Consider the following 71,819-nt stretch of genomic DNA (forward strand, 5'->3'; position numbering starts at 1 on the left):
CCCCACGAGACACAGGCGTCTTACATGAATTCCCTGGTGGGGACGCCCCTCGCCTCCACATGGTAATAGGCAGAGCCGAGACTTGCACCAGGCTCATCTGATACCACCCCCTGTACGTTCTCCCAAATCTCAGGACCTCCATCCATATAAATGCCATCAAGTTCCAATATTGGCATCCAGGGAACATTTCAGGAAGGGCTCACAGCAGTGTCAAAGATGTTGAAGAGTGTATATATATGTGTATGTGTGTGTGAATGTACATATACTATATATATATATATATATATATATATATATATATTCTGCTTTTTTCTACATATAATTGTATCATAGTTCTCCATGTCCTTATAAAATTTCTCTCCATGAAGTTTCTAAAGGGTAAGCTAATATTTCGTTGTGCAAGCTTATCATTGTATACTTAACTTTTTTGCCATTTTGGTTGTTTTCAATTTTCAATTGTCGTACATCAAGTCAGTGGACTTTATTTAAGGCATTTCTGTACTTACAAACTTTCAGTGGGCCAGAGTCCAGGGAGTGGTATTATTCAACCAAATGCTACAAACATTTTAAGACACAGGATTAACATCTTTAAAGGAAAACATGTTTGTTTTGAAGAATCCATGAATGATTAAATTACAGACGACTTGTCAGATCCTAGGAATCGTCAATGAATACCTCTAAGGGTTTTTTTCCTGGTAAGTCCCATGAGTTGGAGCTGATATTTTATTTTGTCCTCACAAGGACCTAGTGAGAGAGGTCTAAAGAATGGAACTTTCAAATGCCGGTCCCAGGTGCTATGTTAGGAACTTTCTAAGTATTTTCTAATTGAATGACCGAAACAATCTCGTCAGGTAAACTTTGAAATCTTTTTTGAAAGGCTGAGCATTGTGAAAGCTCATGGTCACGAATCTGGAAGACAAGAAGCTGGAATTCCGATACGGCAGGCCCACGTTTATGCAGTCGCCTGATGCGATGGTGACAGACCCAGTGTTGACTTGCACAGCAGCCAGAGAGAGCCCACAGCTGAGAAACGCTGCGTGTATCATCGTAGTGTTACACTTCAGGGGAGACGAGCCCTGAGTGCCGGGATAATCAGGCAGGAACGGGCTGGATGGGACCAGGACGGTGGGCCAGCTGCGGCTCGGCGGAGGGGAGAAGGCCTGACCCTCCGCACGCTTCGTTACCAGGATAGAAATATTTTTAACTATTCTTCCACTTTCTATAGATGCCCACAGGACGTTTTATTCCAAACAACACGCCATTAACCCCCTACCTGAATCTTGATCCCCTGCATTTCCTCCTGCTCTGTGACCTTACATCCTCACGCCCTTTCGGCCTTTGTCTGATCCCCAGAGGTGGCAGCACTCTATGGGGACATCTTATGTTTGGCGTTAGCATTGTCTTGAGTTAGTGTCTGGGGAACCCCCGTCCCCCCTCACACCCTCCCTCCACTGGCCAGGCCAAGCAGTGAGTTAGGAGACCCAAGGTGACGTTCCCGATGGCTGCCTTACTAGCCTGGAGACCTGGAGCAAATACATTATTTAGGGTCTCTGACAGTCACTTGTCTCATTTGCAAAACGAGAGTAACGTTGCTACCTTGCTTCCGTGAGACCGTGTAGAGCGCTTTGTAAGTGTAATGTGCCCTGTGAAAAGTACTGGTTCGAAGGTACGTATTTCTTTGTTTAAATTTTGTATTTAATGGTAAGCTTGACCTTACTGATAGAACTGGGGTTCTGGGGTTTTCGCTTTTTTGTTTTCCAGGCCAGGCAAGTTAAGGTTCTCCTTTTGACGAACTCACGTGTTTGTTCCCAGTATTCTTTTTTTTATCCTTCATCCAACCCTTGATCTTCCATGAACCAGGCTCTTGGCCATATCTGTAGAATCACCCTCCGCCTTACATTTGTGCAGTTCAGCTTCAAGTCCAGGTCTCCTGGCAGGCCGCAGGGCTAATTACAAGTCATGAAACCGAGCCAGGAGTTCTTCACCCAAGTCCAAGCCTTGGTTTCCCCACTGTAATCTACGGCCATAACTGTCCTGCAGCCAGCATCCTCTGCCCCCCGACCCGTCAGCTCTCCCGCAGCCTGCCCTTCTCGGCTCCCCGAAGCACTGAAATAAGAACAGGCCGTGAATGACTGCCGTGGCTCTACGACGTAACAAGCCACGCGCCATCATTGGGCGGAAAGAGCCACACAACTTAGCGCGGACCCAGAATAGTCATGTTTCTTCTTCTTCTTTTTCTGGATTGGGGAGAAATGAAGGTGAAACTGATGAGCAAGTCATCGTAGGGAGGAGGAGAGACCAGTACGAGAGCCCACACTCACGCTGTCTCCTCGGCATCATCACGGCTCTCTCTGCGTGCGAGCTGTCAGGCAAGTCCTTGGGAACCGTGCTCAGCTGCTGGTAACCCAGAGCCACAATGGCCGAAAGCGCTGAGATGTCCTTTTTCTGTTATATTACACAAACCCCACAGAGCTCCTACAGCGACTCTACGTTGACGCTTTCCGATTTCCACCAGCAGTGACCCAGAATCTTCCTAACTTTCTGCTCTGCCATCCCGAGCTCTTTAGTTCCATTTCCCAGGTTGCCTCGTGGTTGCAAGACGGCTGCTGTGTTTCCAGCCATCGTGCCCACGTTCTAGGCGGCAGAAAGGAAAACAGGGCAAAAGAAAGAGGGTGAGCCTCCTAGATCAGTTGGCCCCCTTTAAAAGTTTCCCTGGAATCCCCATCAAATGATGTCCAGCTACATTTCTTTGGCCATCCCTGTCTGCAAGAGAGGCTAGGCCCACTGCCTTCAGGGATCCTGGGGTTCATTTAGGAAGCATGAAGAGGAGGGAGAGGACTGGACAGGTGACCGGCAGTTTTTGCCACAGGAGGGTACTGTCATTTCACTACACTAAGTTTATTTCGATAAACTATGATGAGCAACTTGCCAAGGTCACGTAGCCAGAAAGTCCAGGAACTGAAATTCAGTATAAAGTCAGCTCGGCCCCGGAGCCCAGCTCCTGTCCGTGTTCTCAGTAAGCTGAGGTGAGTGGTCAAAAGACCCAGCGTCCGCCCACCCCTTGTCTCCCCACCCACGGCTGCTTCGGCACTGCCGAAGGAGGGTGAAGACCATCGGACCCGCGAAGGCTCAATAAATGATGATCTGGCTCTTTAAAAACACAAGCGTGCTGACCCCTGTGCTGAACCGATTTCAGCATCATGAATGGGCTGTGGCCTGCGGTTTGAAAAACAGCCCGGCAGCTCATCCTCTTCTGACGGCTGCCCGCTGAGGGGGCGTAGTGTCCTCCCCATTTACGGGGGAGCAGACGGAGGCAGTGGGAGTCAGATACACCCCCACAGGCACGGGACGAGTGGGGATGCTGAGTGGGTTTGACCTGAGATGTCTGAGACCCAGAGCAGGCGGCTGTTGGCTAATATGAAATTTTGCTCTGCTTTAGGATGAGTTTAATAAATGTTTTTATCAAAGGGACAATGCACAAATTATATCTGTAATTAAAAAAAAAATTCTTGCTGGTGGACTTTGGAAGAATTGTTGGCCTGTCCATCACCATATCCCTGAATAAATGAATTCGGGAAAGAGACTAATGAGCGTTTAGTAGGGGTACAACTATTTTTTTTTTAGATCAAGTAACAGGATATTTCATTCTAATTTCTTATTTTGAATATAGGCTCAGCTTCTAGTTGGACTGATCATTTACCTGACCTCTAGCACTGACCTATACACAGCCGGCAGACGAGTGGCCCCTGGCCGGGTTCCCGGTGACTCACGCCCTGTGTGACGCCCTCCCCTTGAGTGCGGCCTGGACCTGGTCACTCTCTTCTCACCAGGAGAGCACAGCAAAGGGGGTGGGGTGTTACGCCTGAGATTAGTTTGCAGATGACCGTGACGTCCATCCTGCCCGCGCTGTCTCTTGCCCTCTACTTGCTCTCTCATATAAAGCCAGCTGACATATGTGAGCCGCCCTACAGAAGGCCCAGGGGACAAGGAATTGAGGCAGATGCTTGGTCCAGCAGTCCGCAAGGAACCGAGAGCTTGGAGGCAGATCCTGCCCAGGCTGAGCCTGGATGTGACGGCGGCCCTGGCAGACACCTTGACGACCTTCGTGGAGACCTTGAGCTGGGGGATCCCGCTGAGCTCTGTCAGAAGTCCTGGCCCCACATGGGTAATAAACACGCATTGTTTTCAGTCACTAAGTTAGTTGTAGTTTGTTATATGGCAACAGATAACTAATACACGACGCTGCTTTCTTGCAGTTTGGGTTTCCGGAATTCCCATCGGTCAACGCACATCTTCAGCACCTACTAAGTGCTCAGTCCCCTGAGAGATGGAGCAAGGATCCGGTCAGAATATAACTCCGGCCCTTGACAATCCGCGACCTACTGACGGCACAAAGTGCTGCGTCCTGCTTGGTGTCCTTAGCACTTTGCTAACTGTTGGTCATTCGCCCTCCGTCCAAGGTGGTGCCCAGGGGACTCTTGTTTATTTTCATCAGTCGAATGCTGCTTTCTCGGGGTCCCATAGATTTTCATGGCGTGGGTCCCGTCCTCGCTGTCCAGCTTGGAAACCCTGTGTGAAAGCTGGGAGCCGGGAGCCCCGAGCCCTCCCCAGATGGCCTTGGGCTTCCTTGGTCCGACGCCCTGAAGCTGCGAGTTGGTTCCAAAGAACCAATGGGCAAGGCCCGATATTACCGCAAATAATTTGGTTTATGAAAGTCGAAAATGAACCAGATGGCTTTTAAGGAAAACAGGACACACATCAGATTCCAATTATATTAAAATGATGACCCAATTTAGGAAAACACGAAGTGTAATAAAAAAATGTTTAAATAAACAAAATCTGCATATTTATGAAACTATAATGTTCGCCGGGCTCCTCACTTTTGGAAAATGAATTTCTAAACTAGACGGATTTGCTTCCCAAACTTGCCACTGAATCCGGACTTGGAAAAGCCTGCGGTACTGTTTGGAACTGCAGACTATCTGAAGAGAAGGAGGAAAAAAAAGAAGAAGAAGAAGAAATTTAGCATGTGTGGCGGCAGCCAATTCAGGAGAAAGAAAGGTCAGCTCTATACAACTGTGACATGTTCTATCCTCATGCAACCGGGAATGCTCGGCGCTGGCCGGGCTTTGCTGCCTGAGCACCTCCGACACCGCTTGCTGGCGGCAGTCACTGTCACCCACAAAGCTCCGCCGCCCCTGGCAGCGCCGGGGCCGGGTTGGCAGAGAGCGAACGCCTCGGGTTTATCTATTTATTTATTTCTTTTCACCCAGTTAAATGAAAAACTCAGAGGGCACTGAAAATAAATTAGCAACTGCTCCTGACAGTGTCTTTCTTGCGGTGACTCACATCCGAAATGTTGGCAAGGACCCTGCTGCCTGCCTGGCCACCTTTTCCCACCGCGCGCAAACTGCGAAGGGAACAGTGCGCCCCGCGAACCGCGCGTCGCGGAGGCAGTTATTACTCAGGTGACTGGCGAGCCAGCCAGGGCGTGACCGGCTTTGTGGGGGGCGCGGGACGCTGTCGCTGGGGCGTCTTCGCGAGACTTGATGAGGCCAGGGAAGAAGGCCAGTTTGTTCTTAATTTTACCGAAACGCTGACATGGCTTTGGGAAGGGAACTTTCTTCCGCTTCCCTCCTTGGGGGGTCGCCGGGGGGTGGGGTGGGGAGGTGGGGAGCACGTTTCCTTTCGTTTCGTGCGCGGCATTTTTAGAGCACGAATTTTCCCAGAGAGGGTGGCGTCCGTGCCATCGCTCTCTCTGCAGTGCATGTATTTATTTAATGGATAAGTATTTGCCGAGCCTCCCGTGTGCCCGATGTCTAGAACATGGCGATGAGGAAGGGTGACACGATCCCGGTCATCATGGGGTGACATTCCTGCAGCGTGCCACCACCCGCGGAGAATCCGTACGTCAGCATCGCCGCGTAACATTGACAGTGAGTAAAGCCAGCGCCCCTTAAAGAGCCAGGACGGCAAAAAAGAAGGAGCCTGTTCTGACAGAGTCCAGCGGAGCCCGCCTAGGGTTTGGTCCCATCTGCCTGTCTGTGCGACAAAATGCGAATGTCACAAGGGGCGCTTCGTCTAGGCCCCACCTGCCTGCTTCTGCAGGTGCAGCAGGAGGCACCCAGGGGCTTTCTGCAAAATACCTTTTTATCTCTTCTTTCCGTCAAATGGTTTCTCTGAGCCTCTAGTTCTCATATCTCTTAAGTTATGGTAATTTTTCTTTTTGGAAGGTCTATGAGGAAAAAAAAATCTAGTCACGAAATCTCAATAATACTAAATGAGAAAAGGTGTTCTCTTTCCATGATGTGATATTTACATCAAGTCTCCGCATCCTGTGACGCTTTCCACACTGATCATCCATGTGAACAAACAGCGAGGAAGATATACGTTTAAGAATTAAAATTGTATTTTAATTGCATCATGTTATAGAACTGTCATTCTATTATATTCTAGAATCGCTCTTTTGAAGTGAGTAGCTTTTATTGAAAGGGCCTTTTTTTTTTTAAATTAATAAACTTACTGTCAGAAAAGTCCTCTATTACGGGAACCTGTGTCATTTCCTACCTGAGTATCCATATCGAATAAAATCAGGAGCTCCTTAGTTTTAGGCCCATTTGTTAAAAGCACCCAATTTTATGACAACATATCATTCTCAGGATTATTTTAAAAGTGCTTACTTCTCATAGTTTTTTCTTTTCTTTTAATTTTTTTTCTTTTTATCCTTTCATACTATTTGCTTTTTTCTTTCTTTTTTCTTTCCTTTCTTTTTTTTTCTTCCTTTCTTTTTTAATTTTTTTTAATTTTTTTTTTTTTGAGTCATGGCAGGGTTGGGGAAAGTACTAATTGTCTTTTTGCCAGCGTTTAAGTGCAACGTTTTTCATTAGAATTTAACAAATGTTCGTATTAAAATAGACTGACAATGGGTCACACCACTTCAGCTTCTCCCCCGTGAACCCAAGTGCATTAGAGTTGAAGCTTTTTATTCTCGGATCAATGTTGCTTCTTATTCTTAGACTTAATTTAGTAGAAGACGAATATGACTGCCTCGCCATTTATTTCTCTCTCTCTTTTCGGCTTTAATAAAATTAGAATTAATTCAATATAATGCAATCTCTAGATTTTTTTTTTTTTTGTCAAGCATAGAAATGCCAAATACAACAATATGCTTTGATTTTTTTTTTTTTTTGCCAGTGGTAAACTATTGTGAAAAATAATTATATAAATACACAAGAACATCTGGTCTTTTGAACTGTAGTCACTGCTGAATTTAAACAATGTACGCGTTTGACAAAATTAAAGGAGTTTATTCTTTGTTTTTCCTGTGCTTTAAATAGTAAGCCACAAATAGTACTTAGAATTATCGTTTCTAGTTCATCTTGAATATTATGTAGAGAAACTTATTCTGCATTCTCCAAGATTGTCCTATACCTGGGGTCCGTGAAATTCAGGTGCAAGGTCAAAATGTGTAACAAGGACCCGAGTCAAATGAAAAAGGAGAACCTTAGTAAATACTTTTGTCCCATTTTACCCACAACAATCCCTAAATGCCACCAGACAATTAGGGCAATTTTGATGTCTTTTGTAGAGTAAAGTAATTAAAATTATTACTGCCACTTTTGTAATAAACTCGTGTGACTTTAAAAGTCTGTTCCTGTTCTCTTTCATGGTACAGGCATCACACAATCTGTAATTGTGCTATTAAGGAAAAGAGAGCTAATCTTTTTGCATTTGAAGTAAGCCTTCATCATCAGCCCAACAAAGCCAGACAGATCAAAAAAGAACCAGAGAGAGCATTTAAGGAAATTAGTACAAGTGTCAGTTAAAAGGTAAAAATTAATGCACTTATTATTGAAATATGGTTGAAACCTACGTTCTTTTCATTTCTTTGATATCGTGAAGGCATAAAACATTCAATTAACTTTCCATTGTGTTTGGGGGAGAAAAGGCAGAGGATTGTCAGTGGAGTGTTAGGGGTGTAGGTGGTGCTCGGTGAAAAATAGACTAGGATGAGCTGAAGAGAGACCCAGACCACATATTCAAGGCCAGGGAGATGGAGCCGCTTTGGCCCTTTGGAGCCCGCCTGGTTTAAGATTTTAGGCGGGCTTCAGTCTCTGCCGCCCTGCGTAGTCTGGAAATTCAAAAATTGACACGTGAATGTCTTTACTTAAAAATCACAGACAATGGACAGTCACAGTTGTCTCGAGGCTTTGCGAGTGGACTCATTCCTCCCTCAGCGGTACAGTAGGATCACGGTGACAATGATGCACGGAAGGAAGACTGGAAAGAGGAGCACTGTGGGTTTTTGGCGACGGATGAACTTTGGCCTTTTGTCTGTATTTCTTGTTCGATTTTTCAATGAGATGCGCGCGTTTATTTTTATAATCAGAAAAATAAAATTAATTTGTGAGACAAAGGGCCATGGGGTGGAAAGGGGTAGATTAACGTGGGCTTTGGGATCAGACTGATTAGATCACGATAGCTCGGCCACTTGCTGCTGGGTGACTTCAGACAAGTAGCTTCGTGTCTCTGAGTTAATATTGCCTTCCTCTATATCCTTGTATAGGGACGTGATTATCTACTTGTTAGGTGGCTAATAAATGTGAAAATGCCGCACCCAATTTTTGGCACTGAGCAGACATTCAACCAATCTTATTATTATTATTATTATTATTATTGTACCTTGGCACTGTTCCTTCACAACCCCTTCGTATAAAAAGGACACATCAATTAGTATTATTTGGTATCAGTGGCTAGAAGGATCCATATTGGTTGTAACTCCTTTATGCTGAGTTTCTATTAACTCTCCTTCCTAAGCACTGCTTTTCAAGGCCAAACGTTTTGTTTTGCTTTGAAATTCTTGCGAGTTGATTCAGTAAGGTAGATTTATAAGGCTACTCTCAGAACATCAAAACTCCTTAGCTGAACAATCATTATTTGACAATTGCAATTCAAGAAAATTTTAAATTGTATAATGAATCAATCTTCCTAAATTGTATGCATGTCAAATTGTGATCAGCTTGCTGTGAAAATGTTCGGTAAGAGAAGGCCTAATGTTTAAAGTGAAAATTACCGGGATCACACACACTAATTTGTCTCTATCATTAATGAAACATTGTTTTATTGCCCTGAGAAAAAAAAAGACTCTTGCACATATTATTAAAAAAAATTTTAAAAGAGAAATACTCTGGAGATGGTTTTATACCGTAGCACACTAGATGCAGGCTAGGATTTGGACCCCTAAACCTTAGCGCAGTGCTGGGCACATCATAGGTGACTAAATATTTTAAATAAAAGGAAATGGATGCATTTCCTAAAATCAGGATGTGGCTTATTACTTCTGGAGGAAGGTTGGTTTCAACCTGAGCAGGTCATCCTTGGATTCATAACATCTACCAGGGGAGGGGCATGCAGCCTCTTTTTGTTATGAGGGATGATTTTGAGTTTAGAAAAGGCAAGTTCTGTGAGGCAAGCCCCCTTTCTACTCCAAACGAAGTCTGTGGGGCTCCGAAACGCACCTCCAAGGAAACATCCTTTGTAATTCTTGTGCTACTTTCTAACCAACTCTGCCCCAGCACTTAAGAAAAATAACTCAGTTATAAAATCACAAATCGCTGATGTTGTGATTATTATTCTTATTAATATGCATATGACAGAAGTTAGTGCCAACATGACAGATTTATGCTTTTGCAAAGGTAATGAATCAAAGTAAGAAGGTAAAAACCGCTATTACCCTAAAACCTAAAAGTGATAGACTACTCAGGTTGCTTTTTGAGTTTTTTTCCCCCCACGTGCAGATGGCTGTTAACGCCGTCTTTCACTGAAACACAGTACAAAAGTCATCGGGAATACAAAACTAGCTCTGGAAAGAAAGCTTGCATGGCTCTCTTTTGGAACTTTTCCGATTCCAGGTCTGTTCGGAAAGATGGGGGCCGTATGGGTAAGGGGTCTTGGGGGTGAAGGGGCAGAGCTTTTATGCACCACCCTCATCGACAGAGTAAGAGGACGCAGAGACACTAAAAATAGCATCCGCAGCCCAGATGCGCACCTGCCTTTTCTGCATATAGACTCTAAACGCACTCTAGGGAGGACCAAAGAAGAGAGGGCAGCAGGCGAGCGAGGGAAGCCCAGGGCAGGCCGCGGGCAAATGCTGAGCGGGCGAGTCTCTCAGGGGCTTCCGGTGCTGCCCGCCTCGGCGAGTCCTGTTCGCCTGCTATTCCACTGGGTCCTAAACCCAATCTGGTGAGGTTGGCGCAAGGGGCAATTTTCGATTCCCAGTTTAGAGACCAAGGGCCTGGGGCTGAGGAGAGCGCGTGCTCAAGGTCGCCGGCAGCGTGGTGAGAAGCTGCGCTGTTCTCATTGGCATTCGACATCCCAAACGTGCACGAGGCGCTTCTGGAAGCTGCATTAGGGCATAGGGCGCTCAATTTCTTAGTCAGCTTGAGCATCCGCTCCCCAAATTGTTCATTTATGGTCTGAAGGAGAAGTCCCGTTTCCTGAAAAACTTCCTCCCGCCCTACTCCCTGGGCGGGACCAATAGCACCATTTTATTCTACAAGTAAGGTTCAGAATTTTGGCAGTGGAAGGAATCAAGATTTCTAGTTCATGAGGCCCCGGGTAGTAGCCTGAGACGGGACTGGGATCAGCTCTCTAAACACCACTAAAGCATCAGAAATTACTACAACCACAAAAACGTGTAAAGTGCTTTATCATCCCTAGTACTTGGATGCATTTTTTTCAACCTTGCAAAAAGCATTTTTGGATACACTTTTGAATTTGACCTACAAAGGCTCTGAGTGAAACTAATAATCTAGAATCTAATTTAGGGCTTTGCCCTTTACCAGCTCTGGGACTTGGATAAGTAACTTGACCTCTCTTTGCCTCAGTTTCCTCTTCTGTGAGCTGGGGGGTTCACAAAAGTTCTACCTCACAGGGTAATGGTGGGAATTAGATGTAAATGTGTAAAGATTGCGTTAACACCAAACAAGCACCCAGTAGATGCTAGCCGTCCTCTTCACCTTCGTCATTGTCATGCCTCTGTGACTATAGGCAGAGTAGATTTTTATATCCCCACTTCACAGTTCAGGAAAATGAAGGTAAGCGTCCCACTCGGAGTAATTCAGAGAGTAAGAGGCTAGACTAGGTCTACGTGTCTTAACTGGTAGTCAAAAGCTCCTTCTTTCATTGAAAAAGGGATTGACATGCTAAATGTTGGTGGGTGGGTCCAGACAGTCTTGAGTGTAGAAAGAAAGTCATAGGCAAACCAATAACGATAATAACGGTGTGCCTGGGCCCTTCAGTTTTACTCAGCCCCTTCCTGTTAATGCAGAATTAGGACTATTTCTTACTCTCTTTAATTGAAGGCTGCACACATGTCAAAGATCAGAAAGCCCGAGTCCTAAAGTCATGCACATTTTCGTGGCCAGTGTGGGAGGCAAAAGCCAGACAATGAACTGCCGCATGGAGTTGGTCTGTAATCATTCGTGCCGTGTGGCGGCCCCGTGAACACAAGAGAACTGCCGAAAATGCACGATTACTGTGGGACGGAGAGTCCTGGGAGCCGCAAAGCCCGGGAGACAAGTAGACCCAGCAACGCACTGTTAGCAGAGCAGACGGGTCTCTGTGGGTGATGCTGGTGTCCTAGGACTAAGAGACGCGCATCCCCCGCCCCACTCACCCACCACATCTGCCTATTTCCACTGCTGCACGAGGACCCCTATGGAGTCAAAAGTCAAGACGCCTAGGGAGGCGGAATTTCTTCCGGCAACTCATGATACTAATCCAAGCAAAACTACTCTCTTCCACCCTTCCAGCCTCCACTTGTGCTCAGAAAAATGCGTTAGCACCGACTTCAGACTTGAGGTCAGGACCCGTGCATGGGTCCGCATCTGGGCTTCTTACACCTGCCTGCTGTGTGACCCTGTCTGGGTCTCAGTTTCTTCTTCTGTCAAATGGAAGGGCAGGGCAGATGGCATGGGCACCCTGCCTGGCACAGTAGGCGAGTCCGCCGCACACAGATGCTTCCAGGCGTGTTGGGCGCACATGGCCATTTTCCCTTCGCCTGTGCTTATAGGTGTTTATAACTGGGAGAACGCCGTTGCTCGGGTACCTTTGTCCCAAAGATCCTCCCTCTTTATGTTTGTCAGTGAAGTATCAGGACTTTGCAAAGTCCAGGAATTGTTGGCGGGGTTTTATCCCTGTCTGAAAAAAGGCCAACCTGCAGACAAATCAAGCTGCCCAGTCTTTGTGCTGTGCATTTGATTTCTCAAAGGTCATGAAGGTCGAAGGCTGCTGAGGATTGAGCTTGTGCCCAGATCCTTTCCTGACTAGCTCTGGACTCTATTGCTGCTTTCTGTGCCTCAGTTTCTTTACCAGCCAAGTGGAGCAAATGCCACCTAGCCTTCAAGCATGAAGCTGATGAGTGATTCATGGGCGTGAGGCCACTTGTAACCTACAGTGTCTAGGTAACGGATGGAACTTAAGGAATGCTAGTAACTGATCTGATCATTAGGAATTACACTTAGAAGCAGGTTGAGAAAAGCAACCTTTCTTCCTACCTACAGCGTGCTCAGTAAGTGGCCGCGCGGTGAATAAACCCATCGAGGACTGTTTGCAGGGGCGAACTCCAATCACGGTACTTCCCGATCCAGACCTCTAACTCACGCAGCGTTCGGATTGCTAAATTCATTAAAAGAGCACCAGGCACTGTTCAAGTGGAGGTGATGTTTATATTTGTTACACGTTCAATTTACGAAAATTAGTAGCTTGCATTCTTTCCATGGTTTGCCATTGAGCCTGCGAGGTAGGCAAGGTGAATATCACTGGTATGAACACCACATTATCTGTAATATATTTTTACCTATTTTCATGTCTATATCTCTTTTCCATATCGACGCCTATGTCCATATCAACATCTTTTTCTAATTTCTCTATCTACAACCATACGTTATATCTCTATTTATATCTGTATCTATCTATATCTTTATCTTTTTTTCCATATCCATATCCATATGAGGAAACCAAGTTTTCAGTGAAATTCAGCAACCAGACACAGGTCACCCAACCGAGAGCTGGCATAAGACTCCAAGTCTTTTGGCTCCAATCCCTGCCCTCTGCCACGTCTCCCGCGTCAATTCTCAAATAAATGAGATTTTAAAAAAGGAAATTGAAATAAAAAGGAAAAGAAAAAAAAAAGGATAAAGATTAGAAGGGAGAAAGGAAGGAAGGAAAGAAGGAAAGAAGAAGGGAGGAAGGAAAGAAGACAGGAAGAACATGGAATGTAAATTCTTTATTTTCTTTTCATAAAGTCCAACATGTGGCCTAGACCCCTATCATCTCCATCTCCATGAACTTCATCGGTTTGGTGTGGGGCAGACAGAGAAATGATCTTCAAAATGACTGGGCACCGTACAGTTACATGTCACCTTCTGTGGTTCGTCTCATATATTGTACTGCTTAGCATTCGCAGAAAGATTTTTTAAAATTAAGAAATACAATAGGATTATTTTTTGAGGGTGGGATTGGGTAATTTATATTGTTAATAAACATTAATATGAGGATATTCCAGGAAATTTACTGTATCATGCAGATTTAAACCAGATACGTTTTAGAAGACACTCCCTCTTAAATTTCTTTGATCGTCTCTTTTTTTCTTCACTCACAGCTTTTATGACAGGATATAGAGAAATAGTATAAAGGTTTAAATAGCCAGGATGATTAAAATTACATCGGTTTTGCATCTGTTTGAGAGACAGACAGTAAATCCCTAATTTTGAAACAAATTATCAAATGTTTCAAGAAGTTGGATTAAAGATTGATCTTTATTTTCTCAAAATTTTAAGAATTGAATTGCTGTGAATAATTTGGCAGGATTTTTTTTTTTTTTTTTTACTTTTGTAATGGATTAACCTGATTTAAACACAAGGTTTTGTTCTTTTGTTCATAAAAGCTTACGTATCTGCATCATTTTATAACGATTTTTAGGGTCAGGTTTCAAGCTCTCCTACATCCTGCCCCCCACCCCAAACCTCACATCTACAGAAGGAAAAAGTGTACGGATTTGAATTTTAAGATCGAGAAATAATGTTCTAAAGAATATATTTTAAGAATACCTTCCAGGCTGCAGGTTTGAAAATCATCAGCTGTTTCTCTGTGTGTGGGTTTTTTTTTTTTTTTTTTTTATGCCCATCTTCTAAATCTATTTTTGGTCTCCTGAATTTAGTACAAGTTGCTTAAAAAAAATCAAAAAGCAAATATAAAATTTACCTGGAATCTGCTTTTGAACTCGCATTAAGTCATATTATAAGTTTGTTTTCTGTTGTTGTTTTTAAAGGTATGAATGATTTACGTGTCTCCTGTTTTTGGTTTCCGACATGGCAAAGAAATGCCTTTCCAACACATTCATTTTACTCTCTTCTTGTTTCCTCTTCACTACCTTGTCTGCAGAATTATCCAAACCACACCGCTGTGCAAGGAGAAAACTATGAACCCTTGGGCATTTTTTTTTTAAGAAGTGAAAGTTTACTGTTTTCAAAGTCCATTTTTCCCCCTTAGAAAGAAATAGCAGAGCGAGGATGTTATCTCCCGTTTTTTTTTTTTTTTTTTTTTTTTTTTTTTTTTTTTTTAAATCATTTGTTGAAAACTCCAGTTTCTTTGCAGCGGATTCTAATTTATTTTGCAATTCACGCAGTGCACTGTAAACAGAATGTAAAGTTTGGAAGCTTAATTAACAGCTACAGGATAATAGCAGGCCAAGTTTTTAAAGACGGTTAAGTTTGCCTCCAAGAAAATGCACAGGCTTCCTTGCAGGAAGCTGTGAACTTGTACCTCTTGAAACAATAAAACGATACAGGACTGTGGCTCTGCTGTGGGCTCCAGGACCAATACACCTGCCGCTTAACCCTTGTCTGTCTAAGATTCCTCTTGCAGGAGTCCTGCTCTCAAGCAATAAAAAAAAGAAAAGAGAGAGAGAGAAGAGAAGAAAAGAAAACCTCCGTGACATCTAATCAGAGATTCAGAAAATTAACTTTTAAATTCCACAGCCAGGGGGTGGGGGTCAGCTGTTTGGAACGAGCCACAGGCAACTGGAACCAACCGAAGCCCAAGGATGGGGGAACTGAGCCGATGTCCTAGACCTGAAGGACGGGGCAGGAGGCGGGCAGTGCTTCTCGGTTCTGCCACTTCCCAGCGGGAGGGCCGACTGTGGCTCCTTTCTCTCTCCTGGCTTCGGTTTCCTCGTCTGTAGAACGGACTGGGAATGAGAACATGCCGCGAGCATTGTGCTTTATGCGCTGTGCCCACAAAGCCCCGTCTGGCGTGGCCATCCCCACAGCTGACTGGGGCAAGACCGTTCACCCTCTGTGGCTCGGTGTGCCTGTTTCGTGAAGCAAAGGGTTGAATTCTGGCCTCTGATGCTTTTTTTTTTTTTTTTTTTTTTTTTTCCAGAACGGGTGGAGGGGGAAGATTAGGACTGCCAGTCAGGCCTCACATTCACCCGAGGTCTGGATTTAGACCTCCGGCCATCTCACCAAGTGGGATTGCGCCCTAACGCCACAGTGAGAGGGGCCAGAGCATGCGGCCTTGTGCCTGGGTACGGTCACCCTCCTGAAACACGCCACCAACTTTACTCACTGTGAGGCTTTTCATTATTTTGTCGGCTGGACAATTTTATCCCATTTTACTATGGGATAAAATTGAAAAGCCAGTTTGGCATTCTCTCATTAAAAAAAAAAAATACAGAAACCCTCAAAACAATCGAAGCACTTACAGCGCTCCGAATCTATTTGTGAATCAAAGTGGGGTTTATAGGTCACGTCAGTAATCAGCTCACTCCAGCTCCAAACAAAATGCTCAGAGACCGCTAGAGAGCCACTTGCCCTGGTCCGCAGGGCCCAGGACCGCAGGAGGCCCAGCGGCACCGAGCAGGGACAGCCCGGGGAGGGGAGGGGCAGTGGCACCTGGCCCCGGAAAGGGGGCCAGTGGCAACCGGCTTTCGGAGCCGGTGCCTACAGCCACCTGTTGCCACGGTGCTGAGGAAAGTCCCTGCTTTTGCAAGTCCGAAGCCCAGGCGACGAAGGAAGACCCGGGAAGAGCGGAGGGGGTCGCTACAGTTTCCTGGTCTCCGGGAGGGGGCGGCTGGGGGGCGGGGCGGGGGAGGCACCACAAGGCTGGCGTCGTGACAAGGGCCCCGGTGAAGAATCCGGCTCCAAATTTTGGTCTCACTTCATGGGGGTGCGGAATTTATCCACGACAATAACAACAGTCGTGATAAGGAGAAGCGGCGGCCGAGGGCGGCCAGGCCGGGGCGGAGGAGGGAGCGAGGCGCGTGCTCAACCCCCGACCCTGCGGCGTCCGGGGCAGGGGCGGCGCGCTCTCCCCGGCGTGGAAAACCGTCCCCGCGCCGCCGCGCTGAGCTGTCTCTGTTTCGGGGCCTCTTTCTGAGGCTCTGCAAGGTGCGCGGCGGGAGAGGTGACCCCCAGAGGCTTCGTCCCCTGGACAGGAGGGTGTCCCCGTCATCCTTCCCCGGGGATGAGCCAAGGCGCCCTGCGGGGTGGGGGTGACATCCAAGTGACCACGAGGGGGTGGGATGGGGACAGAAGCCGAGGAAGTGTCCCTGCACTCGCTTTGAAATCTGCCCAGATTGTAAAACTTTCTACCTCCGTTTTTTTTTTTTTTTTTTCCTTTCTAAAGAGCAGCCTAATTGGAAAAGATCCGGGTCCCTCTGCCAGGATGGATCCTTGTCTCCAGACTCGGGGTGCGGCAGGTGGGGGTCGGGGTCCCTGCCGCCCGGGGACCCGGCACAGCGGACCGTGCGCCTGGCGGGGACGCAGCGGCGCCCAAAGGCGCGGGGTCCCTTTCCGGGGTCCCTTTCCGGCCTCCGAGCGAGGACTTGGATGCTCGCGCGTGTTGAGCGGAATTCAGCCTAAGCTTTCACTGTCCTCGCGTTCGCCCTCCCAACCTGCCCTTCCGCCTCGCGCTCCCCTAATCGCCCCCCAATCTCGGGCGCCCGGCCAGGCGCAGGCGAGCGCTCGCGCTTGGGGACGTGGCGCTCTGGGCGCCGCGGCGACGGGGACGGGGACGGGGACGGGGACCGCAGGGGACCGGGACTCCCGGATGAAGACCCGCAGCGCCCCAGCCTCTGCTTATCTCCGGGGCTTGGCGTGGGCTCGGCTTCCGACCTCTCCGCGCAGCCTGCGCCAGGGCTGGGGTTCGCTTGAGGGGAAAGCGACGGAAGCTCTCCTTCCTCCGTGTGTCTAAATCTGGGGGGCGTGGGTGGGGTGGGGGCGCGTCCTTGCCCGAGGCCTGCCTCGCTCTGGCGAACACCACTTGGGGAGAACAGTCAGTGAGCGCCTTGGGTCCCACACCCAGGCAGGTCTTTGTCGGTTTGTTTTTGTCACATGTGATATATACAGATACAGATAGCCAGCCTTACGACCCCGTGTCACCGCAAAGCTCTTGTCCTGAGTTCTGGGGTCCCAGCGATCGCCTGTGATTCCAGAAACCAGTCCTTCCCACTGTCCGCCACGGCCCACTTGTCCCCAAGACCAGGTGTCACAGCCAAGCAGGCGGCAGGCCCTCCTGATCCTTACGGGATGCGGGGTGCTGAGAGCTCGCAGGGTCTCCCGTCTCCTGCAGCCCCCAGCGGCCTGACATCTCCTCTTCAACAACCCCCACCCCCGACCTGCCCCACCGGCCCCCAATGCAGTAGTTAGAAGCCGACCCTCCCCCACTCAAACATCCTGCAGCGGTAGGTCTCTGCCACGTGACTTTTTAGGCAGAGTCTTTAGCTTTTTCTTGTTCCAGTTCCCTTTTCTATGAAATTGAGAAAAACAACAATACACACTTGCCTTGGCTGCGGAGCTGCTGTCAGGGGGTGCCAGGCTGTCGTGTGTTTATTTATAAGCACTTCCAAAAACTCCAAGTCATCCTATTTTGGGTGGTGGAGATAGAGGCTGCTGTTAAGAAGTTAGGTGCCCAATAACTAGGGGAGGGTGAAAGAATCTCACTGACGAGCCCCAAATCAGATTAGAACGGAAAAGCTGAAACCCGGGGCGCCTGCCTGGTGGAGGGGGGCTGTTTGCTGTGCAGTCTGTTCTCAGAAGCGTTTTACCTCCTCTCTGTTCTTTGCAGAAGCTACTTTCTGCGAGGAAGTCCGCGGCCTTGGAAGCTGCGTGGAGCCATTTAGTGCAGCGGGGTGTACTTCCCCAGACCTCGGTTCCCCAAGAAGAGCGGGGTGACAGGCCCACCTGCAGCTGCGGGCCAGCTCAGCCACCTAGAGGAGGGGACTGCTCCTCTTCCGTCTCCAAAGTGGGGTTGGTGGCACCTGTATCCTGTGTTGGAAGCATCAGACCCAAGAATCACAGGGAACGCTGACGGAGCTGGGCACGCGGCCACTTTGCCAAGCACAGAGCCGCAGGCGTGGCTACATGGATGAGGTCACGTAAGGTAGGTACTGTTGATGTGGCCGTTTGACCTAAGGGAAACTGAGGCAGAGACTGGTGATGTAGCTGAGGTCCCACCCAGGCTCTCAGAACCCAGAGCCCGCACCTGGAACCCCTTGGGCGCGAGGCCTGGCACGCAGCCCCCGCCAGAGGAGGGGCGCCCTGCGCCCAGGACGCGCGCGCGTGCCGGCCCCTCCGCTGCCCTTTCCTTCCATCACTTGGATTTTGAGGTGGGTGGGGGAAGTCTAGGGCGCTCATCACATCACCAGAAGCATTTTCATTAGAGCCGAAGTCTTCCGCGCCTGCATCCCTTACTTTAAAACTCTTTGGGGGTAATGAATATGGATGGCTGGTAGCTTCCTATGAATATGGAGGAGCGGGCTGGGGTGCCTGGCGGACGGATCTCTATTTAACATTAACCGCTGGTAACCTTTCCCCTGCCTGACGTCCCCCCGCGCATTTATCTGGAGAGGGGTCAGCCCTGGCCGCTTTTCTTGCAAAATATGATTAGTCATTTCTTGCCACATGCGCTCGGCCCTGGACCTTAGTTGCCATCTTCTATAATTATTAGAAGAATCTTCTAATTTTATTTGAAATTCCAAGTTGACACTTATGTCAAAGTGCCATGACACAGCATTGTGTTTAATTTCTCTTTTGTTAGCCTCGTTCGGGCTCCTGAAGAATAATCGTACTCAACAGGAGCGTCGCCCTGGTCTCCCTGCCACGGGTACCTGTCGGGGCCGTTGACTACGGCCCGGAGCCGGAGCCGTTCACTGGCGAAGGGTCCCACCTGTGCCAGGCATGGCCTCCCCAGGTGTGAGGGAGGGCGGGGCCGGGGGTTGTCACACTTCTCTTTTTGCGCTTGCCACTCCCTGTGTCTGGAAAGCTTTTTCCTCCTCTCATGGGCTCGCTGAACTCCTGTTGAATCTTGAAGGCTCGGCTCAAGCCCCTCCCTTTGCGGTTATCCCTGACCGCCAGGACTTGGCTGCTATGCACCCTGCCCCTCATGCCTCTCTGTGTCCCGGCTTCTCCCTCACCACCCTTTTTTCCTGCTGCTGGTAAATACTGGTTGTCTGGCGTGTGTGGTTATAAATAGGAACTCTGCAGCCAGACTTCCCTCCCTCTCTGCGTCACATAATCTCATTCGTATAATGGGGTACTAATATTTATCGCCTGACTCGAATCGATAGGATTAAATGAGATACGTTACTCAAAAGACCAGCTTGCAGCAGGCGTTGGGTACCTGGTCAATATCGTTGCCACGATATTGAGCTGTGAGCTTCTCACGGGCAGTGACAAAGGCCTTTGTATTTACTCTCGATTCCTTGGCACATAGTAGGGCCTCTGTTCGCACTTCTCCCACAAGCTAATGACGGCCCTCTCCATGTTCCCTGGCTCTCTGCTCAGCCTGCTTTGATGGTCCCCTTCGCGTGCGATTTTACTTTGACTCGGATGGTTTGTACCCTGACTGTGAGGGCTTTTAGGTATCCCGTTCACATGGCTGAACTTTTAGCCTGTTGTCTGTTTATACAGAGAGGTAGCCTCCTTGTTTGGGGAAAGAAGAGAGAGAGGGAGGGATGGGGACAGAGTGAGGAGGGAGGGAGAGAGGAAGAGAGGGTGAGAGACCTCTACATATTTTGTCAGGTGAGTTAGAAACGACAGGTTTTATAGTTTCAGAGAAGGAGAGGATCGTTTGGGCTGGACAGCGGAGGGGCCTGAGCTTGACTCTGACTGCTCAAGAGGCAACACGAGTTAAAAGACCAAGGGAACTGGAGAAGTCGCAATTTTGTTTTCATAAAAAGACGTCTGTGTGTTTTTTGGTTTTGCGCCCACCCCGATTTAAGCAGTGATTGTTAAAAAAAAAAATAAAAATAAAAAAATGGAAATGCTTGTAGTTCATGAGCAATATCCAAGTATTTACTTTTTAAGCAACTACTTCTAGAAACAATGGATCTTTGTTTTCAAAAATCATATATTGCTAATATCAAATAGCATTTTGAAAGGAGCCTTCAGAATCGCGTGAAAAATTAAAGTATTGCCATAGATTAGAAACTGGAAAAGAATTCTTTTGTATTCTTTAAGAGCGACATTATGCTGTAACCATTTGATAGGATAGCATATAAGTTGAATTTTCTTTGATCCTGGCATGTGACATTGCAAAAATCCAAGCATTGTTTTTTGACAAGTTTCGAGGACTAGTATTTAGAAAGGCGTTTGGTATGGGAGATGGCTGAATTAATACCGTTGAAACTGAGGTTATAAAGATTGATAAGGAAGGTTCATTCACTAAAAACTATAATGGCAGATGTAATAACGACGGCATTCATCATCCGTCAAAGGCGTTTATTAAGCACCCACAGGTACTTGGCAGTCGGTGGCGTGCCGCACAAAGTTAGACAGAGCGGCCCTATTCATCCAGGAGTCTGCCATTGTGTGCCTCCTTTGTTGGGAGCACAACTTCTCCACTTGTCAGTGGTGCCTGAAAGACACTTCTTGTCATTATTTATGCTGTCTGGGTTTCTGATTTTTTGGGGGTGGAGGGGTGGGCAGGTCTTTTTTGCTGTTTCTTTTCATGGCTCTACACAAAGTGCTCTCCCACCCTCCGGGCTGTTGTCTCTGCCGTGGGTGAGCTTGCAGGCGTCAGTGACCCTTGTCTGTGTTCACGGCATCCGCGGGATGGGTGGCTTCTCGAGGGAGGTCACTGGGCTATTCCTCTCAGTGCCCGCAGGGCTGCAGCTGCCCCTCCGGTGTGACCCTTACTCTCCTGTGTATTCTGCTCACTCCAGTCTAGACTCCGAGCAGACTGAGGGCAGGGGGCGAGGGGGGGGGTCCCCTGACGGAGCACTCAGCACTGTCCCTGTCACCGTAGGGCTCAGCAGCGTCCTGGCTGACCAACAAGGCAACGGAAGAGTGCACACAGTGCTAGAAAGCCAGTCAGTGGCCGATCTTACCCAATGTTTGTTGAACTCGACTCCTGATGTGTTTTCTGCTGGACACACGGACACTTTGCTGTGTGCCGACTTGCCTGCTTGTGCCGTGTGAAATGCTGGTAACTCTGCTAATTAAAAGTTGACTCCAGGGAAATTGCAAATGGAGGGTGGGAGAAGCTCTCCTGACATTCCTCCGGGAAGGGTGGTGTCGGCTGACATTCAGCGGCCCAGTGACCTTGTGGTGGGTTGGGGGGTGGAGCTCCCACTCACAGCCAGTGGCAGAAAGAAAATGCGTCCAATTCGTGATTTTTAAAAATATTATGATCAGAGGAACAAAAGTCCATGCTGAGCTTTCATTTCATGCCGTGCTCTTGAGCTTTGTAGATTTTCACATAAAAATCAATTTATAGAATATTTTGTATTTTCTGAAACAGTCATCATCGATATCTCGTCATTTTGCCTAGATGTACTTCAGGCGAAGAGCTGAATTATATGCACCTGTAGCTATTTTTGAGATAACATTTGTTCTTCTAGGTCACCTCGTAGGCTGCTTGGTGGGGCGGTGAGAACAGGTAACGGCAGGTTTCCTTTATCACCGTGGCCGGCAGGGAGCTCAGGATCACTGCAGTCACTTAACAAGGGCGCATCCTGGTGCATTGCTTTGTCCTGACAGCGGGATCTTGATACTCTCATTTAATTATTTTATTTTTTACTTTTTTATTTTTTAGGCGAGGCCATCCTTGGTCGACCTCACAGATTCCAAGGACCTTGTCAGCTTACGACCCCTTGTTTTTTTTTTGTTTTTTACATCTTCTGCACCTGGTCTTCCTAGGCGGTCTCCCATCCAAGCACTAACCAGGCCCAACCCTGCTTAGCTTCCGAGATCAGACAGGATCAGGCTTGTTCAGGGCGGCGTGGCTGTAGATTACGCTCATTTAATTAATTTTGTCCTATTCCATGTGTATATTTCTCTTATTAGCAGCTTCAAATCCTTTTGAAAATTTTATTATATACACCAATGTGAACTGTGTATAGTGTATGGTTACATGTGTGTGTACATGGACGTTATACACCTATGCATACATGCATATATGCGTACACGCGCACACACGTGCATGTATAAACATAGGTGCACATGCATAGGCATGAATCGTTCGTAAATCCACCCGCCTACGTTTAGGGAGCGTCTGCTGGTCACCAGGCGCTACCTGGTGCACGAGACACCTGAGCGTAAAGCCGGTCTCGTTCTCCCTTTCCCGGGCTCCCCTTCTGAAGCGGCCCGACCCCGGCGGAGACTGAACGTGCTCGCGTGCGCCTCTGAACAGAGGGCAGGGCCCGGCTCTCGGAATCGCTGTTTCTTAAACTCTGCCCTTTCCTCCATCTTCAGCATCCAGTCCGTCACCCGCCTCCGTGCTGGCTTCACCCCGTTTCCGGTCCCCGGCCAGCATCAGTAACTCACGGCTCGGTGGCGCCAACTGCTTTCTGCCTGGAGTCCCTTCCTCGATTCTTCTTTATCCCTGTCTGGTTATTCTCCCCAGGACTTCGTTTGCGTCCCTCAGGCTTCCTGCCGGGGCCCCGCGGTCCTGGCAGTGCTAGCGCCGGTCAGTCCTGGGGACGCTCACTCTCGGCCTCGCTCTGCAGGCGTGATCCGATTGAAACCCCGCCAGGGCTACGGAGTTGCACGGTTACAATCCCCACGGCACAGGTGAACCGCTCACCTGAGACCGCGCCGGCTGCTCCGGGGCCCTTGGGCCCCACGTTTGTGCCCCGTCTGGCCTCCTGCTGCTGCTCGTCCAGCCATGTGGCTTTCTGTCCCCTGGTTCTCAGCCCGGACTCTGGGCTCCTTCCCGTGCCTCTGCTGTATTTCCCTCCCAGGAAAGGGTCTCGCCCGTCTGCTCTGTTTGGTGACTCCCGCAGTCACTCTGGGCGGATCTCCTCGGTTCTGGCGGGCAGGACGTGAGGTTGCTGGCAGGGCGGCATTAACGGGCGTATGTCACACAGTCCCGTGGAAGCTGGACCCCACCGGGAGTTCTGCGTTTCCGTCCTGGGTACCAGATGTCTCTGGGGGCAGGGACATCCAGGGGCAGGTTCAGAGGAGGGGACTGAGTGGGCTGACCGCGTCCTCGGTGGTGAAGAGGAGGAGCAGATTCAAGCTTGGGCAAGAGAGGGACGCCTCCCCAGGCTGCTTCCTGGTCCGTTCCTGGTGGCTCCTGCCCACCCCGTGTTCGCCCTTCCCCTGCTCCTGCAGCATTCCCTGGGAACCAGCACTGACAGCTGAGGCTGAAATGTTAGCTGCTTTCTGGTTGCGAGCAACAGAAGCCGACTCGAGCTGCTCAGAGTCCTGGGCACTTTGGTTCCCGCGTTCTTTCCTCAGACACCGAGGGAGGCACTCAATGCGCGCTCCTTCCTACAGCTGTGAGCATCACGCTGAGCACAGAGGAGGCATTCAGGAAACTCACGGGCTCCATCGTAGGTGCTCGGGACCCACTGGGGAATAAAAGAGTCCCCTCTTGCCCAGAACCTACCTTCTTAAGCTGGAAGAGACGATAAATGGCAAACATAATAAAAATGAAATGTTGGAGTATGTTAAAAAAAAAAAAAAAAGTAAGATCAGAGCAGGGTAAGGGGTGGAGAGGACTGAGCGACGGGGGTTCTGGGAGGGGCGGTCAGCAGTGCAGGAGGGAGCAGAGGTACACAGAGCTATGGGCACGGGCGGGAGCCAAGGGGCCATGGGGGGAGGGATATTCTAGAAGGGGCAGCCAAAGCACAGGCCCTGAGTCGGGGGAGCGCCTGGAGTGTTCGAGGAACAGCAAGGAAGCCGACGGAGCGGCCCCCGGACGCTTCATCCTTCCTCGAGCGTGGCGGCAGCAGAATTCTCTCCGCGAGCGCTTCTGCTCCGCGCGGCCTTGTCTTGCAGTTCTGACAGGTCGGACCTAAAGCAAAAGCCGCATTTTTTAACTCAAACTCTTCTATTTTTCAAGGGGAGAGTAGGGCCCATCAAGGTTCTGGCCGTGTGTGTTCTGACGGATGATTTTTCTTTTCTTTACTTTTCTTTCTTTCTTTTTTTTTCTTTTTTCTGAAAAAGCCGAGCTTGGGGGAGCTGCTCCTGTTTGTAGATAAATTTCAAAAAACATCGCCTTCCAGATGCTGTGTCTCCACAGCACATTTCGGGTGGCTGACATTTAAAATCCTGGAAACGAAACCTCCAGTGTCTTGTGTCTCTTTGGAAATGATGAATTTCAAATGAACTCGAGTTAATGTAGTGCTTGTGAAGGGCGCCAGACAAACCGTGTTCAAAACTGTAGACTCTCGACAAAACAGGTCCAGGAGGGCCACACTCAGCAGAGGGCCCCGCCCTGCCAGCCTCGCCACGGACCCAGACGTCACCTCTCAGCAGAGAAGGTGATTTCTGTTTACTTCCCCTTCACTGTCTCACCTGTGGGTGACCATGCTATTTCTAGCAAATTGTCTTACCTCATGTAATTGGACAACTAATCAGATTTCTGTTTTAATTGGGATGTTTGGTGTCAGGCGGAGGCACCCAGGGACACTTAGAGGAGATGCTCTGGACTCCTCTCTCATAACCACTTTTGGTTTGGCCATGCAAACTTGGCCCTTGAATAAATGTTAGCTGTAGTGTAACGGTGATATTGATTAATAGTGATTTCAGCTATTGGCACATGGGGCTGGACAGTGCTTTGGGGCGGGGGCTGGTCTGCAAATTGTGAGGTATTTAACCACGTTCCTGGGCCTTTACTTACTAGATGCCAGTAGCACTTCTTCTGCTTGTAACAACCACAATGTCTCCAGACTTTACCAGATGTCTCCTGGGTGAGGACATTGCCGTAGACCGCCAGGTGCCAATATCCGCATGATAGTGATCAGCCCTTGTCTTTAGAAGGTGGTTTCCCCAACACAGTAGTACCTTTGATAAAATGAACCATGAGTTAGTTCAACAGGGCTTACGCTTTATAACAATGAAGACAGTAAACAAACAAACGAACAAACAAAAAACAAAAACAGTGAAGACAGGAACACACACCTCTTTCTTTTCTTCTTATTAACGATTCGATTGATGCTCATTTCGGAAAACTTGGGAGCAAAACAAAGTTACAAAATTAAGCTGAAATTCACCTGTGTTCTCACCAGCCATCAACAAACTATTACTGTAGCTGTCCGTTTTCAGCGCACACCCGGGCGAGGAGCAACAGGTATACCTTCGTGACCAAAATAAGACCGCGCTTCCTGTCCTGTGCCCTAATCTAGTTCTTCGCCGTGCGCATCCCAATCGCGTTTCACGCCCTCGAGTATTCTTACCTGTGATTCTACAAGCCGCGGGTTGTTCATCATGGGCCTCCGTTATTGGCATTCGGGTTATTTCCCGTTTTTCTCTGTAAACACTGCTCCGCTGATTTCTTTTCCACGCTCAGAAGCACTGACACAGACTGGGACATAGGATGTGGATTCGGTCAGGGGTGAGGGGGCGAGTGGGAGCGTTGAGTTGAGAGTGACCCAGGTGCTCAAGCTTTAGTCACCTGGGAGGGTGAAAACGGCTCCAGTGACCGAGGCGGGACAGAAGACAGATGACGAGTATTGTGGTGCGCACGATAACTCCGACAGCGAGCTGTCAGGCGACGGAGATACCCGAAGGCTAATTAGAAACGAGGGTCCAGGCTTCCCACACCCATGATCTCCCACGAAGTGAGAGAGAAGCCTTTAGCATAGCGCCGTCCGGCGGAAGTCTCGTGCAAACCACGTGTGTGATTTTTAGACTTCTAGTAGCCACAGTGACAAGAAAAGTTAAAAGGAACTGGTAACATTATTCTAACAATGTATTTTGATCAATGCACTATGTCTGGACTAGTACTTCACTGTGTGACAGCAGCCACATTTCATGTGCTCAATGCCATATGTCACTTGTGGCCACCGTATCGGACAAGGCAGCTTTGGGACATGGCATCAGAGCAGTGTTCACTTTGTCCGCTGGAGGATATTTGGCAATGCCTGGAGAAATTCAGATTGTCACAGTGGAGAAAGCGCTGCTGGAATCTACTAGAACGATAGGTCCAAACATCCTGCATGGGGGAGCCCTCCAAGCAAGGAAGGACCCAGCCCAGACTATCTGTGGTGCTGAGGCTGCAACTTTTTTGCCCATTTGTTGCCAAAGGAGCCGCGATGTTCACAGGTGTCAGGTAGGTATGAGGGACTCTGTGAGGATGACCTCATGGGAACCCCAGAGCAGCCCTGTGAGAAGGGCGTTATCACGGTCCCTGTCTTACTGATGAATTAACCGAGGTCTACAGAGGTTGGGTGCATTCATCCAAGGTCATGGAGCTAGGGTTCACGTTCAGGCTATCTGACTCAAAAACAGAGAGAACAGAGGCCAGATGGAAGTAAAGCTTTGGCATGACCGCACAGAGCCAAAGTTATCCAAAACATTTAGTTAAGTTCGATGCCGCATCTTTCAGTTGGTGGGGAAGAAGCATGCATACTGCATATCCATGTGATCTTTTTGAATATTTTTATTACGCTTGTTTCCTTTGTCGCATCGTTATGGCCAGGTAGAAGGCCATCTTCATCTCGGACGCTACTGATTAGCTCTGCGGCTTTGGGCAAGCCAGCTAACCACTCTGAGTTCCAGGCATTTCCGTCTGTAAAATGGGCACAGATGATGCCCGCCTCATAGGACTGACGTGGGGACTGGATGCATGAGAGTGTTTGAAAGCTGGTAGCACCTATCCCCTGGCTACTTAACGAATCTAAGCCAGGACTCAGTTTAAAGCACGTCCTTGGTTTAAACTCTCTATCATCCGTAAAGGCAAAGGTCTGACACCTGGTTTTAAAGGGCCAGAAGAACGTGCCCAGCGCATCCTCTGGCAGCTAACGGTCCCGGGAAACAAGATGCGGGCTAACAGATTAGCTTCTCGGAAATTTGAAAGCGGAGTAATTGCCAGAACTTTCCCATGTGCCTGGTGCCTTGAAACATTTTAGGAGCCGTATAATTTTCGAGGCGGAAGAAGAAAGCTGAGGAGTGGTAGCATCCAACATAACACATTAAAAAAAAAAAAGAAAGTCTGAGCAAGGGCATTTGCAGCAGGGAAGCGGAATGCTAATTGAAATCTGACTCTGCCAACGGGAGCCTTGGAGAGGGCCCAGTCAGGATTAGACTAATTAAGACATTTTTAAAATTGAACAGGTTGGACCGTCTTAAAGAAGAATCGAACCGAATGAAAACTATACGCTAAGGAATGTGACTCTGGATGTCTGAAGGAGCAAAACAAACAAACACGAAAATAATTACGGTAAAGTCAAAGGAAGGAGGAAGAGATGCTGGTTCTGGGGGATGGGGGGGGCGGGGCAGCAGGTGCACGAGCAAAGCCAAGCCTAACCATACCGGAAGCGAAGTATCCTAACGCGTCTCTGACCTGGGCGGGCTGGTTTAGGAGTTGGGCAGAGATGTCATTCAAACCATCTTGGAAATAAACTGTTTTTTTTTTTTTTACTGGTTTGCTTTTTATCTTGGACATGTTTTTATTTTTTTAGGGAACACTTACCCCAAATTTGCACCGCTACACGCAAGACCAAAATATTTAAACAGAGCTCATTTTTAACATACAGAATTGTGGGATTTTAAAAATGTTTTCATGCATCTTAATCTCTCTCGGCTTCATTTCTTTTGTTTCCGGCCGAGCCAGTCAGTCTTTATTTTAATGCGTTGCTAAATAAAGTAATAGTTCTACAAAAAGCACAGATAAAATGCCTAATTTTAAGGTGGTGCTAAGTACTAAATTAACCTGACAGCCTATATTTAGTATAATGATTTATTTGCTCTTCCAGAAAGCTAACAATTTACAGTAAAATTTTGGATACAAAAGGTGAAGTTATACCAGCTACAGAATAGAATCGATAGTGTTACTCAGTACATCGGAAGATTCCAGTCCTACCGAAAAATATTTTGACAAGACTTAAAACAGTTAAAACTCAATCGTATTTTATGTGTGCCGACTGCACCACAATAAATATTTTTGCGATTAGGAAACGTGTTACAGTCCAACAGCAAGTTTGCTCAAGCCCTAAATTATTTTTTCATAATCTGTAAATAATGTTGACATTACTTTGGCATTACAATAAATATCAAGGCTATTTGGACGTGAATGTGCTGGTTTCGATGCCCGCTTCATGAAACAAACTTATTTGTGTTCGTTTTGGCACATCCGATAAGAAAACATCAGAGTCTTCTGCATTTGGCAAACCAGGCTGACACGTTTCATATCATCGCTGCATTTGTTTTGGGGTTCAAAAGTCATATCATTAATATACTAATAAACTATCCTGTAGGGCTGTTTCTCAGAAGCACATTACCAACTGCTTCTTAAATGACATGATAACGGAAGACTTGTTCACAATAAATAGCGACTGATAATAAAACACTTAACCAAATGGTGCCACCAGCCTCATTAACAAGTAACGCAACTTTAGAACAGGGGGGGAGTAAACAAGGGAGAAAATGGAAGTTTTCAGAGTAATTTCTGCAAGCGAATGGATTGTGGTTTGTGGGGAAGATATGGAAAATGAGATCTAGATGCTGGGGGTTGCAGGAAGGGTATTTATGCCGGTGGCAATGCTATTGTGTGTGTGTGTGTGTGTGTGTGTGTGCGCGCGCGCGTGCGTGCGTCTGCTAAATAGGAAGAAGAAGAAAAAAGTTGTGGAGAAAGGAATTTCTGAAGTTTCCTTAGAAATCTGGTTTTTAATATTAAAAGAGCAGCTCCTGTTTCTGTCACGCTGCCACCTGTCCGTAAGCCGATCCCATTCTCCACCCTCGTTTGGGTGAAACCAGGCAAATTGCGACGGTCACGTGTCCTGCGTTTGGAGAAGAGGTTAAATGCTGGCGATGCTGCGGGTCTCGACCTTCGACTCTGGGCCTCCATCTCCTTTCAATAAAACACGGACAGGTTGCTTAGGTCTAAAATTAGGGGCCAATCATTTCCATTGTATCTGCTTTAATAAACTGAATATAGGTCCGTGCACTCTACAAAGTCAAATAAAATGAGAAGAGTTTCTAATACAAGGGTTTTTTTTTTTTTGAACTGTAGAAGAAAACAGGAGAAGCAAATATGTATTTTTGGATTTAACTCACGTGCAAAGTCGCGAGGCCCATCTCTGAGACGCTGCCGTGCGGGAAGGTCGCATGTCCTGGGAGAGCATTCGGGAGGGGGGCCCACCTGTCGGGCTGTCGTGAAATGAACGGGAAAGTGGAGGTCTGCAGCGTGATGCGCAGACGTGGGTGGGATAATCGTCGTGCCGCCACTGTCATCACGTGGCACCTCGCGAGTCACACCGGCGACTTGGGGGCGCTTGTGGTCATTCGGTGGAACTTTAGCAGAGAGTCACTGTCCGCGAGGCTCTTGGCTTCGTGCCGAAACCAGTGTCTGCTGCTTCACAGTCTGGAAACTCCTCTGCCCTTCTCACGTTCATCGTCTTCACCCCAAACGCCGTGATCCCTCTCTTGGCCTTACATGCCCGATCCGGTGTGTTCGGAAGCCATTCCTGTTCGACCTGCCCAAGAGAAACAGGTAGCAAACGCTGCGCCTTCTCAGAGCTCGCGCCCCGCACCCGGGGTCTCTGTAGCATCCGGCGGCGGGTGCGAGAAGGCGCCGCCCCGCCCTAGCGGTCCCCTCCGCCCCTCCTCCGCTTCGCTTCGTGGTGCCTGTCACCACCCGCCCTTGCTGCCCACACGGATTTGTTTCCGTATTCATTGTCACTTGCCCCCCCGCTCGAGTGCCAGCCCCAAGGGTGCAGGGAGCTCGCCTGCTGTATGCCTTGCACCTGACGCCCAGCAGGTGCTCCAAAATGTTTCTCGAGTACGTCATCGGGCAGACTGGGAAGATACTCGTCCTGGGTTACCTGTGAAGAAACCCAGGTCCAGAGAGCCCGGCGGCTTATGCAGGGCACCACAGCAAAAGGCGACAGAGCTTGTCCGTGCTACCCAACCAAGAACGGCGCTCCGCTCGGCCTCTTCTCTCTCTCGCTCTGGTTTCCGGTTGCCGGGAACACTTGGTACACGCTCATCCGCTCCCCTCGCTGCCCCGAACGCCCAGAGTCTGCCCCCTCTGTGGCCGCCATTCAAACACATAGGTGTATTTGGTATGGGTCCACCTGAAGTCCTGGGGCCAAATCGGTTCTCTTCTATTTCTTGACCTTCGCAGTTGGAAGTGACCTCGCGTGCAGACCTGATAATGTGGCTCTTGGCTGCTGTTGATGGATTGGAATCATTAACGGCTGGTGGAGGGAGGGGTCCCCGGGGTCCTCCGTCCGCAGCGACGCCTGTCACCCCCGGCCACCAAGCCTCCCTCCCCTCAGAGAGCTTCCGGATTCCAGGACCCCAGGTGGAGAAGAGAGAACGAGCAAGGAACGGAGGGTGGACACAAAAAGAAAGGGCTGAAATCAGGAGAAACGGTGCCGGGAGGTGAGGAAGGACGGAGGAGGAAGGAGAAGGGAAGAAACAGCAGCGCGCGCGGGACCTCACGGCTCCGGGGAGCGCGGGCACCGGGCGGGGGGCAGGAGTCTGGCTCAGCTCTTCGCCTTTGACGATGAGAGGACTCTCTCCTGCTCAGATCTTGAAATAGCACCTAATTTTCTTATTGGAAACTAGAAAAAGTTTATAGTAGAATAAAAAAAAATGTATACGACAGTATATAGACTTAGCTATAAACTCACCTGCTCAGAGATAATTATTCGCATTCCGGTGCGTTCCTTCTAAGTAGTTCTTTCCGCTACGTTTATAGGTAATATGATTTCCGCATATGCATAGGTGGCTTTTTGTCCTGGTTTCTGCATTTAGCGCGAAGTCATAGGAATTGCCTTTCTCAGTACATAGTCATAAAATGTAATTTTAATGATGGCGTGAGACCCCCGGGTTGGGCGTGTCATAGTTTAATAAGCCACCTCTCAATATTTAGATGGCTTCCCACCTCTCATGGTCATGAAAAGGCTGAGGGGAGCGTTCTTGTGTGATATGTGCGTCGTACGCCGCCTCGGAGGTATAGATTTCAGGAAGTGGACTTACTGAGTCGAAAGGTGTGGATAGTTCAAAAACTCCTGGTGCTAGTGTTGAAGGGCTTGGAACCTCAGTTTCCCCCTCTGCCCTCTTGACAAGGCTGCTGTGAGGATGGGATGGAGCCACACGCGGGTCACTTCTCCGTGACAAGCACACCTCTGTGACAGGAAACCCTCAGAGCAGGGGCATCGCTGTTACATTCATGCCCCTCAAAGGAGACTCTCCGACTAGTGAAAATCTGGAAAACTTTTCTCCCTCGTTTTTAAGAAGATCTATGCTCTGCTGGAAACGATGGGACAAGAGACAATTTCAAAAGGATTTTCATCTGCTTTGGGAAATAAAATCTAAACACGTATTTTAGAAACTGCTGTAAATTTCGCTAAGCCGCAATGTTTTCCTTAGAAGTCTGGGACATATGGTTCGTCTCCCGGTGTTACTACTAACAAAGTCCCGAAAATATTAACTATTTCATTCTTCGGAGGCTAGTGTAAAATTATCCTTTATTTTCTTTCTTGCCTCCCGCACTTTGGTTTTAACAAAAAACGAGACATTCCTATTATAAGTAATTACAGCCCTTCTGTTAGAGTCTTTCAGAGCCATAAAATTAGCTATTGTGCTAAATAATTAGCACATGCCATTCAGAATATCCTAAAAATTATACGCAACATCAAGCAGGAACTATACGCTGACACTCGGCCACATTCTCCACAAAACTGCTCAATGAAAATTAGGTGTTGGCAACAGGTGCCTTGAAAACAATTTATTAATCGTCAAAAAAAAAAAAAAAAAAACGATGAAGCGTTTGAATGACGACATGTAAAAGCATTTGCAAGTTTGGAATTGTCTGAACTCTGACTTCTTAAACACAGTCTTGCCTGCTTGCACACTAATTGTATCCTTGAAGATAATTCCACCAGTGACTTTCTCAGCAGCCGATGAAAAGCTCATGCACAACCCGCTGGGTCTCCCCCAAACACGAGGAGGAGGTGGACCAATGAGGACCCGGGACCCCCAAAAGGTCGCTAACCCCAGTGCAGAGAGGCCGCCACTGAAAAAGGCTCAGTATTAAGCTTTGTTCCTTCAGTCACTGAGGATCAGATGCACGTTAATTTTTTAACGTTTACTAAACTCCGTTCGAAGGGTTTAACGGCTTTGCAGTTGTGTAAGGACCCTGGTGATTTTACAAATTTGAGATGGAGAGTCCAGCTTGTGTTGTTTCATAACGTAGTGATTATTTCCAGGTCCTTTGACTGGGGGAACATGGCTTATTAAGACCATGTGTTTCGGAAGTCTGCTACCGACTATCACCTCATAATTTTAACTATTTGGAATAATCGAGCTCAAATCAGGGAAGAGTCTGACTTCTAGAATGTTTTTTACAAATCAGGTTAGCATTGTTTTAGTGACCAGGTAGAAACGGACACCAAGCTGACATTTAAGCTTACTACAGGTTTGTCGAGGGTCAGACAGTTACATGTTAAAAATAGGCTTGAGGATGCAGAAGATTAAAAATTAAAAAAAATAATATTAACTTTCCCCCGAAACAAGCTGATATGCTATATTAATATCAGACAAAATAGACTTAGTAGAGTTAAAAGATGGTCATTTCATACAAAAAAAAAAAAAAAAAAAAAACTTCAAGAGTGATATAATACTTTTAGGTGCATTTTTTAGATACAAAATGTATAACATATCTAAGACTTAAAACATAAAGGAAAACGTTGTAGCTCTCTAAGAAGAAATCGACAAATCCACAGACACCCCCTCCGCCCTTAATTATTTATTGAAGAGGAAAATAGAAAATGCCTGATCACTGACAAGTGAGATCTGATGGGCGTATTTAGAACCGGGTACCGCTTTGTGCCCAGGCGAAAGAACACACATTGTTTTCAAGCACGTGGACTTGTTTCAGAATTTGCCCCTTGTTCACCACTGATTCTCCAGTGCAGCAACGTGCCGGTTCACCCGGGCTGGTTTCCCAGTGAGTAGTGTCAGGCATTCCGATGTGATCGTGGTGGAGCCTGTCCGGGCACCGGCACTCGGTCCAGACCGAGAGCTGCAGTCCTGGTCTAAAGCAGTCCTGACTGGTTTCAAAGGACATCACTATACACACACACACACACACACACACACACACACACACACATACACACACGCACATATATATATCATGATGTATGGAATGAAGCTAAAGCCGTAAAAAAGGGACATAGAGTTAGGTTAGAAAAGAAAAAGACTGAAAATGAGAAATTAATTTAAGAACAGAGAAAAAGAATAGCAGACTAAACCCAAGGAAACTAGCAGGAAGAATACGAGTCAGAGAAGAAATTAATGAAATAGAAAATAAGGAAACAGGAAGAGAGTACAAGCAAAGCCAATAGTTGATGCTCTGAGAAGATTAATAGAATAGACAAAACTTTTTAAAAGTTAATTGAGAGAAATAGAGAAAGAAAGCACAAATACACGATTTTAGAAATAAAAAGATGAAGCAGAGATTAAATCGATAGGACTATTATGAATAAACCATGTATGCCAATAAATTTGAAGTCCTCCATCAAATGAATAAAAAATACTAGGGAAAAACATAACGTTGTAACTGACTCGAGAGGAAATGGTTCTGTAACCATTAAGGAGATTGAATCAGTGGTTAAAAATCTTTTCACAAAGCAAGCAGGAGAATCAGGTGCTTTGAAAGAGGAGTTCTATTGAGTATTCCAGGAACCAACAATTTCATCTTATACAAACTCTTACAGAGAATGAAAAGGAAAGAATGATCTTCGACTCATTTTATGAAACTCTCCTCACCTTGATGCCCGAAACAGAGCAGGAGCAAGAAAAAAGGAAACATTACAGCTCAGCCTCACTCATGAACACAGATGTAAAAACCCTGGAGAAAATTTAGTAGCAAAAGGAAGCCAACAACATGTAAAACGTACAACACAGAGTGAAGGAATTGGGTTAACTCCAGGAATGCAAGATTGGCCTTTCAATGGAAACGTCAATCAATGGACTTCACCGCACACACCAAATAAAGGAGAAAACTCACGTGGTAATCTTAATAGATGCAGATAACATGTTGAGTACCGTTCTCTGTCTCTTCGTCAGAAATAAAAAAAAAATATTCTCACCAAATTTGAACCAAAGAGAATTTTCTTAATTTGATATAGAACATCTAAAAAAACCCTATAGGAAGCATCGTGCTTAATGGTTAAATGTTGAAAGCCCTCTCTTTAAGTCCAGAACAAGGAGATGAGGGGTGCCCATAGTAACCAACACAGTCAGCCTTGTGCTGAAGGTGTTATCAGTGTGAAGGAAAAAAATATGATAGATAAAGACTGACAACAGAGAAATAAAATTCTCCTTACTGGAAGATGTCAACATAGAAAATTCCAAGGAATCCACAAATGGATTGTGAGAATTAATTAGAAGTTGGTAAGATCGATAGAATCAAACCCAACATCCAAAAAGTCAGTGGCATTGTCTTAATAAAACCTCTTAGGAAATGTAGACAAAAATCTATGTATAATAAAACATTTACAGTGTTTCAGAGAGTCAATTTGATAAAATATGGATAAGTCCCTTATGGAAGTAATTATAAAACTTGACTGAAAGAAATGGAAATAACCTAAAGATGTATTTTCAGAGAGGAAGACTCGATATTGTAAGGATGAAATTCTCTGAGCTGATGTATAGATTCAAGGAATTTTTGATCTAGATGTCAAGGAGATTTTTTTTTTCTTTAAAGACAACAATCTGATTCTAAAAGGTAGATGGAAGAGGAGAGGGCCAAAAAGAGTCAACACATTTTGGAAGAAGAAAATAAAATGGGGAAGCTTGATCTTACAGACAGAAAAACTTACTTGGCTTAAAAAACAAACAAACAAGGCATTGATGCGGAGAAAGACAGATAGACCCATGGAAGAGAAAAGAGAATCTAAAAGTTTACTCACACATACAAGTACACACATACTTGACTTACGATAGGGCAGGCATCGAGAAACAAGTACAGAAATGATCAGATTTGGCAATTTATGACGACTGGCTATCTATGTGAAAAAACATGGGTCTCTACTTTATCCCACCTACAAAAACTCAGTTCCAAGAGGATCTGGGATTTAAACGGCAAAGCATAAAACTCACAGGAGAATATCTCCCTGACCGTTCAAGGGAGTTTCCTTGAACAAGATACAAGACATAAGACAAAAGATAGAAAGCTCAAGACAGAGTTGGAGGATAATGTGGACATACTCGAATAAATATTAAAATCACAAATACCTACTGGGAACTTCAGTGCTGCTGGTGTGGGTGTAAACTGGTGTGAGCAGTCCGGTGTTCCAGTACGGCTGAATTTTTTCATAATTCATGCTCTGGCACTTCCGTATCCACCTGTGCACTGTAGTGAGCTGCCCAACGGAACTTTCCGTGATGGTGGGAACGTTCTAGATTCTCTTCTCCAGGAAGTGAACCTCTGGCCGCACATGGCTCCCGATCACTTAAAATGTGGCTGGCATAACCGGGAAAGTGAATTTTAAATTTTGTCCCGTTTTCGTTCATTTCCATTTGCGTGGCCCCTCGGGTGGGTGGCGTGGCCGTGAAGCGGCATCCTTGCGTGCCCTTTCACCCACGGAACACGCTACCCATGGGAGACGTTCTTTCGAGTGGCCACCGGGAGGTGTGAACAAGGATGCCCCCCGATCCCAAGGCGGGTGGGCGGCTGTGGCGCATCCACACGGCGGCCACCACGGGGTGACTTCGAGCGAACCCCAGCACGTCACCTATGTGATCGAACCTCCGAGACTCAGTTAAAAGAGGAGCTCGTTCCGTTGATGCAGAGATTTTTGTAAAAGGCGAAACATCGGTCTTTTGTTTGGGGTCACACATCCGGCAGGCAAAACCATAAGGGAACATCAACAACATCAACAACAACGACAACAACAACAACAAGCCTACGGTCTGCACAACCTTTAGGGAAGTGGGAACCTCTCTGGGGAAGCAGGAGGTGTAGGCTGGCGGGGAGGGGCTGCCCGCTCTATCCTTGTTTTGGGAAGTGGCACGCAGCTATTTCATTAGCAGCAGCAGGTAATTAAACCGCACGTGTACATCGCACGCTCTTGGGTACTCAGATTTCCGAACCCAAGAAGAAGAGAGGGAACCGTCCTTCAGTCCGTCAGGCATCTTCTGCCCCTCTCCGATCTGTTAATTAAGTAATTATGTTCAGACGATCTGAAGGCGAGTGTCAGTCCAGCTGAAATCGTTCGCTCCTGAGCGAATCCCATAAATGTTCATCTGGGCAGCTCTCTTCCAAGGGGCAGGGCTGCGCTGTGGCGAGGTCCCTGCTCACGGCTCGTGCTCACGGCCGAGAACGGAGCCCACGAAACACTGTGGATAGTGGCTGAGGAGGGAGAGGCCAGAGGGGGTCCTGCGGGGCGTAGGGCTTCGGGTAGGGTTGATTGGCAACCGCCTTTCTGGGAAGCTGAGAATTAGCAACTCTCTGAAGTAAAATGAGGGACAGAAGCCTCGTGAGTTCCCGGGAGAGAAATGCCGCTGGAGGACGGGGCCCCAGGCGCAAGGCGCGAGGCGCGCGTGGGGTGTAGCAGGGCCCGCCGCAGGCCGGAGCGGCCGGAGGAGGGCAAGGCTCCCACGACCTGGGCGAGGTGAGCGGGGGATGTATTTCCTGACATCTCTGCAGCTGCTGGGTGGAGAGTCGACAGCGGGTCGAGGTGGCGGAGGGAGGTGATGGGGGCCTGGCCCACAGGCGAGCTGGTCTCAAGGTGCCAGTGAGTGGGGTCCGTTCCGCCCACTCGTCCTGTGTTGTGCGACACTTAATCCTGCTCGTCTTGCGTGGGGAGAATCCGTGTAGGAGACCCAGTGGGAGAGGTCAGAAGACCGAGCCCAGCCCGCCAGCCCCCCGACCCTGCACACACCCTTCCTCATGGCGCATCCACAGCCCAAGGCGGGCCTTCCAGATGCTTCCAGACGCAGAGCCGAGCCGCCCACCCTCCCTCGAAGCTCCCGCTGACTTCTCACGGCCCCTCCAGGGCTCGGCAAAGCCGCCCTCCCGGGCCCCGCCCCCCACGCCCAGCCTGGGGTCTCCCTTCCGCGGTCTGAACACGCTGTGACATCTTAGCCTGTATTCTGCGGGGAGCGACTGAGTAGCTTCTTAGGGAAATGGTGATAAAGTCCACTTAGGTGAATTCTAGAACTCAAATCGTATGGCTCCGCGTCAGCCCATACTGAGAACCTGATAACGATGTTTGCTTTCGTTAGAAGAGATTTTACAGTTCGATTGTACACTTGCCGACCAGCTCCCAGGCAATCTGTTGTCGGTTTTCACATCGGCCCCCTCCAGGGGCGGGAAGCTCACTCTCTGTCTTCTGAGTAAACCGTTTTACCTGCAGAAAGGGCTTCCCGGCCTTGAACCCACCTGTGCGTCGTCGTAGGCTGCACCTGCGCTCCCATTCCGACCTCCGGCATGAGGGAGCGCGAGTCTCTTCTAAGGTGCCACGTCTGAGTTTCAGTTCGGGCAGAGCAGCTTCGCCTTGGCTTCCCAGTTTGGACCCACCCCAAAGAATTTTTAAAACTTGAAGTCATTGATATTTTAAGAATCATCTGGATTTCTGTCTTGCAAAGACCCCAGAGCCAGGAAGCAAAGAGCCTGACCTGGACGAGGCGGGCCGTCTCCAGAGACAGATTTCCTTATACTGGCCCCCTGACCCACCTGCCCTGGGAACCGGCTCCGTTTGAGGTCTTAATGCACGATCTCTGTCAGATCCTCCCTCACCGAAAGACGGTTGTTTCGCGCCCAACACTGCTCTTTCCTCGTGTAACGTCTGCGTCCCCTCGTTCCCTGCTCTTTGCTCCTTGCTGCAGGGGCAGCAAGCCCACGGACCCCTTTTCTTTTCGTGTGATTTGTAGATAATTATCTCTGGGACGTAGGGGGAGCGAAAATATCAACTCCAGGGACGTAGCCAAGTGTGCGCGATTTTGCAAACCTCTTTGAGTTCTAGCGTTTGATCTTTAGATACTAAATTCTCCCATGACAACGGGAGATCACTTTGATTTCGGAGGGTGAGGCCCCCCCACCCAGCTCGGAGGGCAGGCTGGGCTCCACGCCGGAGCGGAGCGGAGTGTCGGGGACAGCAGGCTCAGGGCCTGGAATAAAGCTCCAGGAAGAGAAACCCACTTCTGTACACGAGTCGGAGACACCATCTGGAGAGAGAATGGGCTGCCTTGTCCCTCATTCGTTTATCTGTTCGTTGACTCGCATTTACATTCATCCATTAGTGCATTCATTCTTTTACCAGAGTTTGAGAGGCTGGATCTGAGCAGTCACCTAGACTGGAGAGGAAGGTCCAGGCTCTGGGGCCCTGAGTTGCCAGTACCGTGTGGCTCACGCAGAGCCGTCCTCTGGGCTTGAGGACGTTGCACCTTCAGTGGGTCACTAGCGGGGTATGTCTCATTCCTTCCCATTCTAGGGTTCCATAGAAGGTCCTGGCAGGAACCCCGCGGGGCAGGGGCCTGTCTGGTCCCCCTGGGTCTGGGTGGCTTCACTACATCGCTAGCAGGATGATTTCCGAAGGAGTGCATTTTATCCAGCTAGAGCACTGGGTGGGGGGCGGGCAGCCCTTAAGGACATCCTCGATTTAGGGATTATGCAGGTCTCCTCGGGGCCAGGGAGTTCTGACGGGACTTGCAGGCTCCAGCCCAATGTCACGGGAGTGCAGGAGGTGGGTGTCTGTCACTCAAACTCATGTCATTCTTGACTCCGTTTTAAACTCTCGCAGTTGGGAAAATGCTTTGATGAATGTTCGACGAGGCATGAGAGGATGCGATTTCCTTCGACCACCCTTCCCAAGGATCAGAAATCCAAACGATGGCGGAAAGTTCATTTTGAGAAATTAATCCTTCTTCCTTTCTAACTCTTGCCACTGAGCGCAGTGGAATTTGGTTCCGTGCAGCCTCTTAGGCAACGCTAGACCTCACGAGGTCTCAGAAGCCTCTGCTGAAACTCTCAGAAACTTTGACCCAAAGGGGAGCTGCCAGGGTCTGTTTTTTCTCTTGTACTCTGGTGTCAGAGTCTGTGTGTCCAAGAACCTTATTCTGACACGGAGAGAGGGGATGGGCAGGCAGGGAGCGCAGGCGCCCCCACCCGGATGAGGAGCTCTGGGCAGTAGTGTCTGCCAAGCCCTTTGCACACCTCCTGGAATTTCAGAGAGACATCGGTTCAAGGCGGCTCGTTCCGTGGCCACACGGCAACAGCTGTGGACCGGGCTGTGCCGTGTTCAGAGCACAGGAGCTGTCAGAAGCAGAAACATCTTTTAGTTCTACCGAAGTTAATAAGTCAAGTTAAATCATCCACATATGTGGAAACAGAAGATTTTCAAAGCAGCGCCTTCATTATAAAAAATGTGTTAAAATTAGTAACTATTTTATATCTTGCCTATTTCCCCCATCCAACCTAGTTTTTTTTTCTTTTCTTTTTTTTCTTTTTTATAACATCCAAATATAGATTTTGCAGTATTAAGGTAGACACGCGCAGAGTCACAAAAAACGAAAGGATGAAATTTGGGTTTAATTTCTTACCCTTAGGGCAATGAGTGCCCTGAATAACTGTGGCGGTGACCGTGCTTTAGGGTGCGTGGCCCAACTTCCATCCGCGCCCTCCCCCTCTCTGCCCGGCCAGGGGCAGAGACGGTTTTCTCGTTCTCCATCTTTCTTCCTGGGGCGTTTCCTGATTTTCGTGACTTCGCGATAGAGGCTTTGGGGCTCCTGTATCTGGTAACCTCTCCGAACGTGGGTGTCTGTGCTAGGAATGGAAGAGATCCTTTATAGACGTCTGTAGAAAGAGGAATGAATGAAGTTCTTCGTCGCTTCGTGAAGTAAAGGCGTCGTGCCTTTCCTCTACGGTCATGCGACTTCACGGAAGCTGACAGCTGCCGAGACGTGATCTCCAAAGCCACACTTGGAACCCGTGCTATGGCGTTTCCGTCAGCGCTGGGGCCGTGAGTTTCCTTTCTCCTTCTCCTGGGAACAGCACCTCGTTTCCTTTCGGGGAACCGTCCCACCCCTCCCCCCCCCGACCCATTGCGTATGGTCTTATAGGACTGTCACCTACCTCTTCCCCTCCATGTGTGAACGTGGGACCCAAATGGAGCCAGTCGGATTTTCGCTATTTTTCTTCCCAGCCTCACCCGTCTCCCTTTCGTTCAATTTAGAGCCAAGACGGGGACAAGAGTGGCCGGAGTAGATTTGTCCAAATGACCACCACGTGGTCACGTAGCGCCTGCCACCCGGGTCCTGAGACTTGCCCGGTTCCTCTCTTTTCTGAGTCCGTTCCTCCCACCGTGACAGCTACACCGGGTCCCTACTCTTTCTTTGTGGGGAATCCAGCCACAGGTAACCGAAAACTTCTGACTGAGACGCCCAGAGAGGAGACGTCACTGACTCGTTCTTCTGTGATCCATGGTAGAGGCGAAAGGTCATAGGGCATATTTTTGCACTGAACCCTTTGCTTAGACGCTCCCCACCCTATGTCCCCTCAAAACTGGGGCTCTGTGTAAAGAACTCTGTGTGCCTGCTGTGAGCGGCAGACAGAATGCACCGTGACAAGACTTTGGGGACCGAGGTTTCGGGCGGGAGGGGTCGGGGCAGCAGAAGAGAGTGCAGTTCCCACCTCTGGATTCCGCTCGGATCCCGGGTGAGAGTGTCAGGCTGTCGCCTCCCACCTGGGCGAAGGGCAGTCACTTCCTTGAGGGAGCCCGTTCCTTCATCCAAACCCTCACGGGGCCGCGTTTGTCGAATAGGGGGAACTCTGTGACAGCCTTTCGCTGTTCCTTGCTGTTTGTCTTATCTCGTAATTTACTAGGCTGTTTTTAACAGAACCCACATCTCATCAGCTGTGGTCGAGCATGCCTTTTCGCCCTGCTGGTGCACAGGCAAGATGGCAGACCGCTGGTCGGCCTCACCCCTCAAACGCTGTCCCGTTGGAAAGCTAGCCACACCTCTCCTCGTCTCCTTTCTGTCGCTTGGACAGGGTCCCCGATTCCCAAAGCTCGAGTCCATGTTGTTGCACCCAGGGGGCCTGGTCTTAGCCTCGGCACTGCGCCGGGCCCCCTAACTTGACCTCCACTCACCATCGAGCCTCCTGTTTCCTAATCCCTTCATCGTCTCTCGCCTGCCTTGCCAGCTGACCTGCAAGTCCCCCAGGCATGCCACCACGGCCACTGGTCTGCCCCCGATTCTGTGTCCGTTCACTGGGGAACCTGTCACCTGCTTCTGCCTCTCACACCAGCGCTTCCAACCCGGAAAAACCCGTCTGCGGTCACGAGTCTCTTTGACAGCACTTTTCCCAACCTTTGCCTGACATGTCACGGCAAAAGGCCTTAGTCCGCACGGTGAGCAGTGGGCGCTGTGCCCCCGAGCAGAGACCAGGGCAGGGAGAGTGCTCAAACGGAAGGTTAGGCAAAGGGCAGCCGGAGCTCCTCTGGGGACTCAGCATAAATGAGAGAAAGGTGCTCTGAAACAACAATTAGAGGGACGAAAGGATAGCTCCTCTTACGGACAGCCGGCCGCAGGCTGGGCGCATCGTCACGGGCAGAGCGCCTGTACATGACCGTCCTGAGTGAAACAGGCAGTTTGAAATCTATGAGGATGTAAGTCCAATACCACATCCCCCCCCCCCCGTGTAAATATTGGTTTTTAAATATATATTGTAGGATTTATTATGTAGCGAGGACTTTTAAATCAATCTTTGCTTTTCGTTATAAAAGTAATATATACGCTTGATGGTAAATCTGTAAAACACAGGAAGCTGTAACAAAAGAAGTAACAAGGCTCCATTGCCCCATCTCCGAGCGTTAACTTCCGTTGCGTTTAGCAGGTTTTCACCCTTCCCTTTTTAACATGTGAGTAACATATATTAATAGCTCTCACTTCACTTGGTTATCAGGTGGTAATTTGATTAGAAATGATGACGTTCTTTTTCGGAGATTATTAAATAAGTGGAGGGTTGAGGGGGAAATGGGAGAGACCGTCCCAGCGGTAGAGAAAAGGATGTTGAGAAGGCAAAATTTCCCTAACGAAGGTGCCTGCACCCTCCTCCAGTTCCCGGGTTCCTTCTAGTCGGGGTGTTTTGTGACTAAATGGCTGTGTGACTAAGCTTTCTGCTACGCCTGCCCACCGCGGCCGGGTGGACCAGCAGGCTGATGTGTAGCCTCCAGCCGCTCTGTTCTTTCATTCGTTCGGTGGGATTTAACGGCAGCATCCTTACGGAATACGTGTGCCCGGGGTCGAGGAAGTGTAGACACACGTGAACCAGTGATGTAACCACCGTTGTAAGTTTTGAGTGCTCCCTGGGTTGCCGGCGCTGGGCTGCCTGCTTCGAATTCCTTCTCGCCTTTGACCTTCGGGGCCACAGCCAGTGAGGAGGGCGGCACAGTCATCTTCGCCCTGATTTAGCAGATGGTAAAGTAACAGGGAGAGGGATGAGACAGTAGCTCAAGGAAATGCTCTAGGTGGCAGAGATGGGCCTGAAATGGGTCTCTCATGCTCTCTCTGCGACCGTAGTTCACTTCAGACCCGAGGCCAGCGTACTACGGACCCCTCGGGAGCTTTGCCAGCGGCGAGGAGTGGGTGTAGCAAGATTGGCTGTTTGCCATTTTCCCAAGTTTTGCACTGTGGATGGAATGGGTCCGTCTAGCCTTCAAGTCATCTTAGTGCAAGTTTAGGACAATGCATCTTCACGTTCTGTTCAGCTCTGTTACCTGGACATGATGCCAATAAAAAAGAAAGTCTGGTTATACTGCAAACGAGCCTTCCATTTTAGCCTGAATAGCTCTACGTGCATTTAAAAAACAAAAACAAAAAAAAAAAGGAAACAAAACTTATACTGATAGGCCATGCGCTTCCGAGAATTGCTTTCTAAGGAAATAAAAAGGAAGTCGTTTTACATGTTAAATATGGCTGGACCCAACATATTCCTAAACCTCTAAACTTGAAACAAATTAATGTAAGAATGCCAGTGGCTCTGAGATTGCCCAAACATAAGGAGGCTTGGATTTGATCCAAGGTTCCCTGTGGACATGTTTTTGTCCCACGAAAATGACCACGGCTTAATGACGCCGCTGGTTTGGGATGAACCAGCGAGCTGCGTGAGCTTGCGTAAAAGCTGGTGCCTCCTACCTTCCAGACTCGCTGGCCTCTCCCATCCAGAAATCGGCCTCAGAACCGCTCTCTTGACGCCACGTCCCCTGTGGCTGCCGCCTGATTTTTCTCTCCTTTTCACGACCAAAGCTCTAGACGGCGGCGTCAACTTTCGTTCTTGCATGTGCGCTGCGCCCTGCTACGACCTGGCTCCCTCTAGCCTCGTTTCTCTAGGGTCTTTCTCGTAGTTAAGTCGAGAATGAGAAATTTAGAGCAAGGGGCCAACTAGGTGGAGCTTTTGCTCCTCCCCCTGCCCAATAGCACCTATTTGGCCGTTGTTCCTGGGTGATAGACTCCTCCCTGGAACGCTTTTAGAGACCATATCCATCAAGCGATCGGGGATGGCACCTGTTACCCTCCCGGGCACAGCCGGTCCCTGTGACGGAAAGGCACGAGCCATCCTCCTGGAGAGAAGCAAGCGGAGGGACAGTGCTCCCGGGGAAGGGACCTCCGAGGGAGGAGGCCTCGCACGCTGGCCCTTGGTCTCAGTTTTCTTCAAAACGGGAAAACAGCACCCACTTTACGAGACCCCCGCGAAGGGCCTGGCACACGGTCAGCACGACAAACCAGAGTAGGATGCAGCCCTTGTCACTCCGCCGCTGCTTCCTAGAGGTCCCCGTGGGTCTCGCCCGGGTTTCTTTTCCACTCGTGGAGCTTGGTGGACGTCTGAGGCCATGCCGCCTACGCCCGTCCGGTCCCGAGCCTGGGCTGGCAAAGCACGATGCCAGCTTAGTATTAACTTTCAGTTCTGACTCTACTTATCTGGTGAAATTCATCCGTGCATTTGCTGTACGAGACGCCCTGCCTTTGCCAGACGCTAAATGACCGTCTACGATGGGGGGGACGGCCTTGGCGAGCAACTCAACGTCTCCCGCGTTCTTTACAGGGCATTCTGTTCCCGGTGCCCGCCTCAACTTGGGAATCCGAATTGGACAGCGGAAGTCGTTTCCTGAGGGACGGTCTCACCCCACCATCGGCCGAGCCCCCGAAGGTTCAATGGCTCCGTTCTAGCTCTTTCTCTCTGGAAAACGTGTGATTCACGATATGAACGGTTTCTCCCGGGTAGTTTCCGTAAGCTACCCTCACGTTTAAACAGCGCTTGCAGTTTCCCAGGTGGTTTTTTTTTTTTTTTCGTGCTCGCATCCGTCACAGACAGACGGGACTAACATTTGTATTTCTCATTTGTTTACACAATAAGGAAGTTACTGAAAGTCTCTATGTCCCAGGACTTGCCCAAAGCCACCAAGTATTCCGATTATCTCTTGCTTTGTACCAAACCAATCATTTGTCTTGCCTGCGAGTCTGCCATTGGGGAGAACTTGCTGGACAAGTCGCTTCTCTGCCCCACAGGGGCGGGGCCTCAGCTGGGAAGAATCATATAGCTGAGAGGTCGAATCATCCAGAGGTTTTTCGCTTACATGTCTGGTGCCTTGGGTGACTGGAGGCGTCAGTCTGAGTAGCTGACGCTTGGCCTCTCGGTGTAGCTTGGGCTTCTTCATGGGGTAGTGGACTCGAGATAGTCAGCCTTCTCACAGCCTGGGTCTTGAAAAGTGAGTATTCTAGTACACAGGGATGAAGCCAAACGGCCTCAACATGACCCAGCCTCGGAAGTCACATGGTATTTGAAGCCCGCCCAGACTCAGGCAGTGGTTGCATAGACCCCTCCTGTGGAGGAAACAGAGAATTTGTGGCCTGTTTTGCGATGACTATACCACGTGTCAGGACAGGACCTGGATCTAGTCGGTCCACGTTCACATTCATTATAATTAGGTTAATTGGGCTTATGGGTGGCATGCTAGAGAATTTAGCTATGGGTGGAACCGTTTTAGCTATGGGTAGAACTCTACCCATAGAGTTCTACTATGGGTAGAACTCTGAACTTTTACTTATTAGGTATGTGACATCAGACAAACTGTTTTGCCTCCTTAAGTCTTGGTTTTATCATCTATAAAATGAAGAAACAACAGTTCCAACCTTGTCATGATGGTTAAATTAAATGAGGCTTGTGAAAAGCTAATATAGCATTTGGCACAGAGAAGATGCTTAATAAATGGAAACAATTGACAACAAAATTAAAAATCTTCATTTAATGAGAAGCTGGACTAATTTCGTTATTATTAAAATAATAATAATTATTATTATCATTGGCATTATTATTAAAATAATAATAATAATTATTATTATTATTATCATTGGCATTATTAGGACTTGCCTGGTGTATAACCAGCCTAGGACGTGTGCTTTCTCTCTGTTCTTTCTCGACGGTTCTATCTACCTCCCAGTGGGGCCTTTGCTTTCAGGCCTAATTATTCCCTCACTTCCTGCGTCCGTAGTTCTGGGGGGCAGAGGACGCGTGGCCCCCTCGTTTGCCAGGCTCTGGTTACGTTGCTTCCTCTGTTCAGGTTCCATCATCTGTAAAACAATCGCGATTCCCTGAGTGACAATGACGAAGGCACCGAGGGACCGGGGCTCGGTCAGCAAGGACGACGTGGGCGGGGCGGTAGATCCGGGCGAGAACGCGGCTTTTCCCTCCTTCCTTCTCGTCCTCCCTTCCTTCTGTCGCTTCACCTTCCTTCCTTTCCTTTCCTTTCTGTTTTTTATGGAGATGGAACAAGCGTACACGCGATCCCCCGCATCGCGCTTCTTTGCCAGCGACCCTCCGAGTCCGTACGCGGAGCTCTAATTCCTACAGTCTTAGTTCATTTTAAAAACAGCTGCACACATCCCGCATCGCGCCTGAGCCCTAGTGCGTCCGTTCGCTTCGCCGTGGAGGGACGTTCCACGGTCCGCCGAGCTTTTCGGTTCTTCCTCCATCGAACCGTTCGGCGTGAAGCATCCAGTTCCGTCCGTGCATCCCGCAGATCCCTCCTTTCGTTTCCGTGGGATGGGTTTCCAAAGGTGGAACGCCCGGATCGAAAAGTATGCGTGTTTTTAAATTTAATAAGGAGCGTCCGATTACTTTCCCCGAAGGCCGTGGTGTTCACGGTCCCTGCGGCGACTCACTTCTGCAAGTCGTTCGTTACCGAGGACCTGCGTGCTGTCACTCGGCTGAGTGCTGCCAGGGCTGCGCTCGAAACGGCTGTGCGACGAAGCGGGGATCTGGGGAATGGAGACCAGGATAACGAAAGTCCTGCCCAAGGTGGCCGATTGGGATGGGTTTATTTATGGGTTTGCTCTTTTTCACCCCCTGCATTCCATAAAAAGTCAACTTCAAAAATAAATAAGTAAATAAAGGCCTCCTCTCTACAGAAATGCCATCCACTAATCTGCGTGTCCATGTAGGTGTCCTTCATATATTCTATAATCAGGCACTTGAGAGGCTAATTGCCTTGTATTTACAGCCTGTAGAGAGGTGGTTCCCACTTTAGATGAGGAGCTTCCTCGGTAATGTACCAATAACCACAGGTTCCAAGAGGCTAAACTGAGACTGACGCAGAACAATTCAAAGCTGGGCTTGCAGGGGACCCCATAAAGGCACCGAACGGGACAGACAGACCGCACGAGGGGCCCGGGGGCCCGCGGCGAGGGCGCGTGCTTCATGTGATGACTGTGCCTTCGCGGCTTCCCACAAAACTCGGGTTTAAAATCGGCACCGAAGCGAAGCTTTGTGCTGACCCTTTTGAGTTTCCATTGTTGAGGACTCCAGATGTCGCTATAGCGTCTGAAAAGCCGTGCCTGATTTCTGGCCCACCCTATGGATTCACAGGTTATTTCTTGAGCAAAATCCTTGCAAGTGTCTAGGTCATTGTTTAATCTAGCAGGTTGTTTATCATCTCAGAATTTTCAGGGCACACAGAAAATTAACAGTGACAGCAATATGGGCAAAAGATTCGAACAGACACTTCGCAAAGGAAGCTCTCGAATGACCAATAAGCCCATGAAAAAGTGCTCAACGTCGTTAGTCATTAGGGAAATGCAATTAAAACCGCAAGAAGCTACCCCGCCATACTGATGAGAATCTTCAGTTGGAAGGACCCGTAACTAGCACATGTTGTCGAGAATGAAGAGTGACCACAACTCCCTCGTATTTTTGGTGAGAGTGTGAACTGGTACAATCGTTTTGGGGAAAAAAGTCTGAAAGTTTCCTATTAAACTAAATATACACCATCTTTGTGACCTAACTATTGTACTCTTAGATATTGACTCCAAGAAAAAAAAACATACATCCACAAAAAGACCTGTACAAGAAGACTAACTTCTAATAGGGTTATTTAAAATAATCCCCAAGTGAGAACATCGCAGGTGTCCATCAATAGGAAATTGAATCAACAAACTGTGGTAGGTTAACAAGATAGGATACTACCCGACAATAAAAAAGAATGAGCCACTAAGACAATAATACGACTGAATCTCAAGAAACAATATGCCGAGTGCAATGAGAATACATACTGCAGAGTTTATTTGTATGGAATTCTAGAATAGGCAAAACTAATCGATGATGGGAAAAAATCGGAACTAGAAGGTTCTCTTCCTCACCTCTGATTCTCCCTCGCATGTTGGAGCCATCCCAGGCCTTCCTCGGGGGGTCTTTCTCGTTAGTATTTTATCTACGGCAATGCTGGGGAAGTTTTTCTCTAACTCATTCACGAGGACACATGCATGCCTTTTTCCATGGGTTACCAAAGACATCCCCGCTGTGTTTCCTTGGAATGCCACAGGCGCGACAAGTTTGAGTCTCACCGGTCCACAGGTGAGCCGACGGGGAGAAGCGCTCACCACTGCTCTTGACCCCGGACTCCGAATCACGCTCAACGACGTTCTGTTCGGATGTTGTGCCAGTGTGCTTGGGCTGTTCGCACAAAGTACCCCGGACTGGGGGGCTTGCATAGGAGAGACGTATTTTCTCGTCGCTCTGGAGGCCGGAGGTCCACGATCGAGGTGTTGAGAAGCGTGGTTTCCTCCATGGACTCTGTCCTCGGCCTGAAGACGGCCACCTTCTCTCTCGTGCCTTCACAGGGTTGTCCCTCCGGCTGGCATCCGAGCTGTCTCTCCCTTGGTCCTATTCTACTCTCCTTAGACGGATATCAGTCAGAGTGAACTGGCACCTGCCCCGATGGCCTGGTTTTAACTGAATCACCACTTCAAAGGGCCTGTGTCCGAAAACAGTCACATTCTGACGTACTAGGGATGAGGGCTTCGACATGCGAATTTCATGGGGACTTCGACATGATTCGGGGGGCGAATTCGGCATTATGAATTTGATTCACAACAGAGGTTTAAGGCGAGGCTTGTATTTTGTACCTGCACTGACTCTGTGACCCCCGTGGTGGCCTTTGGTTATAAGCAGCGCGTCCGATTGACACCCGAGTGGCCTTCTCCGGAGGAAGGGATTCTTCCGACCGCCTGCACCTCGCTCCGGCTCCCGGATGCCCGCACGCTGCCGCAGTCATCACGTCGCAGTGGCCTCCCGGCCAGCGTCCTCGTTTTTGCTCTCGACTGCCCTGATTCACTCTCTGCACAGGAGGCAGAGTCAGCTTTGAAGCACGAAGGTGTGGTTATATCCACGGGGCCAAGGTCCTTCGGTGGCAACCAAGATCGAATCCAGACTCTTGCTCGTCTTTACGGCCTCCCAACTCGCCTGTCCCGCCTCGTTTCCCAGCGCAGCCCCTTGGCTGTCTATGGCTCCCCGTCCCTCGCATGATGCCACAAGCCTCTTCCCGTGCTCTGTCTCCTGCCTGGGCCCCTCTACTTCTCCCCTCTACCTGTTCTGCTCAGCATGAGGGTCGCTCCCCACGGAATGACATTCCCTGACCAGCCCTCCACGGCGGACGAGGTTGGGACTCCCAGGCGCACACTTCCATTGCATATTGTGTTTCTCACGCTGCTTTTCACGGCTGCTGTTAACTCTCTAGTTCTGCGTTTTAGAGCCTGCCTCCTCTCTTGCTCTGCGGACGCCACAAAGCAGGGAAAACGGTCCGCGCGTCCACTGTTGCAGCCCCGGCCGCGAGCCCCATGCATCATACATGCTAAGTTCTCGATAAATATTTGTTGAATGGATGAATGAAGCCACAGAAACCTTTAACTCAGCGGGCCCCTAGCTGTTTGCCACAGTTCACGGATTATTCATTCTGTTCACCCTTTGATCATTTCATTCCCGACTGGGAGTTTCATCAGGAGGATGACAGGTGATGAGCAAAGAGGCCAATGAGTCATTTTCTGAGGAGCTGTAGTTAAGGTCAAAGGTGGGCAAGGGAGGGCGGGAGCGGGCAGACGACAAGGGTGACCATCGGGTCTCTGTGCATTGATTCCTTTTGATGGATATTTCTCACAGTTGCACGGCCCCATTCATTAGCATGGTAGGTGAAGGTTGGATGTAATTTTAAACAACAGTTTGAGTCATTTCTATTCTGGTCCCGAAACAGCTTAAATATTTTATGAGTTTTTAAGATTGGGAGAAATTAAAGCAAGTATGTAATCTTGCTCTGGTGTGTGTATAAATATATACACATATGAAATTTAAATATACTCACACAAAATCTTATTGTAGAGAATTTCATAAATCTAAAAAAGATAGGGAGTCTAAAAAAAACCCTACCCATATGTAAACATAATATGAAAATATATTCAGTGTTAATTTCAGAATTTATTGCAATCTGCGGTTCATCTCTTAACAATTGCACATACATTCTCCCGAAAGCGAGAGTGAATTTTTTAAAAATGAAATATTTTGCATAAAATATTTTGATATTTAAAAAAACCAATATAACTTTTAAAAACTATAAAAGAAATGTCTAGCGGGAGTTGTAAGGGAATAGTTTTTTTGCGGGGGGAGTTGTGTTTTTTTATAGTTTTTTATCCTCTGAAAGTGGGACCAACATGCTAGATAATTATGTACTTTGGGATCATTAAGGGGCTTTTAGCAAATAATTTATCTAGTGTTCAAATGGGAATGTAAATAAGTGAGTAATTTTTCCTCGTTAATTATAATTCTTGTGAATTACAATGTCTCGCCACCTCTCCAGGACCACGAATCCACCCATGAGTCAGAAAATGCCACCGACAATGTTGATATTGCATTTGATCAAGTTTTTTTTTTTTTATTCCATGAATAATCATTATCTTCAATTTTAGGCCATTTCAAAAATCACAACTGACAATAAAGGTAACTGCTGCTTCATTCCATTTCCCGTATGCATTGTACAGGTTATAATAGATTTCTATATCTCAACGAAGCAATTTACACCAGAGGCGTTACATTTTATTAAGTATGTATTGTGCATATTTTATTACAGTTTACTCCAATGGAACATCTTTTAAAAGATTAACGCACAAGTCACTCCCCTCCCCGTTTCTGCCCAAATGAAAAACAAAGAGAATACATTTCAGTGTGACTTAGGTGAAGAAACTCTATCAACTATACGTGCTAGAACAATTGCGATTTAGGTCTTATTTAAGATTTCAAAGTGTTTGGCCACCCATTTGGCTCGATTACCATATTATCTGTTTATGCGCATTAGGAGAAGTCTGCGATGTGGCTTCCGTAGGTGATCCTGTGACTTAGGCACCCCTCTCCCTTTAAAAACCAAATGCAAGTCACAAGAGAGGCTTATGCATTTGCAATTAAAATGGGAGCTGTGCCTGAACCCAGAGAGGGTGCGGAGGGGTCTGACCTTCCATTTGTATGTAGTAGCAGGTCCTAATGGTACACATGCACGTGTGCATTTTTTTTTTTCAAATTCAAAGGCAAACAATTTGCAAGTGCAAACAGGGTAAGTGGTAAGTCTCAGGTTTTTGAGGATCTGAGAGGTTTGTAAATGCTAATTTTGAAAAGGGTTCTCGGGGCTCGAGGGGGCGGGAGAGAGCTAAGGCATCTCTTTCAATGCACTTAATGACGCTGAGATACCAGAAACTCGTGGATTAAAACTGTAGCCTCGGCTCCTGGTTTGAAGCACTCACGACGCGCCGCTCAGCGCCTGCCCTGTGCCTGGCACTCGATTCCCAGTGAGATCCGCGCCATGGCCATGTTCACCAAGGGGAAGGGGGTCGTGCTCAAGGTCGCCCAGCTAATGAGTGGTGAGGTGGAGACACAGACTCAGGCCAAGCCTCTTTCTCCTCCCCGCCGTCTACACGGGCGGTGTGCTGAGGACATCACTGCGTTCGGACTGCCGAGTCAGCTGCGGCTTCTCCATTCTCATCAAATACCCCGATGGCTGATCACCTCTGGCCTGGCCGCTCTCTCCACACCTGCCCACGTGTGGCCTGCTAGGTCACCTGCTTACCTGCCAGGAGTCACATGGTGTGTCCCCAGGCCTCCTCGCCTCCGGTGTTCCTGTTATCATAATGAAATAATTTATTAAATGCTGCGTATGTCGTCATGTAAGCCAATGAAATAATGTAAAAAGAGTTGTTTCTACAAAACTTGAGATGAAAGCCTTCAAAAGACGTTGGAAGGGAAGTCGGCACAGAAACCGCTGTCACGTCAGGTGCAGATCAGCTCGTGCTAAGGGCCTGGGGGGAAATGCTAACAGTTCAGAAGGATTCTGAGCAACTAACCGGTTACTTGGCAGCATCTCTTCCTGTTCTAGCTACACTTGGAAGAAGAAACCCAAACTGGAAATTACAAATATTACGTTACGGTGTGGTTTATGGAACCTGGACGATGCAGGTGCTCCATACTAAAAAAAAAAAAAAAAAAAAAAAAAAAAAAAAAAAAAAAAAGGGTCCTAAAGCAAACGTTTGGTAAATTCAAGTACGTTACATGTTTTAAATTAAAATGAAGATCTTAAAGTATATGGGGTTTTCCTCTTTAATGGACTCCTCTAATTAACTGACCAGCTAGTGGTCCCCATAGAATCTGACTTTAATTTCGAAAATTCTGGTGAGCTTCTACTGGGGGCTTGCCCTGTGCAGGGAGGGGTCCCGGATGAAGAGTGATGCTAACACGATAAGCGATGTTTATTCACCAATTACTCTTCTCATGGTTTGTGGCCCCACGGCTATGATTACCTCCATTTATGGATGAATCAGTCATGACGTAAACAGTGTCCCCCAGGAGTTTAGGCCGCTCTTGATGACTACAGGGGAGAGAATGGCAGACATACAAAGTCAGAAAACCTGGGTTCAGAGTCCAGTCCCGTCACTGATGGACCTCAGACCAATCCGTCAGCCTCTCAGGGCCTGTGCCACTGCTTTGGTGATGTGGAAACAATACCGTGCCCCTTGCGGGGTTGTTATTAGGATGGCTCAGGGGAGCCCAGGAGGATGCGTAATAAATGCTAATTCAGCCCGTCTTGCAGTCAGGGAGGTAATTCGTGGGTGTAGGAAGGCATGCCGTCTGTGAGACCGAAACAAGGTCATCACTCTGATGGGAACGAAAGAGCGATTCCTTAGACCAATTGAACTAGGGAAGGCTTCCGGAGGGAAGTCGTGGGAACGACCTTGGCACCTGGGTCGGTAGAGGCAAGAACAGCGAGAGCCGAGGAATGGAGATGAGGAAGCACGGGCTGTGGGGCGGCGGGAGGGCGCGGGGAATGGAGCCAAGTGAGAGTGGAAAGGACAGCTTTGGGCAAATAACGAGGCCTCACGGGCCACGCCAAAATGCTCGTACTTGACCCAGGGGTATTCGGATGATTGACCTGAAAGCACGAGAGGACAAGTAGTAAGGGTGGGAGGCAGGCTGCATGTGAGGGCTGCGTGACATTCATCGATCCCTCCATCTACCCACCCACCTATCCACCCAACCATCCATTCACCCCTCCATGCACCTACCCACCTATCCACTCATCCATCCATCCATCCATCCATCCATCCATCCATCCATCCAACCGTCTGTCCGTCTATCCATCCATCCATCCATCCATCCATCCATCCATCCATCCATCCTCCATCCATCCAACCGTCCGTCCATCCGTCCGTCCATCCATCCATCCATCCATCCATCCATCCATCCATCCATCCATCCCTACACCCGCCCACCCACCTATCCACTCATCTACCCATCCATCCATCTACCTATTCACCCATCCATCCTTATATCCATTCATCCATCCATTCTCTCTTTACAAAGGAAGCAGGAAACTCCAAGTATTTAGAAGATAGGTTCTTTAATCTCCCTTTGTGGTGATAACTGCTCTTGTCTCTACTACTGTTACTAATACAGTAGTGACAATTCCTTATAGTAATGTAGTCTTTTGCTATTATACAACTCATGTTTAAGCATTTATTTGAGCCTGATAGTAGTCCTTCAGGTAGTAAGGGCAGGTATATTCACTGCCAGTTACAGATGGGGACCCACGGATACTGTGTTTATCAGGACCTGGGCAGCACAACAGAAACTTGAAATGAGGCCTTCAGATTTCAGACCTTTCAGCTTTAGCTCACACCTTATTTACCACCCAAGAGAATGGACCTTTCAGGCTCAGAAGAGCCCTCCTTCCAATTCTTAGGCCATCCAGGCTGGCCATTGAAGGGCCATCCCCAGTTATGAGCCTTTACTCATGAATGGGACGGTGGCTGCTTATCATGCAAATATACACAGTGACTGAATGCTGTGTGCACAGAAATGTTCCCATTCATGGAGCAGAAGACAGCTGGAAGTCATCTCAAATGCATTATGCATTGTGATTGCATTGGCAGAGGGGTAAGGAATGTTAAAGTTTTGTTACAATAATAATAACCATTGTGACAATACGATTTGTTTTACTGACGCCCATTTTTTGGCAACTCTGTCGTTATAAACACAGCATGTGACTGTACTTTAATAAGACTGTATAAACTTCCTCATGTTTATAAGGATATATTTGTCAAACTGCTCTAGGTCTCCAGCTCCTGGGATACTTTCCTCTTCACAGTTGTGGCCCTTTGACCTCCAGCTGCTGGCCCAGTGTGGCCATGGTGTGTAGGGCCAAGACCATGGAAACAGAGAAGCTCTGATCCAGGGCTGTCTTCATACCCTGATTGCAGGCTCTTAAAACGTACCCACTCTGGACACCGCTCCAGATAAGTTAAATCGGAGTCTCTAGTGATGGGGGCCAGGCATGGGTTGTTTTGAAAATTCCCCCATTAATTTTAAAGTGCAGCCTAGTCTGAGAATCACTGTTCTAGTGTGCAAAAATCTCCTGGGCATCATTTTAAAATACAGATTCCGAATCAGTAGATCTGGGGTAGGCAGTGTGTGGGAGGAGGAGAGAAAATGGATGGCCTGGGAAAATTTTACATTTCTAATAAAGTCCAGGGGATACTGAGGCAGCTTGTCTTGGACCACACTTTGGGTAGCGAGGAGCCGGCCTGCCGTCATGGACCTTCACACGGGATTTCCCTTGAAATCCAGCCCTGACGTAACGTGGATTAAAATGCTCTGGTCTAGATCTTGAACATCTCAGGAGCTAACTAATGGAAATTACAGGTGTAACTAATGTTGAGGACATTAGAGACACCATGGGAGACATCCCACAGATGACCAGAAGTGGCCGCGTGTTCTGACGTTAAGAAAGAAGAGCTCAGACAAGTGGACCTGACTTAAGGGTCTGGCCAAATTCGAGAGGGAATTATTTAACAGATGGTTGGTGACACGTGGAAAGGAAAGAGGAGGTCCCCAAGCGTCAGCTCAGGGATGCCAATAACATGTTACAGGTTTGCCTGATACTGTTCTTGGACAGGGAGGCCACTGGAAGGCTATTGTCGTTTTATCTGTCTCAAAGAAATGTCACTGGAAGGAGGATTATTGCATTTGTTGTGGTCGGCTGCGTAGAATGATGCAAGAGTCAAATATTAATTTATAGTCTTTTATTTGACAGTTCACGTGTATCAGTCATTTTCGTTGAAATGTCATTGCACTGATCACTAAGGTAACAGAGAGTCATTTAAAAAATGGGCGAACTGAGGCTTAGAGACACACATACAGATATTGGATCCAAGCTGCACATCAGGGAGGACAGGCGATGATGACCCTCAGCTTCTGCGGCTGGCCAGCCCCTGCAGGGAGGAGGGGGAGGCTGCGTCGAAAGCCCTGGGCGACCTCCTAACGGTCCGGGATTTATTACAACGTCTTTATGCTGGAATCTGGTGAAAGTTTCGAAAAGAAATTGGCAACTATGAAACTTCTATTACATGTTAGGTCCCGGATCAGGTTATTTTAAAACGATCTCATTTGCTCTTCTAAATCCCCTGGAGGACATCAACTGAGCTACAGAAGGTCACCAACTTTCGAAGGTTCAACTTATGATTCTTCAGCTTTACAATGGTGCGGAAATGATACTCATTCTGCAGAAACCGCGCTTTCAAGTTTGCTCTTCTCCTGGGCTGCTGATAGGCAGGATGATATTCTGTCATGAGGCTGGACAGAGGCGGCGAGCCCGGGAGCACAAAGAGAAACAATTGAAACCCTACGGTGTATTCTGTTGCCAGGGTGCTTTGGATACCGTTGTTTTGAGCACGTTTAAGGTAGGCTAGGTGGAACTCTGATGTTCGGCAGGTCATGTTTATTAAATTCATTGTCGACCTAATGGTATTTTCAATTTACGATGAATTCACTGGGCCTTAATCCAATCTGTACTGGGTTCTAGCCTGACACAGTATATTCTGGACTAAAAGGTGGGGAGACCGTGGGAGGCTCTCCAGTCCGGATGTTTCTATTTATAGCTTCGAGACGCAACACAAAACAAAACACAACCGGCAACGCCGCGCAGCCTTGCTGCATCCTGCAAGGCGACGTTTGTCCCTCACGCCTGCCGTCTGGGCATTGCATCTTCAGCCATTTGCACCCCACATCACATCGAACATTCTCACACTTCAGGAGCTGATGTGTTCATCAGGGATGAAAGTTGCCGCAAGTGGCTTCGGAGACGTAGATCTTCGGGACGGGCGCTGGCAGCTTCGGCGTGTGTTTTAGAAAACAGCACGCAGACCCTCCACCTGTCTCTCCGAGTTCCAGGTAAAAGGAACACCTGGACTAGCTAGCAAGCTGCCTCTGAGGTTCGTTTGTAAATCCACGCCTTTGGTGCCTTTGTTTTCACAATTGATTCAAATCCACTGAAATCGGTTGACTGTCAGGTGCCATTCTAGTGGCTTTAAAAAGCATTTTACAAGTATGGCCATCATCAGTGTCGATAAGAGGGCTCGTCATGCAGCGGATATAAAAAAGTGTTTTCTAATTCCAAACACTGTGTCAGGGCTTCTTTGCACACATCGTGAAATACTGATACGTTAAATGTAAACTGACAAAAAATATCACGTGCTAAATCACATCTCATCTGCTCAGTGATTCTCACACTGCCTGCCAAGCAGTAGTGGACATCGAAGGGGTAGGTAAAAACCATGGGAAAAGGCTGAATATGGAGAAAGGGCCTCCATCCCTTTTCCCACAAAGTGAGGGAAGAGCATCATCTTTTGGCCTTCATGGGTGGGCATAGACGTAGGTAAGTGCTTTATGGGCACCCAGCCCGGCCCATTCTGTTGCTAATTAAGGCTGCTGTGGGAGCTGAGGATTAAGATGTGCTCTTGGCCTTGTAAGCTCGCTAGGACACTCCTTGGTCTCAGCAGGGCGATGTGCCTTGCTATCACTGCAATCCTGATCATCACCTAGGCGAGTGGCCTGGGGCAATCAGAAAGCCCAGGTTCTACTGTGGTGACAAATAATCCCCGAATCTCAGTGCCGTAACAAAGGATCATTTCTCACTCACGTGTGGGAGTACCAGACTTAGCTTATAAAAATACAGAACGCCCAGTTAAATCGATGTTCAGAAAAATAATGAATAATTTTTTAGTTTAGGTGTGCCACGTGCAATATTTGGAATGGCATGTTTCGGTGAAATTCAAATTTAGCCGGATGTCCTGTATTTTCCTGAGTCGTCTGACTCTCACCACATATTCACCGGGGTCTGCAGAGAGCTCTGCCCACCTGGATACCAGGTAAGAAGAAGAGGGACCTGGAAGATTTCACAAGGGTGACTCGATATTCCAGCGAGAAGTTGACAGATATTATTTTGCATCAAATGGTGTCTGAGTTTGTTCTGGCTGTTACGACAAAGTGCCGCAGGCGGGGTGGCTTATGAACGACACACATCTATCTCATCGTTCTGGAGGCTGCAAGTCTGAGATCCAGGTGCCAGCCCGGCTGAGCCCTGGTGAGAACCTTCTTTCAGGTTCCATATTGCCAACTGCTCATTGTATCCTCTCCTGGCGGAGAGCAGAGAAGAGAGGCAAGCTCTTCTTGTAAGGGCGCGAGTCTCATCTTGGGGCTCCTCCCCCTCCCATGGCCTCATCTAATCCTAATCATGTCCCGAAGACCCCACCGCCTAATATCACCACATGGCGGGGCAGGGTTTCAAAGTATGAATGGGGGGATACATTCATTCAGTCCATAAAAATCGACATCTCCTTTTCGACTTCATTCATTGTGCTCAGCAGAAGTATGCCACCCACCACCCAAAGATGTCTTTACCCTAGCTCCCCATACCTGTGAATATGTTGCCACCTCACGTGACAACAAAAGGGACTCTGCAAATGTGATTAGGCTAAGGATTTTGAGATGGGAAGGTGATCCCTGATTATCCAGGTGAGCCCAATGTCATCATAAGGGTCATTGGCAGTGGAAAGCGGGAGGGTCAGAGTCCTAGAAACGGGAGTCGATGTTGGAGAGGTGCAACCAAGGAACGCGGGCGGCCTCCGGATGCGGGCGGCCTCCGGATGCTGCACGAGGCAAGGAGCAGAGCCTAGAGGTTCTGCTACCGCCTGGGTTTTAGCTCTGAGATTTCGTATAAACTTCTGGCCTCCAGCCCTGGAAGGTAATACATTTGTGTAGGTCGGAGCCGCTGAGTTTGTGGTAATCTGTTACAGCAGCAATGGGAAACTCATACGTCCACGAACAGAGATAGGACGCCAGCTCCTGTGTGGCACGTTTCTTGTATGGCGACCCCTGCAACAATGAAGCCAGGCGCAGAGGCAGAAAGCAAAGAACCCGGGCAGGCAGCTGTGGGTTCGTGCAAGAAGGGGGCTCCTCCTTTGGCAGGGTGAAGAATAGATGGACTGTGGAGGTGGAGGCGGTGGATTCTGTGGAGCTTAATTTATGCTTCTTGTATTATCTAATGTGTTTTCCTGTTGCTATCCTTTCGCGATTAGCTGAACGTGTTGAAAATTCTCACTTGTTTTAGTTCTAATAGAACCTTCTAGAAGCTTTGTGTTCATGCTTTGTCTAAAGCGCCGCAGAGCAGACAGTGCGCTGCGGGGTTCCTGGGGCAGTAGGTACAAATTAGAGCGATAAATCCACTGAAGGAAGATAGTAAGGAGGCTCGAGAAGAATATGGGGGGCCCCTGGAGCCATCACCATCGTCCTAGATGTTGAGATTCGTGTTAATAAAGAGCCGTGTCCAGAGAAAAGCCAGTTCTACAGGGCGGAAGTCGCATTCGACATTCAGCATCGTCGCTGGTGATTGCCGTGTGAACCACCTTCTGCCGTCATCCTCCACCAGTATCCAGAGAGATACAAAGATGAATTAGAGCATTTCAGGGAGTTACAGTGCTTGGAACAAATATTTGGCACGGCATAAATATTTCGTGAGTAAGCGAATGCATGAAAAACTTTTGAATGATTTTCATAAACTTTTATGTCTCCGTTGAGTTTTTATGTATCTAAATTTATCTGTAAATGGGAAATGGAGGAACACCGGTATATTTTATTTTCATTATTGCTCAGGATGAGACACCCCTACCCCATTATGTTATAGACGCAATTGCCAATGAATAATGTTCTGGAAAATCCAGTTTTATTGTTCAGGTTTTTGACTAGGTCAATACAAAGTTTAGAATTTTAATGCCACATCTTGACCTCCGGTGCCCTGTAGTTTCACATTCTCAGATTGAGATTAGTCCTGTTTTTTTCTTTTTCCTTTTCTTCTTCTCTTTCTTTTTCTTTTTCATCCTGCAACATCATTAAATTGCTCAGAGTTTAGCTTACAGCAAGGACAGGGTAGAGGTTTGGGGAGCAGTGGAAGGTAATGGAAGGGGGACGTTCACGTTGTTGATTGTCACAGAGCTCCATCCAAAGAGTGTTCTGGAGACGTTTTCTTCTGGGACAACTGCTGAGCAAGAGGTGGCAGCCACAGGTGAGCCAGACAGAGAAAGGAAGGAAAAGAGGGCCAGTTGGCAAGGAAAAGATGAGTCATCAGGGTCTCTGGAATAGATTTTCTGGGGAATGAGTCATGTCTCTGCATAAACATCAGTGGGATTTCTCTCTGGAGAAAAATACAGCGTGTAAGGGCTTAGTTTTCTCTCTCAATGGGAGAATATCCTCTAGCTTCCCGATAATTTTCAGAAACTGAGATTTTCCAAGAAACAGTCTCCTGTCCCCTCAACCCAGCAAAGAGCATCTATCGGATGTTTAATCATCTCCTCTCTTCACCGTTTTCCTCGTTTCTCTGTAAAGGACATCTGATTCAGATGTCTGATCCTAACGGAGCTTCCTAAATCAGAGGAGGGTGTGCATAAGTCAACGGATCCTCACTCATTCATTCCAGAGGTACTGAGCGCCTGCTAGGAACAGGGAGATAAAAAAAAAAATCTCACTTCCATCCCAAGAGGCTCCCTATTTATGTATAGTTCCACACTATTTGTCGTGGTATTCTCTCTCTGAGCTACATGTCCTTTTTCAACTTCCCCTTTACCCTCTTCTTTTAGAAACTCAGCATTCTGGCCCCATGAAACCGTATCACAATGACAAGAATAAGAGGAATGATGATGCCAACGGCAGATGCATTTGCTGAAGCCTCGTCTCATGCCACGTGCAGTGTTGGGCACTTGATGGATTTTAACTCACTCGATTCTCTCAGCATTCCCCTGGCTTTACAAATCGGAAAGCTGCGCCGTAGCGAGGTTCAGTCATTCACCTGTTGGCCGGGGCCTTTTCTTCCACCTGGCATGGTGTTTTCCTAAAGGAGGAACTAAATCCTACATTTCCATCAGGACTCGGGTCGAACGAAGGTCGTGCTCTGTGGCAAGCCCTTCTGGCGGTCACTGGGCAAGAGTGACCTCCCCGCCCTGGCATTTCGCGCAGCTCTGTGGGTCCCGTGGTCCTTAGCACTGTCTCCAGGCCCGGAGTGCTGCTTGCAAGTGCTCACGTCTGTTGAGGACTTGTCCTTTGGCGCATGCTCCCGTGCCACACTCAAACCTGCGGTCATGCCGCCACACTCAGGGGTGCCTGCTCTGGGTGAGGAGTTGTTGTTGTTGTTTTTTCTAGAAAGCAATGAAAAGGCTAAGCTTTGCATCGTAGTGAAAAAGAAACAGTGCATACGAAGACAAGTGCAAGGATGGGGATGCCCTGCCTGGGGGTTCGCGGGCGTCACAGGGTGGGGGCTCGAGCTGGCTGACCTACCGCTGTGAGGGGCCGCAGCAGCCCGGCGGACGTGGGAGTCAGTACGCTCGCTGGGGTCCCAGGAGTGCGCTACATGCAGTCCTTTCTCCATGTACGTGAAGAAGGAGAAGAAAATAAATGAGAAATTGTATTCCACCGAGCAGGTCGGACAGATTTCTCCTTTGCTCCCAAAACCGTTTTAAAAAAATTCATGCTCTTGTTCATCTGAAGAACAGGACCGGAAGGGACAAGTGTAGCTTAGCTACTCTGAGCAGCAAGGGGACAGGTAGGTCCTATTCAGTTGTTAGGGCGGCATCTCCCAGGCCCTGTGGACTGATGCTAACAGGTGCCTTGAACCAAAAAGGGATGCCCTGGTCAGGAAAGCATGAGGAATGCTGTCCGGATTAGTATTCCGTGGTCTTTCTCGCTGCAGGCCTTCTCAGAGCCTTTAGCGTCCTAAAGTGTCTCATGAGGGTCAGATGTAGCACCTGCAAAACCCACTCGATTGCACAGTCCTTTCGTAAGGAGCACCTCACTCTCTTGTTACCCTCCTTTTACGGAAGAGAACACACGGCTTTCACGAACCACAAGGAGGCTCGTGTCTGGAGGAATTCATCGTGTGGGGTGTTTACCTGGAGTAAGGGTAGAGGTGGAGAAATATTTAGCAAATGCAGAATCTAGGCATTTTGCTGAGCACTTTTTGATGCTAAAGTGAGATAATTGAAATCACACTAAAGTTCAAAAGCCTCATTTGTGTACATGAGTCTAGTGCCAATTCATCTATTACTACACTTGAATAATACAGAATTTTATTCAGTACTAATAGTGTGGGTATAATTATATGTTTTTCACACATGTGGAATTAATGGCACTAAATATAAAATAAGTAATCTAGAAAATTAGTCTTTAGGAGTCTTGTCTCATATTCAACACAAAAACATTAATGTGGTTGAATATTTTTCTCTCATAAGCAGGACAAATAATATCTAAGAAATACTTACGTGAAGATAAATGTCTCTACCAGAACCTTTTATGCACTAAATTGGTTGAAGGTACGGTTTCATAATTACATCGAATGAAAATGTGGGCAATTTAGTCCACTGAGCACAGCCAAATGATTATAAAGTAATTTTAAAATTTCATCGACTACATTCAACAAGCATTAACTGAACACTTACTATCTGCTAGGCATTGTACTAAATGGCTAGAAAGACATACTGGTCAACTGGATATAGAGCCTACCTTCCAGAAGCTTCTAATCTCATGCTTGGGAGAAGTGGACATCTCGGTTGGACAATTTCTATCACGAATGACGTCGGTTTGTTTGTTTGTTTGTTTTTTATTTACTTAAATGAGAAGTTCACGGGCAGGTCTGGCGTCAGGCACGGCTGAATTCTGGCACCGAGTGTTGTAGGCAGGGCTTGGATTTTTGCTTTGTCTCCAGGCTCTGTGGCTTTTCCGCTGGTCTCTTCCTTTTGCTCTGATGGTGGTAAAATGACTCTAGCAGGTCTTATCTCTCCACTTTCAGTGTTAAGTAAAGATACCATGCTTCTTTTGTGGTAGCTTCTGGGGTAGTTCCGAGACTCTCTCCGATTAGACCAGCCTAGGTCACGTGTCCACCCTCTGAGCTCTTAACCAAGACCAGGGAACTGCTGAGTGCTGCGTGGTTTCGGCCTGGAGGAGCCCCGCCCAGAGCACCTGAATTGAAGGTGGGAATGCTGGGATGGAAGTTGAGGGCTTTTGTTGGGTGAAGGTGGCGGGGGGATGGGGGTGGGGGTGGTTCCTGCTACAAGGGTCAAAGCTGCATCTCCACATAGCGAGACAGACCACAAATAAACAAGCGCTGCGAAAGACAGAAGGTAGGCTTACAACAAGGGCACAGGAGTCATGCCAGGGGGGCCAGGACGACTGACTGCGGCATCCGACATCTGTACGGAGTGTGGACGCGGAAGGAACGGGGGTGGCCGGAGAGAGCGAGAAAATGTGTACCAACAGAAAGGACATTGTCAGAAAAAAACAGAGGCAAGACATTGATGAGTGTGTTGACGGATGTGAGAATTTCAGGATGATTGGAGTTTAGGAAGCCCAGAGTGGTGGAACAGGGGAAAAGTGGAAAAGATAGTTCAGGGTCAGATCACGGAAGGCTTTAAAGGTGGCCAAAGGAGGCCCTTTTACAGACATCTGTAAAGTTGCTGAAAAGCAAACATAAAAGTGCTGAGTGTGACTTTCCAAACTGCCTTCGATCCTACTGCATCATTAGCATCAAGTTTTTGTGATTAACACGTTACTTTGAATCCAACTTTAAAAAAAAAATTCCCTCAACTTCTTCCTATTAAAGAATAATGTTGATGGCGGAGAGGGTTACATGGCCCATTGAGTTTACATAGATTGAAATGCTAAGTAGGCCTGAGCGGAAGGAAGCCTCACGGGGAAGCTCGGGTTAGCGCTCACCAGCGCGATGCCTTCCCTGTTCACAGCCCGCCCCTTACAGTGCTTCAGGGCAAGGTAAGAAGAGAAAGCAATAGCCCCAAACTCCACAACCCTGAGGAATCTGTTTTGTTTGGCAAACTTTATTGATTTTTTTCCCTGAAATGTGGGACCAGGATGAAAATGACAGCACACCTTTCCCTCCCTGGATCTCCTTTGGGAGCCACATCGATGATGGGAGGATCAGATCCCAGGTCCCATTACACCTGCAGAGAGCGGGTCTACCAGTTGGGGTTCTCCCGGGAAACAGAACCGGGAGGATGGGTATATATGGATTGGTTTATTATAAGGAATTGGCTCATGTAAGTATGGAGGCTGACAAGTCCCCAGACAGACAGCTGGCAAGCTGGAGACTCAGGAGAGCCAACGACATCATCCCCATTGGGACCCGAAGGCCTGAACACCAGGTGTGAGTTCCAGTCCAAAAGCCAGCAGGCTCAAGACCCAGCAAGAGCTTCATGGTTCAGGCTCCAGTCTGAGGGCAGGAAGAAAGCCGGTTTCCCAGCTTAGCAGTCAGGCGGGAGGAGGTCCCGCATACGGAGCCTTTTATGGTAGTCAGGCCTTCGCCTGCTTAGAGGAGGCCCACCCACGTTGGAGGAGACCTCCAGCTATACACGGCTCACCGATTCAAGTGTTAATTTCATCTAGAAACACACAGACACACTTAGAATAATGTTCGACCCCATATCTGGGTTCGCACAAGATTAACCGCTGCAGGAGGCGAGGCACCACACAGGTGTGAAGGCAAGAGCCTCACGGGCAGAGAGAAGAGCAGGCGCCCAGGCCCTGAGGCGGGTCCTTACTCAGCGGAGAGAGCAGCTTGGCCAAAGGGCAGGGTGGCGGGAGGTGAGGGCCCGGGGGTGGTAGCAGAGGGGCAGGTGGGGGCTCCTTGTAGGGCATGCGAAGGATTTTAGATTCGGGGGACTGGATGCCTCGTGTGCCTTCTTCAAACTTCCCTCTTGGCACTTCCAATGCATGAGGCCCTTTATTTATTTGGATGTCTGCCACCAGACTGTGACTCTCGGGAAGAGCCTGAGAAGTCTTTTCTCTCTGCGTCCCCCAGGATACATAGTAGGAGCTTAATATGCATCTGTTGGGTAAACACAGTAAGCTTGTCTTTTGACAGGAGATATCAAATCTGAATGAAAAAAAGTATGCATTTATTTTATTTTTTTTTCAAGGATTGCACAATTGAATCCAATCTCCAGTCAACGAAATTCAACAAACATTTGTTGCTTACCTTCATTATGCAAGGCATTGTGTTGGGTTCTGAGGATTCAGAATGAAAAGTAAAAATAGACGTACGATAAACACACGATGATATGCCAGTTGCCATACTGAGTGTTTGGTTCTCGCAATAACCCTCGGAAACAGGTTACGTGTGACTGTGATATCCGTTATGTAATCAGAAGACAGCGCTCAGGGAGGTTGAGGCAGGAGCTGGCCAAAGTCTACCAAAAAGGAGAAGCATGGATTCAAATTCGGGTTGTTGGGACGATGAAACCTGCACTCCGTCGTGGTCAGGACCCTCGCTGGGATGCGGGAGAGGTGCGGGACGGGGGGAAAGTTGCCATAACTAATACAGGTCAGGTGATCACAAATGCCAAGCTAGAGTCTGAACTAGCTGGAGTCATGCTGCTGGGATGACTCTGGAAATAGCTTCCTAGGGAATCGAGGGGTCGGGTTGGACCTTGTGGGTAGGAGAGTGTCGAGAACGTGCGGGCGCAGGGCGCAGCCGTGCAGCGGGGGCGTCTGGGTGCCGGGACCCTCCGATCCCCCTTTGTGACTCCGGCTGCGTCGCCCCCCGCCTCTCGATTCGCCCCTTCTTCTCACCTGAGGCAAACACCCATTTGCCTTTGCTGGGTTTCGTTTGGTTTCTAATCTCCGCCTAATTTCATTAAAGAATGAAAATAGCTTAATTATTTCCGTACGAATAATTCCTATCGGAAAAAAATGCCACCAACATGAAAAAGCAGAGACAGGAAGTGAAAACCTCTGACATGATCCACGGGAGGATGAGGGGGTGGCCCGGGGGAAGGGGATCCGTCGTGCCGCCCTGAGAGCGAAGCCTCAGAGCTGTTTCTCTTCCACAGGGTTTTCTTTTCCTCCCGCGGGACAACAGAGATGGAGGTGACGCCACGTCCTGAGGTGACTCCCCAATTGGCGGCCCGTGGGGCCACAGCGGCTTTCTTGGTTCCATTTGTTCTTAGCCCCTGCCTGAGTTCCAGTGGCTCAAAGGAGTCTCATTCGAACTTCAGAACGAACGTGCCCCTTCCCTGTCCTGGTGGCCGTGCTGTGGAGACTCAGTCAGCGAGGGGTTTCGAGGTAGTTCTCACCGTGCAGGGGCCACAAGGGACGGGTTTGGTGGAAGGGGTCTCCTTCTGCAGCGACTCCGTAAGTCATCGAGTCGAATCATCCGCGTTAAACACAGCTTCCGACGTAAGACTGTGTCTGTTTTATAAGACAATTACAAGTGATAAAAATTATTTTTCTAATTATATTGTACCTCCAATGTATAAAATGTGATTCATATATAATCACCGTTTTAATGTTTTATTCCTTTCACAGAGAAAAAAAGGAATGGGAATAAAATATCAATATTCTCCTTAAAACAGACAGTTCGTTCTGACATGTAATTTAAGAGAAGGACGAGATATCAATTAAAAGAGGGTGATACGACATTTTGCTCTTTTTTTCCCTCATTTTATGTTGAGAGGGAGTATCAGAGATGTTCGAATCTTTTCTTCCTTTATTAAATTACAGACAACCAGTTTAATACCTATATACGTCAAAATGAATATAACAGCAGCAGTGGAAATACAATCTTTAAAATATTTATTTTATGATATATTATCTAAAACGTTGTGGTACTTTATGTTAACGATTCATAACTCGGTGAGTCTTGTCAACCTATTTTGTTTTGGAAATGATAGCAGATTGTAAACGAGGAGATTTGAGTATGGCTTAAACAATAAGAACCCAAGACACACCACGTGGATTAGAGAGAGTTTGGGGCCGGAAAATCCATAACGTTTTGGAGGTCATTTCGTGAAAGCATTCACTGGACCAACACTTCCTCAACTTGCTTTAGCTGCAGTGTCTAAAAATCACGTTAGTCTTAATTTGCTGGATCGAGTAGTGCAAAATGAGAGTTGTAACATATATATCAGGAGCAGACAGGAACTTTTTATTTCTGGAATTCGTTGTGTTTAAATGTTAATTTTAGTTATACATGTTCCCTGGTGTCTAACTCGATTCCTGCGGCAGCGGGAACTTAATGCACGTCTTACACATCGGCGAGGGAATGAGTGAGCAAGGGGAGAGAAGAGGATGGGTTGGATGGCTAGATGGATGGATAGGGAAATGAGGAAGTGGGCTGGCTGATTAACGGATGGATGAAAAGATGAAAGGCGAGGCTCTCAAGATACGACAGAAAGTGTAATTTTGTGTAAGGGCTTCTGAGCTGAAGGAAAGACTGAACTCAGAAAGATCTGGGTTTGACCATGACCGATACGTACAGAGCGACGTATGGACCGGGACGGGGGGTCTCCTGACCACCTGCCCCTCCACCCCAATCTCTTCTGTGTTCCAGCAGCTGCCCCCGAGCCCGGCCTCTGCCATGGCTCCTGTCTGTTGACTTGTAACTCTCTGCCGATGTGACTTTTTCCTCCCCTGACCTCTGAACTTGCGGGGAGCAGAGCCCTGCTGCTGTAACCACCGGATATCCCCAGTGCCTTGTCCATGGCCTGGCATGCTGTCACTGCTCAAGAAGCAGTGAATGAAAAGCCTCAGGGAGAGTCAGACGCCTGCGGGTCCGGGTCCCAGCTTTGTCATTCACTAGCCTTTGCTTTTGGGCAAATCTCTTGATTTTGCCTGATCCCCTGGAGCCTCGTCTATTTTAAATGCTTTGCACATAGACCCAGGAACTCAATACATGTTAGCTAATTGTTTAAATAAATGTCACGTATCCTTACGGCAACGGACCATGGTCTGGGAACAAACGTCCCTGAAGTCTTGTCCGAACTTTGCGTCTTGAGAAGCAACTTTGCTCTTTCTCTAAACATCTCCTCATGCAGCACACTCTCCGCATCACCACATTTAGAGTCCGGAGGAGACCACGACGGCGAAACGAGCAGGAGGAGCCGTGCTCTACTATGTGAGTCCCACGCCGCAGAAGGCGAACCCATCCTCGCGTCTTCTCTGAGCAGTTGGCAACTTCCGTTCCTGCTCGAGATGAGGGAGCATCCCAGTGACGTCACATTCGAGCACGCTGGAAGTGGACAGCCTTGGTTTACACCCCAATGTCATCGCGTACCGACTCCAGAAGCCTAACCCTCAGTTTCCCATCCGTACAATGGGGTTCATAACGCTCTCCACTTCATAGACCTGTTTCCAGGATTAAATAAGCCAGCGCTGGTCTGCCTCATGCTGAGTGCCCAAAAAATGTCAACAGCGATGATGATGATGATGATGATGATGATGATGATGATGATACTTAACATTTACTGAGCACTTTGGCACTGATCCGAGAACGGGCTAGGATGAGATACAGCATCACGGCAGGCCAAGGCAGGATAAGGCCTTGACTTCGATCAGAATCCAGGTTAGTCTGCCATTTGACAAGCGTTCAGAAGTAGCTAGTTATCATGCAGATCAGTCTTTTGAGGGATGCTGGGCTCAAGGCAGGTGTTCAATGAATGTTCATGACAAGAGAAGCGAGACATGCAGGGTTAGTGGAGAACAGTGCAGGGTCCTTGACGTAGAGGAAGTCGCTCTCCGAGGGATGTGAACCGCACGCCCAGGTGAGGACCTTGTGCAACTGGGAGCAGGTGGTGTCTTGAGACAGGGGTCCAGAAGAGGATTCTCTAGATTTTTTTTTGGGGGGGGGGGTGAGGGTCGGGGAGGGGCGGCGACTTTCAGGTCAAAGTATCAGGGGTACTTCCTGGGGGGTATGACGTTAACGTTAAACCTTGATGGCTGCTGAGACTGAGCAGGATGAACGGGAAGGAACAGAGTGCTGCGGGCAGAGAGGGGAAGCCGTGTGGCCGGAGGCGTGCCGCTGAGGCGCGCGGAGCCGAGGGCCGCCGCGCGAGGGTCCAGCGCGCCTTCCGGAGGCATTGCATTCTTGAAATGACTTCTGCAGCAAATATGGCAGAACATCGATGTACTTGCTATATGAGGAGCTTGGAAATATCAAGAAAAAAAAAAAAGAATGCTGATATAAAACTGGTCAAAAACCTGAGACTCTGAACCGCGGTCAAGGCCGGCTTGGTGACCTGGGCAGTCGCACCAAGCTTCGTGCTTAGAAGGTCTAATGCTTTGTTGTCGAAATGCTTAATGACTTTCGAACGAGGGGCGTCCACTCTTAATTTTGCCCTGAGCCCCGCGAATTATGTGGCTGGTCCTGTCTGCAGTGAAGAAATACAAAGAAACAACATGTACGTATCGAGAAACTCAATGACATCGTTAATCAAAGGGATGAAAATGGAGTGATGAAGACACGCCAATCTATATTCATCAGGTTGGCCCAATGGTGACAATGCAGGCGCAGGGCTGGTGGGATGGGCACTTCGGCCGCTCCCGGGGGGCTTCTCCATTGGCTCAGCGTCCGTATCTGCTCTCGCCCCACCTGTTGGCTCTGTTAAAGAAGTAACATTCCAGGCGCCGCCTTCCAAAACCTCGTCTCCATGCGCTCTCACCCAGAGACGTTCTCGCACCTTCGCCCACAGCCTCACGTTCGTGGACGATTCTTTCCTTCTCGGGGACTCCCCTCTGTCACCAGGAGGCAGCCCTGTCCTCTCCCCATCAGCGCCATCACTTGGGACCCCCCTTGGGCCACGGTTCTGGGGCCCTGACACTAACGGGGGCTCGGTGCTGACCCAGCAGAACCTTCCCAAGAAGCGGGTCTGTCATTTACAGTAAGAGGTTATCTCTGTCCCATGTGAGAGCTGAGACTTTCAACTAATGCATGAGGTCGGGACTCTTTTAAGTTGCAAGTGACAGAAAATTAATTCAATAGTTTGAGAAGAAAAACAGGAGAAAGTTTATTGGCAATAGGAAGGTTTTCCAAGATGACAGGCAGACGTCAGACAAACACACATGCACACACATGTATACACATGCCGACATGTCCACACGTGTGTTCACATTCATAAGCAGACATGCACAATGCACACACATGCACACATGCAGACATGTACACAGACTACATATCTACACATACATGCACACACATACACATATGTACTAGTGCAGACACACGCATGTACACACGGATAGTCACTGCAGGAGTGTTTTCGACAGCAAACAGTTAGGGACCACCTAATGTTTAACGGCAAGGGATGTTTCAAATTCATTGCCGGATATCTACGTAGATGAATAATGCAAAGTTATACAACACGATGGTTTCAGAAGATAATAATAGCTAATATCAATAATGAGGGCTAACGTTCTAACACGTATTGCACACCTGCTATGTCCCAGGCGCTGTTCTGTAATAACTCCTTCCATTTAGGATTTTTAAGAATATTTAAGGAGGTGATAAAATGATTACACTACATTGCTCAGTGGACAAAAACTAGAATACAGAATTGTTTTTACGCAGTGATCTCAGGCTTGTCATATGTATTTATTACATTTATTATCTGTTATATACATGTATGTATGTATATAGAAAGAGAGAGAGCAAAAGGGGGGGAGAGAGAGAGAGAGAGGAACCAATATATTTATCTGAATGTTTAGATTATAGGATATTTTATTTTTTCTTTATTCTTTTTCTTTTTTAAAAAACATAAGTTGTCCATCATGAACTGCAGTATAATATTTTCATGATTACTAGAAAACAAAGCACTGTTTATGTGAAAGTGGGGGAAGAAAGAGTTATTTGGTTTGATTTGAGAGATAACATAAAAGGAAAAGCGAGAAATAAGATTGACTATATGGTCTGGGCTAAAACATGGAAGGCCTCGACATCAGGCCCAGAATATTTTGTTTTATTAGAAAATCGACGGGGAGCCATTGAATGATTGTGAGACAGATAGTGCCACAGGGTTAAGACGTTCTTTGGTGACAGCAATGAGAATGCGTTCGAATTGGAGATGGGAGTCGAGGAGACCAGACGAAGAGATGAAGGCCTTTGGAATTGTACTAGCAGAGGGCTGGCTGCTGTGAGTGGTACTGAGGAGGGAGAATCTACAGGAAGTGGCCAGATCGACAGGAAGTGGCCGCCAGAGCTAACTGCAAGAGAGCACTACAAAAGCAGAGGCCAGGATGCTTTCCGGGGCTCGCGGGGATGCAGGGCGGGAGGAGGGCAGACGGAGGAGCCCCAGGAGGCACGTGACCTATGAACCGATGGAGTCCTCTGGCCTCTCTCTGGTTCTTACTACCTTCTCCCTTTTTTTTTTTTTTCTCTGTGACTGTTGAGATAAAGCATATTTTGACTCTACATTCCCAAGGTCCAGTTTGGTTTACAGTGGATGACCACGGCAGATTTTCCAGAAAATTTCCATGTTAATATCACAGCTTGAAATCTGTTATGAGCTCTCAGTTGACATAACAGCTTGATATTATTCCCAGCCTCGGAGCAGGTAACGATGGCCACAGTTTCATTCCATGAAGCTATATGGCTCCCATCATCGGGACTCGGAGTGCGTTCAGTTGGAAAGGAGAAAACAGATCATTTCCTTTTCAAAGGATTTTTATTTATTTATTTATTTATTTATTTATTTATTTATTTATTTATTTATTTATTTATTTATCTTTTTGCAAACGACAAAGCAAATTTCACTTGATTATGGAAATGGTGCAAAGGCTTCATCTCTGAAGAGAGGACCTATTGAGCCCTAGGAGGACAGCCATCGGCATTCCGTCATCAGTGACTCAGCCATTCTGAGACTCGGTTCGCGTCCGATAAAATGGAGCGAGAGGGATGCCTCAGCTCTTGATTGGCATGAGGACTGAGCACCTCAGCACCTGTCGAGGATTTGCAGCTCTCTCTGTTCATAGCAAGTACCCCACCGAGGCTAGTTCTTGCCGTGGTGGTTGTCAAAACCCTTCATTATCGTTACTCGCAGCTGCACACGTTTTCCCTTCATTTATAAAGCATTCTCTGAACCTTCATCATTCACAGACATCTTCTTCATGACGAACTGATACTGCGTTTCATAAACGCCACTCTTTGGCTGTCTTGTCCACTCTTTATCAATGTTTAGTTAATGCACTTGGAGTCCCCGTCCGGATGACGAAGGGCACAGCCTTTGCAAGCCCCCGTGGGGATTCTCGCTCTCACCCCGCCTCTTGGAGCTAAAGGTCCATCCTTCACCTTCTCCAAAGGCCCATTACCTCAAAGCCGGCCCCGCAGGCCTCCCGCACAGAGCAGTTTTGAGAGGGTTAAACAGAGTCAGGCTTTTTCAGCATCTGGC

The 71,819-nt window shown here is 48.1% G+C and overlaps 1 long non-coding RNA gene and 1 pseudogene across 3 annotated transcripts; one reads left to right on the plus strand and one right to left on the minus strand.

The window, feature by feature from the left end:
* The first annotated feature begins 17,325 nt into the window (after positions 1–17,325).
* LOC107518329 lies at positions 17,326–29,004 on the plus strand. 3 transcript variants are annotated; one of them, XR_001598822.2, is made up of 3 exons: positions 17,326–18,444; positions 19,102–19,254; positions 27,567–29,004. It is a non-coding gene; the product is annotated as an uncharacterized LOC107518329 (long non-coding RNA). The 3 variants fall into 3 exon arrangements; XR_001598821.2 differs by lacking the exon at positions 27,567–29,004 and adding an exon at positions 21,310–22,147; XR_001598820.2 differs by lacking the exon at positions 27,567–29,004 and adding an exon at positions 20,112–20,305.
* On the minus strand, positions 22,178–22,296 carry LOC118601403 (annotated as a pseudogene).
* Positions 29,005–71,819: the final 42,815 nt, after the last annotated feature.

This window comes from Rousettus aegyptiacus, unplaced genomic scaffold, assembly GCF_014176215.1.
Source record: "Rousettus aegyptiacus isolate mRouAeg1 unplaced genomic scaffold, mRouAeg1.p scaffold_m13_p_3, whole genome shotgun sequence".
NCBI classification, from domain to species: Eukaryota; Metazoa; Chordata; class Mammalia; order Chiroptera; family Pteropodidae; genus Rousettus; species Rousettus aegyptiacus.